General features: G+C 42.7%; 1 protein-coding gene across 3 annotated transcripts; it reads right to left on the reverse strand.

Annotated features, from left to right (window-relative positions):
- Positions 1-2,974: 2,974 nt before the first annotated feature.
- GYPC (glycophorin C (Gerbich blood group)) lies at positions 2,975-31,473 on the reverse strand. Of its 3 annotated transcripts, XM_083491761.1 has the most exons (4): positions 31,457-31,473; positions 31,032-31,262; positions 7,220-7,270; positions 2,975-3,961 (listed from the first exon to the last, which is right to left on the reverse strand). In XM_083491761.1, exons 2-4 carry the CDS (start codon positions 31,063-31,065, stop codon positions 3,765-3,767), a joined length of 282 nt encoding a protein of 93 aa, XP_083347887.1. In that variant the 5' UTR covers positions 31,066-31,262; positions 31,457-31,473; the 3' UTR covers positions 2,975-3,764. The 3 variants fall into 3 exon arrangements, with proteins under 3 accessions (XP_083347887.1, XP_083347886.1, XP_083347888.1); XM_083491760.1 differs by lacking the exon at positions 31,457-31,473 and having other exon boundaries at positions 31,032-31,316; XM_083491762.1 differs by lacking the exons at positions 7,220-7,270; positions 31,457-31,473 and having other exon boundaries at positions 31,032-31,258.
- Between the last annotated feature and the right edge of the window lie 40,616 nt (positions 31,474-72,089).

Consider the following 72,089-nt stretch of genomic DNA (forward strand, 5'->3'; position numbering starts at 1 on the left):
GCAGTGACTCACCTGCTGGGAGGTCAAGTAAGCACCTCCATCCCACCATAGTCCTTGCTTCCACTGTTTTTGCTGCTGCAAATGTGCTGCCACTTAGGAACTGCATTTCTAGACAGTTGTCTTAATGCAAGGGTCACCTAAGTGTGCCCATGGGTGCCAGTGTGTCCCCCAATGCTTCTTAGGGCTCCTGGGAGTGATTTCAGTAAATACCCCTTCAAAAATCCAGTAAATACCCCTTCAAAAAAATGCTTTTCTTGCTCAGTACCTGTCTCAGACTCTTCCACATTAAGCCTGTCTCTTCCCATGCAGCAAAAAGAGATAGTTCTGAGATGATGGAAGAGGCTGTACTACTTCATATTGTAGGTGGGGAGATACCATTTCTGAATGCTCCCCAATACAAATACATTCCTGCAAGTAAAAAGCTAACACATCAGGGAGAATGTTTGTAGCCCAATCTGCTCCCTTTTGTGTTTGTTTTCTTTTTGCAGGGAGTTCTTTAGCTGCAGAAACATTCATTAATGTGACCATTGCCAGCAGTATAAAGTGCTAGAGAACATTACTACTGTGTTCTGCTGCCTCAGCCTTATAGCCTATCCAGGGTCCTTTGAATTAAAACAAAAACAGAACAATTAAAGAGAACGCCAGGAAAGAATCACACAGCTCTGAAGCTGGATTTCACAAAGAACTGGGGATATCCAAAGCTCTGAATTCACAAAGAGGTTTGGCTTATTTCAAAACAAACACAAAAATGAATAGGTTTTCCGATGCTCATTTTCCGTGCACAAAGAAACCTGATGTCAGAACCTCTGACATCAGGTTTCGTTGTTCACTGAAAATGAACACTAGAGAAACAACCCATTTGAACAAAAATCCAACCAGACTGCTTTAGGTATACAAATTAGTCCATGCTAGTACCTAGACATTCAATTATAATATTCCCCAAAGTTGGAAACATCTGGACTGGACCCTTAGTGCTCGCTTGCACAACTTCATGCATCCTGTTTTGAGTTCAGCAGCTGCAGGATAAGGGAAGAGGTTAAGCAACAGGAGACTTTTCATCTTCCTAAAAATCAATTAGGTGTTTTCTGTTGAGGAATATTCAGCCCCCGAATGAGTCTGTGTGCCATGCAAATAAAGGCAAGTTTACTTTTGTTACATACAACACAGCACACTGACTCAAGTGACTTAAAGTCAAGTATTCAGCATAATTGTAGTTGCATTCTGCATATAAACCAGGATCTGAGTTCAGTGGAGATAAATGTAGCCATTTGCCTCCAAACACATACCCTCCATCATTTATCCAATGAAAATAGTGACATCCTGTTTAATACTACTACTCCTAATAAGAAGAAGAGAAAAAGAAAAGAAAGCAATAGAAACTAAGTAATTGTGTATGTGTTTTAATAACTAAAATTGCTAAATAGCAATGGGGGAGGGGGAAGAGCCATTGCACTTTGATTGTTTCTTTGGTTAGAGGAATACTGTCAACAAAACAGGAAAGTAAATAAATATAAAATAAACTGATAACTTGGGTGGGATCAAAAGTTAATTTTCTTTGAGACATAACACCAATTTTGAATCAGATTTGCATATTGGGTAAAATAGTCATAGGCTTAGCCAGCACATTTTGGGCCACCTCTTATTGCCAGGAGCCTCCTTATGGTTGCCAATGGAAAGATGGAAATCTGGAGTGTGGGAACTAAAATCTGGATTAAAAGAATATAGGACTGGAACAAGGCTTGTTCCCCTAAGGCAGTGTATGTATGGAATATTCTACTCTATCGTGACCAAATGATGGTTGGTTTCCTGAATGGTGCTTAGTAGCACAATTCAGAAAGCATTTAGGTGATGTGTTTTCAGCTGTATAAGTGGCATTTGACTGCTTTCTCTCTTCACAGCCATAGAAAGATTGCAGTTCACCATGGTTCCATATGTATGCTCAGTGTGCACTTTGAAGATATTCCAGACCTGTTACAGTTTTATCATTTGGCTCTCTATAATGAATTTGGAAACTTCAAGTAAAAACTGCTGTTTTCACTAGCTCATTTATTTACTTCTCGCTTTTCCCAAGTCTCTTGTAACATGAAGAGTCATTCCATGGTTTACTTTGGCCCAAGGAGGATACTTCCATGTTGGAACTCTCTGCCATGTAAAGCCTACATCATGGCTGAAACATGTAGCCACATGGATTTTTCTGGTCACATGGAGCTTTTTCACATCAGTAATGAATACTCCAATGAAATCGAGCACTGCCATAAGGAATCATTATAGGTTTAGGAGGATCCATGTGGGAAACCATGCTAAACGTTTTCAAGTGAGGCAAGGAGAAGTAGCCTCCAATGGGAGGGTGAGTAGAGATGGAATGAATGATTGAATTGTGGTGGTGGAGAGTTATGGGGGCCCTTAATGACAACCCCAAACCATGGTACCCCTTTACTTTTGGAAGTTAAGGGGCATACCACAAAATGTAAGTAGGGAGTCTCCCATGGCCCCTCTAAAATTTGGCCAACAGAATAAACCATTTCTTTTTCTTTAATAAAAATTGTGGTTGTGGGTTGTTGTCAAGCACATGGCAGGTGATCATATGTGGCTTGTGGACTTGGAGTCGTATAGGCCCGAGGACATACAGTACTCTCTTAACCTTAGAGCCAGCCTCCAAAAACACATAGACCAGGTGTGGGGAAACTTTGGCCCTCCAGATATTGTTGAGCTAGAACTCACATCATCCTTGCTGGGGCATGTGGGAGTTGTAGTTCTGCAAGATCGGGAGGGTCCCACCTGGTATAGATTGTAGACTGACTCTAAGTTCGATTTAGGCTGTGGCCATGGTTGCAACTTACCCATTTTGTTCATTTGAACTCGGACGAATGGCTCAGGACAAAGGACTCCCATGTCATAGTGTTTGTCTGTACAGTTACCTCTTCTGCAGGGCCTTCTGGGTTATGGCAGAAGTGCTTCAAGAAACGCAGGGAACTAAGCAGGTGGAGCCAGTTTAATACAGGCAAATATAAAATCTCAGAAGAGCAGTGAAAGAGCAGCTCAAGGGCAACTCTTCCTAAACAACAACAACTATAAGTCAACACAGGCGCCAAGCAAACCAATTTACACTCCCACCACAGAGTCTTATTATGACACCACACTAGCTATCTGGAAATAAAATCCTTCATTTTAACTTTCCTCAGTGTTTTCTTTGCATTTTCTGTCAGATCCTGGTTGCTGTTGTTTTTTAGTCTTCTCAAAACAAATATACACATATATATTCACACTGGCAAGCTTATGCATGTTAAGAAAAACCAAGTATCTGGATACAATATATGTGTTCAAAGTAGTGCTTGTGCCAAGATCCTCTGTTTTATACATCACAACATTTGTTGGGTTGCAGCTTAAAATTCACTTTCAGGTGCTGTATCAGTGTGGGATGGATCAACGAACCTATGAGGATGCTTTCAGTTGGTACCTGCTATTTTTTGCCAAATGTCAAGGTTTGACATTTGATGCTATTATCTGTTATCAGTTAATCACTCATCCTGAGTTTTTTTTTTGTTTCTCTTGATCTGATATTGAACTGAGTTGTGCTGTTAAAATCAAATAAACAGCCATGGATCTGGCATTGCTTCTTCTTGGGGGCAAGCAGCAATATTTCAATTAGTCCCCTTGTTCTCCTCTGTGCAATTGCTGTATCCCGGTGCTTTTTGATGTCTCTGATCGATTCCCTTGGGAAGGAGAGAATGACTAAGTATGACTCAGTGGGGCTGCCTTTGCTCTCAGATGAAATATTCTTTCCGGCTCTCATCCATGGCTTCTTGAAGGGTAGGGTCATTTTTCAAAGCGGCATCTGCGCTTTCGGCAAATTCGGTTCCCTTTGCTTCATTGGTGTGGTAGGTGCCCTTGTGCCGGTACATGTATCTCAGCATCACTACCAAGAGGCAAATCAAGACAAAAGCCACAGCTGCAATGACACCTATGGGGAGGAAGAAACATTTGAATGTTCCCTTTCATTAATGATTTCAAATAGCTGAAGGTTTTTTGTTTTTGTTTTGCATAGATGGATGCTTCTGTTGAAGCCTTCAAAGAGAAAGCATTCATACACAGCAACACATCAGAAAGCGGCTTTGACATTGTGATGATGAAGACTGGATTAAGGAAAAAATATAAGCAATACAAAACAAAAATAAGAAACAACAAGATCACCCCCCCATATTTAAATCTTGGTAGACTTGTTGCTGCACCCATGTTGGCAACTGCTTGAGACTTTCAGATCTTGTCAGTGCTTCCATCTCCCATGGTTTTATGTATGTAAGATTCTGAGCCAACCTTGGTGTGGGCCACAGATTTTTTTGTACATTTTGTACACGATTCTATGCTACTTAATTCCTGTTCCATTCCTGCCACAGACTCTCTCCATTGCTCCTAACCAAGCTTAAGTCTGAACCAGGAGTGTGAATAGAATCAGTTTATATTGGAATTGGCAAAAAATTGAATTCCTCAAGCAATAATTCTAGCATGGTCTCCCCCTCTCCTCGTTTTCTACAGTCCACCCAACCAGTCTGAACCAGGACTTCAGTTTTACTCATTGTTTGTTCTGCAGATCTGGGTCTGAGCTTCGACAGTTAGTCTTTCAAGCTTGGCTTACCACGGACATTTGACTCTGAAGCTATCAGCATACCTGGGATCCTGAAGCAACCCCACAATGGTTACGGTTTGGGTATGGGAAATCACTTTACCTGTGCAAAGCACACTCAAGTCTGAAGCATTAAGAAACCCTCAGAGCTTTTGCTGCCTGATTCCAGGAATCAAAGTTACTGCTATGAAAAAGAAAATTGCCCCTGTAAAGATGTTGCCTCTGGTATAATAATGCGACTCCAATAGGGAATTCATCAATTTTTAAGGCCCGTGATGGACTCTCAAAGCACAATAGGCTATAATGCTCTTTAGATGTTGTACAGTATTAATAAGCCTCAGGGACTCAGCACAATTCAATTTTCCTCCTAGTAACTTGTAGGAAGCTGAAATTAAAGTTACAGGAGATGGAACCTAAGGGAAATACAGCAGAACTTCACTAATTTCCACTAATGACGGGGAATCCACCTGGTGAATTACTGAAATTAGCAAGTACAGCAAGGAAGTGAGCAAACACAATAGAAATAAAGAAGGCCCAAATAATACATCTTAACATTTAAGAAGCTTCTTTGGGGAGAAATAGTAATTCAAGCGAACAACTTGAATTAGTACGACAATGTGCTAATGGGACTGTAGCAAAATTGCTGTAACAAGTTTCTGTCATGGTAGCTCTCATCAGTGGAAAAGCCTAGAGAGGGAATGCTCTTCTTAACACCAGTTGATAATCCAAGATGGTTTTGTATGTGCACAGATAAATGTGCAGAGAGACAGTGAAGTTCCGTGAGCGGGGAGAAAAAAAGGAGGCCTCACACAGCAAGGTTTTGGGACAGTATCATCTGGAATCCCATGACTTCAGATGCCTTGGGCTCTCGCAGATTTTAAAATGAGAGGTGGGAATGTGAGGATACCCACAAGGCAGAGCAGCCCCATGTGAGGCTGCTGTCTATAACCTATATAGTAATCAAACTATGGTACAACCAACAGGGATTGCATTCAGCTCCAGTGAGGAACCTTCTGCACATCCACATTTCTTAAGAGGCAATGGGTGATTTATGAGATGCCACTCTGAGCTCTGCCCCACACCCTCCTCAATCAGATTAGGGGAATCTCCAGAGCAGAGTTAGGGAGTGCACAGAGGAGGAAAGTGGCAGGAAGGAAGTCCCATTGTGCAGGTGGGAATCCTTGCGCTGATGGGATGCTTACTTAGCAGTGCACTAGATACAAACCTTTGAGAAGCATTAAAGCACTCCCTTCATACTGGTCTGAATATCTAGTGGGTTAAACTGTGTTTCCTGAATCAAGTTTTTGACCTGTTTAATCTCAGTTATTGCTTTTCACCTCTTCATTTGTCTTGCCTGCAAAATCATTAATATTATTATTTCTTGTTGTTTAGTCATTTAGTCGTGTCCGAATCTTCATCACCCCATGGACCAGAGCATGCCAGGCATTCCTGTCTTCCACAATATTATTATTATTGCCTGCTAAATCATTAATATTATTCTTATTAATAATAATAATAAAATCGGAATTAGAGTAGACCCACTTAAATAAATTTATTTGAATTAGTCATGTCAGTTGATGGATCTGAGTAGGGTTTATTTGGATACAACCCCTACTTTTCATCTTCTATACCCTCATTTTACAGGGCTTACCTGTTTAGTCCTTTGTGTGGGGGGGCTCAAAGTGTTCAATTTAGCACTAAGGGGATTGTTCCATCAGTGCAAGGATTTCTGCCTGCCCAACTGAACAATCTTCCATTTCTTCCCCCCCTGCACTGTTCTGAGGGTTCTCTTGACCCGCCAAAGTGGATTTAGAGAAGGCAAGAGGGGTGCATAAGGCGGGGGAGGGGGAAAGCCCTATTGCACTAGTGGAAGTCCTTGTGTTGGTTTCTGCTAACAGAAAGAGCTGGTTGAATCCTACTATTATCTGTGTATGGTTTTCTCTAGACTTTAGCACTCTAACTGGGACTGTGCAGTCCAGACCTCCTTTCTCTCTGTGATGCTGCATTTAAAATAATAATAATAATTTATGAAATGATATTAAATGCCTCCTGATGTAAACATACAATGGCTTTACTTCCTGTCTCTCCCCCCCCCCCCCCGACAACTAGGAAGCCTTCCGGGTACATATGCCTGCTACACCCCTGGGCTGCTTACCCCATCCATGCAAGCACCAAACATATTTTCTGCCAATTCTCTCTGCACTTCCAGTGCCGTGCTTCAACCTGCTTTCAGCAGGTCTGTGGTAGTTTCAGTGAGATTTTAGAAATCTGGAGCCTTGCCTTTTTGTATAAATGTCTTACATACAGAGAGTGCACATAATATTCCACCCTCCCCAAGGAAGCCGTCATTGCATGTGCTAGAAAGTCTGTTGTATAGCAGCTTTATGGATGTCTTTTCAGGTTTGGCCTGAATGGTTTATCACATTTTCACAGACTATTAACAGAGACATATTGCATCAAACCATTGATTTTTCAACAGAAAAGCTGAGTAGGTGTATATTATAATACTTATTTTTTCTGGGCATAGGTAGAGAGTCCCGTTTTGTTTCTTCTGTTCTGTGAAATACAGCCTTTGTTCAAGCAAGATTGTGTTCTTACCTCCGATGACTGCAATATCAGCTGCAGTCGGAGAGCTTCCAATATTTGCAGCTAGAAATAGAATATACAAAATCTAATTAGACAGGAGATCTCGGTTGATAAATAACCACAGCTACTGCACTGAATGGAGCAGCATTCTGTTTTTGGTTTTTTTTAAGCATTCCATTCGTTTTCTTCCCATGAAACCAAGAATGTGAAGGATCTGGACTGCAAAGGGCAGAAATTAGAATCCTCAAATCCTCAAATTGTAGCATTGGAAAGGGACTTTGAGGTTCATCTGGTCCAACCTTTTGCAATTCAGGAATCTCAACTAAATCAAAAAGAAGAAGCCTAATTCAAGCACTGAGGATGCCCCATGCTATGCACACTAAGGATGAGAAACCTGAGACCCACCAGATGCTGTTGCACTATGACTCCCATCACTGCTGACTCCAATATCAGAGGGCCAAAGGTTCTCCATCCCTGCTGTACACACTGAAAATATATCACTAGCACACTTGTGTAGTGGCTCTGCAGCCCAAGGAAACATCTACAAAATGTTACAAATATTTTCTGTCAATGTTTCTGGGTAAATTCAAAAAGCATAAGCATTTCCTCCTTCATTTCCCCTCACAAGCACAAAATCCATGAAAGAAACGTGTATGTTCTAAGTCGAATGGCAGAAGATGTGTCAATGGCACCTTCATCATCATCAACCTTTTATTCAACCGTCAGTCAGAAAAAGTACATTTGTCAAAACACAGTTAAAAGCTCCAGGAAGATTTTAAAACTTAGCCAACACTAAAATGGGCTAAACAGATAGCCTCATGTCAATACAGTCAATTATAGTCTTGCGACGCTTAAAAGCTAAAAAAAGAAATTTGGCCACCAAGGAAGGTATAGCTCTAGTGCCGTTATTCAGCAAGTGTAAAACCTGGTTTTCTCCAGATAGGAAGCTAGATTGACATAGGAGTGGGTCTATAAAGTTTTGTCTAAGCTCTGCATAAGAAGGGCAAGTCAAGAGGATGTGTTCGGTGGACTCAACCACACCCATGGCACAATGACAGGTTCTCTGGGCACCTTGATCATGTTTGGGACTTAGACTGATGGATTATGCATGATCCTGGTTTGTCTTTCACTTTGTGTACTTGACATATTCTACATTGTTTGGAGTCTTGCCTGTGAGACCTTAGATTCTAGAGGCTTGGAGCCTAACCTGTAGGAGTAAGAGAAAACCCTATTCCATGTCCCCACCTAGTAGTGGACAAGAATGGTTTCCCCTGCAGAGCTCAAAAGTTGGGCAAGCTGGTTTAGTAAGTTGTGTTCCTTCATGCATCGGTTTTAGGACTTTATAAGCTGCCATCAATGTTATGTATGTATAATGTTGTTGTTGTAGTAGTAGTATCCATCTTTAGTTTGGAATTTTTCTCTTGAGTTATAAAAAGAACATAAATAATGAAGTGATCTTTCAAAAAAATCACACAGTAGGAGACTGCTTTTGGGTCACTATTTTGTCTTTCTTCCAGTTTAAAATCGGAGAGGAATCTCATCTGCCCTTTCTGATGAATGTGGTTCTACTGTGAGTAATTTCTCTCCCTTGGCTTACAAGTGTTGTAATGGGCCCAAGACTTATTCAACTGGCAAATCTGTCCCTGGCCTGTACCATTTCATACCACAGGTGGGGACTCACACGCCTGCACGTTTCTTCATAAAACTCATTGAAAATGGGAAAATAAGGCTTGACTAGGACATTTATTTCTATTTTCTATGTGCAGAGTTGTTGTTTTAAGAGAATCATTCAGTAGTGTGAATGCCCCACCCCATAGTTTCAACTCATACAGCCCATCCACAGTTGTACCATTTCAGTAAGAGCAAACGTCTGTCTCAAAAATGAAGGCTGGGTGTTTACTACAATTGACTGCTGCGGAAGGAACAACAAAGATGGATAACTAGGTCATTTGTCATAAACAGGTGCAGTTTTTGTGAAGTGGCACTTGCTTACCACAGGGCTGAATTTGGCTTCTGGAACTCCAATTACATTCTCTACTGGATTATAACAATGCCAGAATTAGATAAAACCCAACATTGGTGTGTGTGTGTGTGTGTGTGTGTTTAAAAAAAGAATCTAAGAAAAGGAATTGGTTTGAGAGAGTTATGAGAGGTTGAAAAAGCTAGGCATGAAATCTCAAATTTAATTATAGCCCTCACTTTAAAAAATAATAATCAGACTAATAAAAGGCAGGAAAAAGGGGGGTGGGAGCATTTTGCAGGAAGAAAGGAAACTTCAGACAACTCCCTTTTTCTTTCCCATTATCTTACAAGATACTTAATGCATCAGCAAACTGAGAGGCTCTTATTTCCCTAGTTCCGCTACCCTGCCTTTTTCCCTTTCTATCTGCTGTAATGGCTATAATCTTGCATTGAAGTTGTATATAAATAAATGGGACCAGAGTGCATAGGTCGGAGACTGCAGCTACCACAGCTACACACAAATAGCACAACTCTAATTTAAACACCTTGAACCAAGCGCAGTAAGCTTTCGTAGAGCAACTCCAGACTGTTGCTGATTTTGGGTGGGATTCAATCACATACTGGTACATTCAGGTTGTGTAATTAATGTTGATTGGGAGGTTTTTTCCAACAAACTCACTTCCCCACAAAGATAAGACCTTTTAGAATAAGAAATGTGACAGAGCAATGCACCTGCACTTGCTTTGATTCAACACCATATAGTGGTACCTCAGGTTAAGAACTTAATTCGTTCCGGAGGTCCGTTCTTAACTTGATACTGTTCTTAACCTGAGGTACCACTTTAGCTAATGGGGCCTCCCGCTGCCACGCAATTTCTGTTCTCATCCTGAAGCAAAGTTCTTAACCTGAAGTACTCTTTCTGGGTTAGCAGAGTCTGTAACCTAAAGCACCTGTAACCCGAGGTACCACTGTATAGAGTTCATACAAAAAAATTGAATGAATGCTCCTCAACAGCCGTTTTTTAATCTCCCCACAAACCAACCTGAATGAATGTTCATTCCACAGGCTGTCTGAAAGCACACCATGGTTTTATTACTGTTGCCAGAGATGGGTTGAATTTTATTTTATTTATTTTTTTGTGGGGGGAAAGCCTGGAGGAGGGAGCTTTTGCAAGACACCCTCAATAGCCTTCCTTCAGTGAGTTCATGCTTTTGTTACTGTTGTTGCCAGCCGTTTTCTTCCCACACAGAGCCAATGAGCAAGAATGCAGCGGCAGTTATTCCTCCTCCTTTTCACTTCCACTTATGTTTACTTGCTCATCCCTGCTTGGCCAGGGTCAAGTGAACAAGCTACCCTGAAATGGGGAAGAGGAGGAGCAGGTCCAAGGGGGCTCTTGTCAGTGGGCTTCCTGCTGGGATATGGGCTCTCAGCAGGTGCTGAGATGGATTTTGTTGGGAAAACCATCCTCCCACTTTGCAACTCAGCACCTATTTTCAGGTGTGTGTGGATTATTACTATGTAAAATGGTGGCCACTCTTGATGCCTGAGCAGCCTCTGGACTGCAACAGGTTGGGAGGAGGCGTTTAACCCTCTATCGCGATGTCACAGTCCTGACAGCAACAACAAAACCTCTACTATTTCCATTTCAAGGAAATCTCTCACTGGTGCCCTTGAAATGCAAATAGCAATTTCAAGAGAGGCAATTTTGTTTGCAGTGGGAGAATGATTGAGATTTCCCCTCTTCACCATCCCAAGACTCCTAACTACATAACAAAAAGGGAGGCACATTAATTGTGTTCCTGCTACTACCACTGTCTAGTTTGGCCCACAGATTACACTGGGCACGTGGAAGGGAACCGCTTTGTCCTGTGTGAGGAATTGGCAGTTCTCAGCAATGTGACCCAACCCCTAAGAAGCTCCAGTTCTAAATCTTAAAAGCTTGTGCCCGCTTTGCAATAAGATCTGCCAGTGCAGACTACACTGCAGAAGAAAAGGGGATGGTGGAGAAAACAGGACAGGGATCACATTCTGTATTTCTGGCTATAAAATTATAAACCACACAGCTTCTGCAATTGTGCCCATCCTCCCTGCTTTTAGTGTGTGTGTTTTTTTCTCTTGCCAACACATGTCATTCATTGATTTGCCATATAGATTTAAATCTCAGGCTAGAGGCCAAGGAGTGCAAGAAAAGATTGCTAAAGGTCACTTGACTTGTTACATTTTGGGTGCTCAGTGAAAAATAAAATGTGTGACAAATGCATGCATCATGCAGGTACAGTTATTTGGAACACAGGAAGCTGCCTTCAACTGAGTCAGACCATTGTCCAAACTAGCTCAGTATTGTCTATGTTGACTGGCAACAGTTCTCCAAGATTTCAGGCAGGGGTCTCTTCCAGGCCCAGGAGTATAGCCAGGATTTTTGTTAGTGGGGGGAAGAACTGAACTATCTGTGACGCAATTGGTCAGTTAGCTAAGTATTTTTATTTATTCACTTGATCTGGGTGTGGGTGTGTGCAGATGCCACCCTCTGCTGCCCTCTGGCTGTGCCCATGTCCAGACTTACCTGGGGATGCCAGGCATTGGGACCTTTTGGATGAGATATGCCCTTCTCCATATTGGGGAGTCATGATTGACTGCAAGTTTATATTTAAAGTACATTTGGAGCCAAGCCCAGAATCGCCCCAACATAGTGTGTGAAGTCATCTAGGGTAGACTTTCCCCAGCCTGATACTCTCCCATAATTTCTAACCATTGGCCATGCTTGCTGGGGTTGATGGGAGCTGGGGAAGGCTGGCCTAAGGGTGCATGAATCAAGAGAGAGAGAGCTTGCAAAATCCATTTTCTAATAAAAGGATTCTGTTCAAACTGCATATTGAACAGTTAAAGCGTTACCCATTATCTAGTTGAATACTTGCTGCCAACTCTGGTGCCCCACTGGAGTTGGCATCCACTTTTCTGAAGGGGTCATCAGAGCAAATTCATCAATCTGACACTCTCTCCGCTGAAAAACCCATCACCGCCTTCCACGAGATGGTGAAACTCATCAACGCCGCTCTTTGAAAATTAAGGAACAGTTTCTCATCTGTCAATCTGGACAGGAGATAGAATAATTTGGCCTCCATTTATATGCTAAATTATTACAAGGATAATAATGGTGGGTTGGGGAGGGGGAAATATAACAACCACACTGATTGTTTAGGTGACTGTAAATGGATTGTCTTCAAAAGGCGAGGTTAGAGAAAAATGCAGATAAACACACAGATTGCTTCAAAATCAAAACACTTAAGGCCCGGTGTTCATCCTTCTAGAACTAATGGCTATTCAGAGTGAACGGGATTCTGCCTCGAATTGCATTCAGATGCAAATATTTAATTGCCTCGGTAGCAAATAAAATTATAGGCCCCAGGTATTTGCTGGATGTTTTTCCACAGAAACAACATAGTTAAACTGTGGAGTATTTGATGAATTAAATTCATTATGTTAATGCACTCCATATAATCTGAGCAGCCCACCTTTGGCTTGAAAAATACAGCAGAACTGCCGGCGTTGATTCCTGCTGCCTAAGACTGCTGCTGTCACTTCCATTAATTAACCTAGCGGCTTACAGTTTTCTTAACGCTTCCTTAAAAATAAGAATCAAAGAAAGGCAGTAGTCCTGTGAGCCTTAGCCGTGTTATCCGTGTGGTACCATTGCTTATTGATCAGTGCAGGGCAATGGGTATACAGCTCCCAGAGGATAGACGCTCCTTTGTTTAGATGTTCCAAAGGCAGTGAACAAAGATCACATATTGTGGTCAGGAAAACAACAGCAGTTTTTTGTTTTAAAGGCAACCCAGATGAAATCCAGTGACTCTTAAATATCTTTGTTTCTTTTTTTGTGGCCTTCAGATAGTGATGCCATGAACCCAATAAATAGGGCTGATTGTACTCTGGCATGTTCTACCCAGTTTGAAATTCTGTGCTGAAAGCCAAATGTGTATACAATGTGTAGCTTCCTTTCCCTTCTTCTTCTTCTTTTTTTACTTTTATTAATTATAAGTCCAGGTTTTGTGGGGAGCAGAGGATAATGGTTACCAGGAATTTAGCATTTGGAGAAGGGGAGAAAGTTATCTCTTCACTCTCCAGCATGACTGGAACATAAATTGCCCTCCTATGCATGGCCAGTAGTGAAGACCCCCAAAACCACCACCCCAAATAAATGCACAATAGACACAGAATTTTAGTTTAAGGTTTTTGGCAATAATTTTGGCCACAACTTTATTGAATTACAGCTTGTGAGTGGTTGCCTAGGCATTGGTTCCCGACTACCTGACCCTGCACAGTGGCAGGAACAGGACTGACAACTGGACTCCACCAGAGGTCAGTAAGGGAAAACATGCTGGGGGAGCACGGAGTTGAGTGCAGGCTCCAGTTCACCCTATATGTTCCCAGGGACTCTGGCGTGGCCCTAACCCCTGAAAGGGGATCGGACAAAAGCAAGGAGAGTCCCTGGATTCCTTTAACGGAATTCCCTAGCAGCAGCAATGGAGGGGCAGGCACAACCAACCACTTCCCCTCCGCAAAACATTGAACCAATGCCTAACCACCAACCTTACCTAGTTGTGACAATTTGTTTCACGGTAGGCAAAAACCAAATGGCAACAGCCAATCAGCCAAATGGCAAAATTCCTACCAGGCCCCTGCTCCAAGACAGACGACCCCTAGACAGGCATAGCAAGGCCAAAAGGACAGCCCTAAATATAGGGAGGGAGGGCGGGTGATCGGATGCACGTCGCAAGAAAAAGAAAGCTCCCAGTGATGTGCAGCAGCTTAAATAGCCGCTTGGCAGCCAATAGACAACCAAACAGGACAAATTTCTGCCCCAGCAACTGAGGGGAAACCAATGGGGTGTTGTGGCTATCCAAATGGTCCTGCCCCACAACAGGGAGGCAGTTTAGGTGATCTCCCTGCAACACGTGCTCTCCATGATGGAGGACACGATAAAATAAACAAATTATACCCCCTGCCCAAGTATTGGTACTCTGTAGGAGGGGGCAATTTTAGTTTGGAGATGGGGGAGACAAACCACACCTCCCTGCAACCTGCATTTCTCAAAAGGATCATACATATACAGTGGTACCTCGGGTTACATATGCTTCAGGTTACATACACTTCAGGTTACAGACTCCGCTAGCTCAGAAATATTACCTCAGGTTAAGAACTTTGCTTCAGGATGAGAACAGAAGTCGTGCTCCAGTGGCATGGCAGCACTGGGAGACCCCATTGGCTAAAGTGGTGCTTCAGGTTAAGAACAGTTTCAGGTTAAGAATGGACTTCCGGAACGAATTAAGTACTTAACCCATGGTACCACTGTACACACACCATGCACACCTGTAATTTATAAAAGCAAAAGGGTGGGAACATAGCTACATACTACACATTGATGCACCTGTAGTTTGGCTTAGATAACCAAAATCCACAATTTAGAACACATTATGCAAATATACACCAAGCTGCTGCATTTGAATGATGCCCTGTGAGGAGTGCACTATTTGGGATTTTGCAAAACCTAACAATGATTTGGCAAGAACTGGGGTAGTAAAAGTGTTTTGGTTTTTTTTAAGAAAAGGAGAACTAGAATGAATTAAAGGAGAAGTGGTTAGGGGACAGATGAGAAGATTACTTTTTTTATCAGGCTCTCAGGTGCCTTGCCAAAGTTTTCCTTTTTCTTGTGAGTTTCCAGCCACCACTACTGGTGCATTTCCATGGTATTCCTTCTTAAGGTTTGCCTGATCTGCCCTGATATCATAGTGGAACCTTGTAGGCAGAGATGCCATTGTCCCTCACAATAGCAGATGGCATGGTAGGATGCCACCATTTACCTGGCCTCTGGCTGGTTTTATTGCTTACAAGGAGGTAAGCATTCTTTATTCCCCAAATCTCCTGAAACAATGTTCCCATGAGATACTTTAGAGAAAACAAAATGGCGGACACTGGAAGCATCTGCCTATGTCACACACATCTCTATAGATAGAAGATAAGATTACAGTGGTACGTTGGTTTACAACGATAATCCATTCCGGAGGTCCGTTTGTAAACCAAAACAGGTTGTAACCCAAGGTGCGCTTTCGCCAATGGGGCCTCCCAAATCTTTTTGTTCGTAATCCCTCAAAAAATGGGTTGTAATCCAAAAAAAGGTTGCAAACTGAGACATGCACTTCCAGGTTTGATGTGTTTGTAATCCAAAATGTATGCAAACCAAGATGTATGCAAACCAAGGTACCACTGTATAGCTCAAAGTGGATAATGGAAGAACATACAGAATTTTGCAGGTCATAGGTGGCTGGTAAAAAAATAATAATATTGAAGAGAAATTCTTTAAAATTCCACACAGGGTCTCCCTCATCCTAACCTGTCAGAGAAAAGACTTCAAAGTATTCTGCCATCCAGAAATCTTTAAATATAATACATGTTCATTTTAGGATTATCAACAAAGTATTATTTTCTGACATTATTTGTCATTTGATAAATTTATTTATTTAGTTATTTACGAGGCAAATACTGTGCTTTCTGAGAAAATTCTGCACAAAGCAGGCTACGTTGTTTTCAAAATACAAACCCATTATATTAAACTTTTTAAAACACACAATCAGCAACAATAAACAAGAAGATTGAGATCACCATCATAAAAATGATAAGCCATGTAAAGCAATATTATTATTAATAATAATAAATATGGAATAAGATAATCCTCATCATGCCAGCAAAATGCCTGCTGTTGAACTGGAGGCAGGGGAAAGCTATGAATAGCACTAGCTTTGGAAGATGCTGATAACAGACGTTAAGATTATATAATAGACAGATATGAAAATTTGTTTGCCAAATCCTGTTTTTAGACATGCACATGAAATAACTGCTTGTGTCAAAGTCAATATTGCGTTTATCAAGTGGATCTAGTAAAAAGCCATTTTCTGGTGGGCAAAACAGCCACCGCAAAATGATGCTATGCACAAGCTACCATGTGATTTGAGACCTCAACATACATAGGAAGCTACATTAAACCAAGTCAGACCATTGGCCTATCTAACTCAGTGCTGTCTACATTGAATGACAGCAGTTCCTCAGGATCTCAGACAAGAGTCTTCTCTAACTCTACCTGCAGATTCTGAGGATTGAATCTTCTGTATTCAAGGCAGTTTCTCTGCCACTGAGCTATGGCCTTCCCCATCAGCTACTGCCCCTACCTTGTACCTGGTGTTTGATTTGCATTTTCTCCCTTACTGCCATTCTGCCTCTGCCATATGATGTGCCACTTATGAACCATGAGCACAAACTGTCATTTTGCACATCCACTACAGTTCATGCCAGAGTTAGTGGCACGCAAAACCATGGCTCATTGTGAATGGGCCAGCAACATCTGCCAGTCAACCGTGTTGCAAATACAGCTGCAAATACAACATATTAAGTGTTTTAAGTGCATTTTACAAATGTGACACTAAATGGCGCTGGTGAGCTAATGGCAAATTTCATATATACTTTACTACATTTATTATAAAGGCATTTTCACAGTGTTTTTTTAAAAAATATATATATATAATTGTGTAGATTCAGCCTGGGTCTGGGCAGAAGAAGCTTTGTGCTATCTGTGGTACTTGCTCTTTGGTACAAACTGTTTGGTCCTGGGGAAATCCTCCTCATATTTCTAGATTTACTACTCAGGAGGGTGCACAGAGATGTTGCTGAAACCATCATCTTGTTTTGCGGAAGGGTGATTCATTCTTTGGAAAGAAGAGCCAGCAATCCTGTGGGGAATTTTATAACCCCTGTGAAGTGCAGCACCACACAGGAAGTGTTTTATCTTTCTCCAGCTTCACTGTCCTTTGAAGTTAACCTTAGTTTTGCGCCATTACTCTGAGAGGAGCAAAGTTCCATGGGTGCATTGCACATTCAGTTTGGATTTCCTTTGGAAAGAGGTCACTAGAGGCTTATTGGAGTTTTGTAACATTTATATTTTCAAATAGACAAGTCAAGCTTAGGTGGAGACACACAGTTTAAGTAGTCTAGCAGCCAACTGAAACCTGGTGCTCCTACATCAAATCTCCAAGGAGATATCCGGCACCCTAAGATGTTTACAGAGCCCAAATTTCTCTCTCTCTCTCTCTCTCTCTCTCTCTCTCAATTTTAGAGCTCCTTTATCACTGACAAGTCTTGTTGGGGAAATGAATCTCTTTTAGCTTTTTCTATACCAAAAACATTTTAAAAGTGCTTGGCCTTTGGGCCTATTTGTCTGCAAATGTGGAGATCTCTCATGTCTATGATTTTCAGACTAATTGCACACAAAAGACATGGGGATATTTACGTGATTCCTTTTGTCGTTACCCATTTCAGTCCTTGTGGCAGAACTACTACAGTGATCCTTCTGAAATTTGACAGGATTCATGCTCTCTGAAGTGGTGATTCAGCCTGCAAATTCTATCCAATTCTGCCCCTAAATAAAAACTTAGAGATGGTTTCTGTTTGGAGGGTGGGTGAAATCACATTTTAGAGGTGCCTAGTATAAAAATCACTGGCAGGCTTTATGCTCTCTTGAGGGACTACTGTGTGTGCAAATTTCACCCACTTCAGTCAAAAGATAGAGAAAAGTTAGAGCCTTGTTGTTGGTTTCCCAGTAGTGAACCAGGGAGGATAGTGGCATTGACACTGGAAGACCAACAGGTCTCAAAGAAGCAGCAGAAATCACAGGCTGCACATGGGAGTTTGAACAGGAAGCAGGACGGGGAATATAAACTTGGGTTAGTCGCAGTGCTTCAGGCCTTCCCTCCACTTGAATCTGATGAACTCACATTTCAACCAGAATACTGCTAACCACTACTTGACATATAGGCTGCACCATAGCATTGCTTCGAAAGATGCAGTGGCTTCCAGACATAACTTTTTCGGGAGCATTGCCTCAGCATATTTGGGATCGCTGTTTTGTTCTGCAAAAAAAAGGCATGCTCTGTGAAAAGGCTGCAATAATCCCTTTGGCACAGTAGCAGCTCATACTGGGGGGAGGGGGAGGTACAATAGGAGTAGCTGCCTTTTGCTAACACCCCATGGAATTTTTGCTGTCACAGCAGCATATGATGTTGGAAGGTATTTTCAGACTAGCATGACGGGGTTATTGACAGGTTTTTAACAAAAGACAGAGCACCACAACTTGAAAATGATTGGATAGTGCAATCCTATACATGTCTTCTTAGAAATGACTCCCAGATAAGTAGGTATCAAAATGCAGCCTATGACATCTAAATCAGGGAACCTGTGGCCTTCCAGAAGACTACAGTTCTCATCATCTGTGTCCTCTGGCCACATTGGCCAGAACTGTTGGGAGTTGATGATACAACAACACCTGGAGGAAAAAGTTGCCCATTCCTGTGTCTTTAAAGCATGGACACCCTTTCACACCTGGGCTTCCTGCTCTGAATTAGGATGACAGTTCTTGCTGCTATGAGCCTAGTTTACCAGCTCCACATCAAGGCTCTGAAAACTCCAGCTGACCGACGAGATATTCTGTGTGATGTATATAAGAGTCAAAACTTGTATGAGTCTTTTCCCATTGATGAAAAAATTAGAACATGCTAAAAAACAGCAAGTCTGGGTGGAACTTTGAGATCTGATGGCAAGAAAAGCTTGCAATAGTAGGACAGCCATTTGATAGGGGCTCTTATTACATGAGCTACTGCATACTTTTGAGTTAAACCCTGACAATGTGTTCAGGCGAAGAGTTAGTGTTTTATTAAAGCCACCTAAAGAGATTCATGTCTGAGAGTTTGATGCTGTGCCTTCCATAACCACACATAACACACTATCCATCCAGCATTTCTAGACTGGCACTGGATTGTGATTATTGTTCAGATTAGCTGAGAGATTCCTTTTGATTGCAGCTGTACGACTTGAGACGCACCTAGCTCAGTGCTCCTCACAAGTCATATATCATGGGCTACCCAGAGCATGATAAACTGTCTTTCTGGGACCGTGAAATCAGCATTATTAAACTTCTTGCAAGCCACAATGACTGTGGAGCTGTATTTGGCTTGGCAAGTCACAAAATATAGGTCTTGATTATACCGTGTTTGCACCAACAGGCATACATAGACAGGCATTCTTGCTGCCCATTACCCATGAAATATGAAATATTCTTCCCCAAGCATTTCCCAGAAGCTGGTATAAGACCTTTCCACTTGGACAATATTTTAGCAACCCAGAGTAATCTGGTTCTGAGTAGCTTTTTTGGGGTATATTGTATATTTTAGAATATTTTGGAATATACCTATTACTTTTGAATACTGTATCTTGCCCTGGGGGCAATGTAAGCCATAAAACAAAAACAAAATAATAGCAACATTAGTTAAACTATATCATCTATCTATCTATCTATCTATCTATCTATCTATCTATCTATCTATCTATCTATCATCTATCTCTATCATCTATCTCTATCTATCATTCTATTCGGTTTCTTTAGATCAGGCTTGTTGTTTCCTCAGCCAGAAAGGAAGTGGCATCAGTTCTCAATTATTGATTAGAAACTAGTGTGTTGACAGTCCACCAGCTGTTGAGAGTCACTTGTCTGCTCTGATGTCACAGGCAGATGTGTGCTATCACCTTCTGGGCTATTAGTTTAGTTGCACTGATGTCACAGAGGGGCTTAGAAGTCAAGTACTAAGGGGAACTCAGAGCACCTTAGAATTTGTTCTTCAGGAGCACAGTTTTGTTTGGTTTTTAATTGCAGCAAACAAAATTTCTTACTGACCATGGAAATAACATCCTTTTAATACTTGGCTACCTGGCCCTGGGCTGCCAAGCTCTTGGTGAAGGCTCTAAAACTGCTTAGTTGATTTGTATCCAGCTAGAAGGTGTCATTTGAAACACCCTGATATCTAGGCTGTATTGAAAAAAATCTTGCTAGGTTCCAAGGTGCTTCAAATGACATCTAGTGGGTACAAATCAATTGAGTGTTTTCTAAATCTTTGATAAAAACGACAGAGGACGTTTGCTGGCTATGGTATGATGTAATGAATACAAATTAAAACTATAGATTCTAAAAGGGTTTTAATCAGAGTTGTCACTTGCTTAGACAGTATTGATGGCACTGTTGTAAACAGTGTACCTTACAATTTCATAGTTTGCTCAGTCATTTCTGATGGCCATGGAAACTGATGTGGAGACTTAGATCCTGGGCTCATAAGGACCAGTCTCATGTACCACCCAGACTCATTGCTACTGCAGGAGTGTTGTCAACTACTATCCCCACCACACAAACACACAATCACTTCTGGGTACAGGTGGAATAACTGACAATTCCATATTTTTTTTTGCCATTCTCTTTGACCTTACTCTTTTGCAATTCTGAATCTAATTTTGTGGCTCCAGTTATGTCCTGCCCAACTAGTGAACAACCATGCCAAGCACATCTACCAGCCATACTACTTTCCTTATTAGGTATTTGACATGCTTCCTTTCCTTACAATCAGAGAAGTCAATTAAAACATGACACTTATAATGTTCTTTGTAGACAAACGCACATGGCTGATAGGCTGTGCTTCATTTTGTGCACAGGCCTGGGGTGTAAGCACAAAAGGTCAGCAGGATTAGGCAGCTGCTGGGGTCCAGGTCTATTAAGGGACCCACCAACTGAAAGTCAGTGCCACCATATTAACTTTCAGGACCTATGATCTGGTCAGGCTTTGCTCCAAAGAACCATCTTGACCATATAGGAAGTTTAAGATATTCTCTTTGCATACACTTCAACCATTGTGATTTGAGTGGGACATCCTGGAATTTAAGAAGCCATACTAGTTTCTGACTGACTCCCTGAATGTCCTGCTTTTTTGGTCCAGCGCTCTGGCTTAAGTCAGCTGGCTCCTGTGAGAGCTCAGGACTGAAAAAAGAAGCATCCAAATTTTGATCAGCACGATGTTGGAGGGTATGTCTTTGTGGTCTCAGACATCCTCTGGCCCTAACCACCTTGACCTCTGAGACCATTGGCCCTTCCTAGGTCATGTTGCTCTGAGGGCCTTCCAAAAACTAAAGCCGGCCCTGAGGCCTGTTATAGATATATTGACATGCTCATCAATGGCAGAGGTGGATGATTCCTCTATACTTGCATCAGAGAAGCTGCAGTGGCTTAAGAAAACTAGGCAGTGTGTTAAGCCTCAGTCTCTCATCCTTATAACATGAGCATCTCATAACTAGATGTCACAGAACCAGGGCATGCAAAATGCCAATCTTATTAACTTTAAGTTCCTTTGACCTAAATTTATGGTGTCTGGTGTGTTTGCTTATTACAACATGCACCCATTCTTGTTGGGACTCTAATATAATTTATTCTTACTAGATACCTCCTCCTTTCCGTTATCTAAAACTGGGGGGATTTTCTCTTTCTTTTGGTTCAAGAAAGTTAAGTTTCCTTTGTGCTACAAGGGGAAAGGAGAATAGCTCTGGTGGAATTAATAACCAGCATGATCTTTAATTACAAGACATGTGCGGCAGACGCCTGGAGATAGCTACAATTACCAATCTGACAAAAATAGTCATGTTGCACTTCAGACAGACAAGCTACTGTTTCACTTCTACATGCACCGAATGGTCACCTCAAGGCAGCTGTCAGGATGTGTAAGTCACAGCACCGGTTTATGCGCCATTTAAAAAAGAGGAGTCGGGGCAGAGTGCGTCTCGTGCACACCACCTCATTGATTTAAGGAGAGGGCTTTACTGAAAAGCAATACTGTTGAGAGGACACATGGAATTCATAATTTCATCTCCTCAATTACTGCCTGGGGCAGGGTAGCAGGGAGGCTACGAACATAATGCCGGATTCACTTCCTGCCTGGGAAATGTTGTTAACAACACAAGACAGAAAACACAGCCCTTCTCTTTCAGGAAAAGACAGGCCTCTAAGAGAAGGGGAAAGACCTTCGCCTCAGGCTCCTTCTTTTCATTTAAACCATCCTCACACATCAACTCTCTCTCTGTTCTTCAAGCTGGTCCCCTTGCCCGAGCCTCATCCATCATGTGTTTACCCAGGCAAGAAACTCTTCAAACAAGCATTCCATCAAGATTGCTACTTGCGCTCCGTTCAGTCTCAAGTCCTGTGACCAAAAATCAGATGCTACCAAAGCCCAAAGGCCTGATTTGTTTCAAACAAGTAAAACAGTTTAGCTGAAATCAGCCTTGGTTCATGCCCCATAAACAGGATGCAAGGCTTTGGGGACTATCAAGAAGGAAATGAAACGGGGCAAGTGGTGTGAAGAAGCTGCAGAGGTCATGACCTTTTGGCTTATTGGGGAGGGCTGGATGGAATCTGCTACGGATTGAATCAGGAACCATTATAGATACTCTGAATCTCCATTATAAATCTCTGGCAGAAGGGCCTTCTCTATAAATGGAAACCAGTTAACAACAGATTAACAGTTCTAGATTTTCTGCAGAAAGACCTGTGAATTATAGTTATGTGCGGCTAGTGCTTTGTATCCAGACTCATTTACAGAACTATAACCCCCAGGGTTCCTTGACTGAAAGACATGAATTTTGCAACTTGCTCAGTCCACAGATCAATTGCCCTGCTCAATTGTTCAAGACAAACACTAAAAAATAAATGAATGAACTTTTCTTTAAAAAAAGAAGAGTTCAGCTTTAACAGTTGAGCAACCCAATTCCCTCCCCTGTCTGCAAGCCCCTCTGCCTCTTCCCCTGAAATGTTTTCTTTCAACTCTGATAATGCCTCTTGCCTGTCTGGATGGAGGATACAGAGGGGTGTGTAAGTGTGTGTAGAAGCTGACCTATTATTCCAAAGGTGAAATGGACATTTGTTGCCCTCACACTTTTGCCTTTAGCCCTGCATAGTACTAGCATGTGCCCACCCAGAAGGTCCCCTATAAAGGAATGCAGAAGTCAGGCTGATAAAGGTTCTCCACTACATGCTTAGGGCTTGAAATGAACCAACAAGCGATGTTCAGGCACTGGCAAAAATACATTCCACATAGCTGCTCCTATTCCATAAATTCTCGCAGCTGTGTTTTACGCTAGTCCAATTTCTGAGAGGTCTTCAGTAGAGATATGCCCTACCCAAATCTTCATCCCTCCTTGCATCCCAGCAACCTGATTGCAGAGGGGATAAAATTGAGGGAGTGAAGAATGGGGGTGTGGACAGGTCAGGGATCCAAAGAGACATCCCTCTGGCAAATGGGTTCTGGTTACGTGTGAGCTGCAGATACCTATAGCATTGCAGGAGGTTGTAAGACTTGTGGCATTTTGCTGTCCAATTTTGTTACATACAGGAACTTTGGCAAGTGCTGAGCTATGCTCACACATCAGGAAGGAAGCTAGTCCTTAAGAAGAGGTGACAAAACTTATCCCCAGAGGAAGGCTTTGCTTTTTATTCACTCTCCGCTCAGCTCCTGGGGCTGTCAGTCACTGCTGCAGGCTGTAAAAGTTACACCGGTTGCCTGATTCTCCCAAGGAAAACAGCAACTTTCTGTGCAGAGACAGAGATGCCATTGCCATGTGCCTCACTACCAAGGGTAAATCCCTAGTGGCCCTCTCCCTCTCCACCAACTTATTTAAAACCTGCAGAGCATGAAGCAAAGAGCAAAAGACTTGGTCCCTGGGTTCATTTGCAATTCAGAAAGCACAATCCACTGAGGCAGCTTTGGAAATTAAAAGGAGACTGATAAACTCCGTTGGTCTTGCAAGGATGAGAGGTTTGTGTATGTATGGTTTTTTCCCCCCAGAAGTGCCCTAGTGTAGAAATGAGCAGGGGTTTTTTAAAAAAAATATCTGGCACCTGCAGAAATGGGAATTGGGGACAGCCAGTGTCATGGGCAGGGATCCTTTGAGAAAGGAAGTGACTTTTGCAGAGAAAAATAAAACACCCCAGGCCATGAGTTGAAAAGGAAAGATTTATGCCTTCCTCCCCTGTGGCCATAACTTCCTTTCCTTCCTTCCTGCTGACAATGCTTCTTGAATACCCTAAGAGAAAAGGAGGTTAAAAAAAAAGTGCATTCAATGTTAAAAGCAGCATAAAACTGCCTATGGGGATTTGGCATAGGGGGAAAATGAAGGATGCCTGGAGAGAAGACTTAAGAAAGCCCAGAAATATGTGTGTGTGTGTGTGTGTGTGTGTGTGTGTGTGCACTTGAAGCCCAAGCTAGATTCTGATTTCTTTACCTGAACCTCACCCATCACCCCAATACTGTACAACATTCCTGGCCATCATAGGAGCCAATGCCTAGGGGCCAAGGCCCCTTTGCCCCCCATAAAATATTTGAGGGGGCCTCCACCACCCCCAAGTTGATGGGCATTGCCATTCAAATGGTCTGCGTGTGCCACGACTTGTGATCATGGGCATAGCCAGGATTTTTGTTAGGGGGCAGTAGGCCTTTTGTTAGGTGAGGCAGGCAGAACCTCAGTTAGCTATGTATTTTTATTGATTTTTTGGGGGGGCAGCTGACCCCCCCCCCCCGGCGATGCCCATGCTTGTGATCGATTATGCAGGCTGGGGGTTACCTGCCCCTCATATTTTATTCAAGTTGACACCTCTGCTGGCCATGTTGATGGCATAACCCTTGCTGATTCTACCAACCATGTCACCCTATCAATTTCAAAAGGAGACTGAAGGATGTTGGAGAAGCCTGTAGAAAAGGAATAATTAGGAATGAAACATTATCATCACCCTCAGCGATTCTCCATTTGTCTTGGGTGTACCATCTAGAGAGCAGTGATTAAACTCCTAAATCATCAGAGAATCTCAGGAGCCAAGATGGCCTTGCTAAAGCATGAGCCATTCAGAGAGGAGACCCATATTAGCTGCATACAGTGGTACCTCGAGTTACAAACGCCTCAGGTTACAAATGCTTCATGTTACAAACTCCACTAATCTGGAAGAGTAACCTCAAGTTGAGAACTTTGCCCCAGGATGAGAACAGAAATCATGTGCCAGCGGCACGCCTCCAGTTAAGAACAGTTTGAGGTTAAGAATGGACCTCTGGAACAAATTAGGTTCGTGACTAGAGGTACCGCTGCACTTTTAAGCAGTAGCATGGAAGTTGCAATCACCAAAGGGGCAAGTTGCATGAGCTGAACTGGAGCTTACCAATCACATGCTGATCAACTGACAGGAACATAAAAAGCTACATTGTCTATTTACACTGACAGACAGCAGCTCTCCAGGGTCTCAGACAGGGGCCCCTACTAGCCTTAGCTGAAGATTCCAGGAATTGAACGTCAGACCCAAAGGTCTGGACTATAGACCTTCTCACTGTTAGAACAATACAAGAATAAAGAATCAGTCCTGCATTTAGGATCTAGTCCTGCACCCTCTTTTCAGCCATGTTCTTTCATGGCCAGTGTATGCTGTCTGTTGTTTAGTACAGTGGTGCCTCACAAGACGAAAAGAATCCGTTCTGTGATTCTCTTCGTCTAGCGGTTTTTTCGTTTTGTGAAGCAAGCCCATTGAAGGATTAGCGGATTAGCGCTCTTAGCGGCTTTTAGCGGCTTATCTGCTGATCGGATCAGCTGATAAGCGGCTTAGCGGCTTAGAAAAAAAGGGGGGGGGAACCAGCAGGAACTCGCAAGACATTGTTGTCTTGCGAAGCAAGCCCATAGGAAATTCGTTTTGCGAAGCACCTCCAAAACGGAAAACTCTTTCGTCTAGCGAGTTTTCCGTCTTGCGAGGCATTCGTCTTGCGGTGCACCACTGTACAGTGAAACCTTGGTTCTTGAACTTAATCCGTTCCAGAACTGTTCAACACCCGAAGCTGTTCAAAAACCAAGGTGTGGCTTCCGATTGGCTGCAAGAGCTTCCTGTTGGAAGCCGCATTGGGCATTTGGCTTCTGAAAAAATGCTCAAAAACTGGAACATTTACTTCCAGGTTTTCGGCCTTCGGGAGCCGATTTGTTCATCAACTAAGCTGTTCAAGAAACAAGGTTGCATTGTATTAATTTATATAGCACAACCAGTGTACATAGCACTTTACACAAGTGCAAGAGGAGAAGGCCCTGCCCTGAAGATCTAAAATTCAACACAGGACAAGCTACAAAAGACGGGGAATGAACTGGAGACAAGAGTAAATAGGGAAGCAACACGTGATTCTGTTTGTAACACACACTTAAACTTAGTTATCAACTGGATTACAAGAGGGCATGGGAACTAGATGTTGCTTCTGCACAGTACATAAGCAAGGCACACAGGCAACCACCCCCCTTGCATTGTTTTTTCTCTAGCATCTGGTATTCATTTCAGAGGCATACCGCCTCTAAATGCAGCAGTTCCATTAAACCATTTAACCATCTTGCTATTGGCCTTTATTAGGTTTTTGGCTACATGTCATGAGCTGGTAACAGATGGCCTAAGGCTGCATGATACTTTGAGGGGTGTGTGTGTGTTTTATGAAGCCTGCAAACTCCTGCTAGCATTCTGAGAATCATTTCCAAGGAGTAGCGTCCCTTTTTCATACTTTGAGAACAAACTGATATAAATGATGCATTCAAAAGTTTTCATAGTGGTATTATGACATCCAGAAGGCAAAGGGGGTAGGCTTCCTGTATTTCTTCAGTTTTCAGATCTAATGATGCTGAAACCAGAAAGGAGGAGAATTTCATTCAGCCTTCATTTGTAAGCCAACTGACTTAATTCAAACCTCCTGGATTGGAATTAATAATCTTCCAGATTTTGCACTTCTCCAAAGTTCTCAGCTCAGAAAATAAAACCAAATTTCATTTTAAAAGTATGTATTTTGTATGACCAAAAATATGTTTATATATGTGTACAGTGATATAGAAATGACATTTTAGTATTTTTAATATATTAATATGGAAACAGACAATAAACAGGCAATAAGCATATGCCAAATTATCAAGAACCAGAAATTGACTGATCTAATCTAAGTCAAAGCCATGAGTTTAAATGATTAAAATAGAATCCTGAACTCACTTAATAGGGAGTAAACTTCAACAAACTCAACAAGACTTACTTCTGATTAAGGATACAGAGGAACATTTATTTATATCATTTGTATCCAAAACCTTTCCGGGGGGGGGGATCTTTCTCTTTCTCCCCACTCTTCACATTTTTTTCTTGAAGATTGCATTGTTCCCATCCTCACAATGAATGGTCAATAAAGAAATCTTTGGCATAGCTCTAGCTAAAGTAGCAAGCACCACTGCAAGAACTTCCAAGTTCAGAAGCCATGCAGGAAGAAGAAACATATATACAGAAAAGAGACCTTGGCATTGCAGTTCACACTGTTTCACATTACCTTGCTTAACTACATCTCTGCCCTCATCAGTGTGTATGCATTAAATGTGAGGCTCCCCATCAGAACCCAGCTGGGATATCATAATTTATCAGTCTCAAGACGATCCACACTGAGACTCCCATGTGCAAGTTACTGATAAGCTCAACAACATATTTTGACTTCTTAGAACTAAAAAAAACAGTCTTCCTTGGAATGATCTTTTCTGTATATTGTTAAAGTAAGGAGAGTGAAGGGCAGTGGTGCCAGTAATGTAGTGCAAAAAGTTGAAAGTACTACAATTCTCAGCAGAGTTTTTCGGTTTCATTTAGAGACATCCCCAAAACATTTGTTGGAGAATAAAGTTATGCAAGAGGCTGACTCTTTCTAGAGATTATTCAAAGCACACTGGCTTTTCTGGTTGTCCACATGCCTTCATCCACCAAACAGGTAGCTGATGCTTCAAAAATACAGTCTTGGTTAGATATGGATTTCATGATGGAAGTTATAGTGGTGTCTTTACAGTACAAATAAAACGCTACCCAGTGGAGCTGATGGGAGTTTCTGCCCAAAGCATCTGGAAGGCAACAGTCTAGGGAATGCTAGGAAATAGCCCATTCAGACATTTGGTGTCTGGGTTAAAATAATATTGCATGTGTGTGTGGGGGGGGGGGGTGAGAGTGAATGCGAAGAAGCCAGCAGCATAGTGGCTACTGAGAGGGACGGGGGCCCTGGGCACAAAATTCTGAGAGGTGCACAACCAGACACCCCCACAACAGGCTCCCTCAACATGGCTGAGCTCCTGCTGCCTTCCAGAGCTGCAGGGAGGCAATCCGTGTCCAGCCCAGGCCTTCAGGGCTGGGGCAGTGCCCCCTTCCTCTGTGTGGCCAGTGAAGTGACGTCTCTATGTGCCCTGCCCCTTGGTTGGCAGACACCTTTAGGCCAGCTCTCCTTTCCCTCTGTGCAGGCTCTACAACACCCCAAGCCTCCCCCCTAGCTGTCCAATCCACCAGGGGGGCTCAACACTTGCCCTGGGCACCATCAACCCACGCTATATCACTGAGACAAGCATGCTAGCTCTGCCCTTCCCATTGCTGTCCCTGCTTCTCTCCACAAGTTTCATTTTAGTCATATCTTCTCCTTCACATGCAAGTTTTCCAGGGGTAGCATGACATGCTGCGGGGTTTAAAAGAGAAGGTGCAGACAGAGGCAAGGAATGAGCTGTATTTGATTACGCTCAGTTTTTGACATGCTGCAGTCTGAATCAAACTGAGCATACCTGGCAACCTTCTATTTTACAGCCTAGTCAATTAGGAATGTTTAGTTATTAATTATCCTCCCTCGGTGCAAAGGGGTTTGATGAGATGACTTTTGTGGTACTACAAATTATGATGAACTAAATGGTTTAAAGCACGAGGGTTTTGTTTATTTATTTATGAAGTCACCATCCTTTGGCACGAGAAAGAACCTGTTGCCCCAAGACAGATTGTCTAAGCTGGTGAAGGGCTCAGAGCTGCAAACATTTAGAATGTCTGTGCATGTTGACCCACCTCCAGGATTCAATTTGGGCCCAATCTGGCACTTTGGAATCACCCTGACTTGGGATGATTCAAGGCTGACCCAGTCCAGATCTAGGCCCCAAACTGATTTGCGGGCCTTGCACAGTCTCTTTCTTCCTCTCCTCACCATCAGACTCCCCCCCCCCCCCTTGACAATTCCAGGTCACTATGACCGGGTCTGATCTGACTTGTGGCAATCCAAGACTGCCCCATCCTGTTGAACACCAAGAAGTGTTCAACAGGAAAATGGACTCCATCAGAAGGTGGTGGACTCTCCTTTGGAGGAGAGGGTGGATCGCCACCTGCCGTCGATGCTTTAGTTGAGATTCCTGCATTGTAAGGAGTTGGACTAGATGACCCTCAGGGTTCCTTCTAACCCCCAAATTCTATGCATTTATTTCTTCCCTGCAGTTATATCGGTCTCCAATCTACAGTATATAAGTCTGACAACATTTTCCCTGAAGACACAGCTAATGAGCACAAAGGCAGTCACTGTGACATTCAAGTGTTATACCACAGTTTCACAACAGTTGACAAGTGGGTCTGCAAAAGTGAAATAGTCGGGGGGGGGGAAGGAGTGTGTATGTGTTAAAATGGGCGTTGCATTTGCAAAACACATCAGAGTTGCATAGGCAGATTTAGACAGAACTTTATATATTTTTCTGAAATATCTTCTCTACCAAACCACCATAGCACAGTATAGATGCCTTAAGTTCTCATGCAACACTGTGTGCTTGATGCTTAATGAAAAGAAAAGCAGAGAAGGAAAAGAAAGAAGCACAAATACCTCTTTCCTCCTCCTTTAGTCCTGCCCGTGAACCGGAAGAAAACATGTTCTAAGATTTCACATAAGCTAGATATGGGCATGACGAATATCTATGAATAGATATGTCAGTACTTCGACACACATCCTGCCAGGGAGGACCCATGCAGTTTGCATAGTAGGAAGAACAGAGACCTCCACCACTTACTACCTTGGTCTCTCTCTCCCTTCTGTGTATTCCTCTCTGTTGGTGATAGACTGTAAGTTCCTCGGGGCAGAGTCTTGTTTGTGAAACTTTACATGCAGCTCTGAACAGTTCCATATGAACTGCTTGTGCAGCAGCAGCAGCAGCAGCAGCAATAATACATTAAACAATGATTATGTTTTAATTATTACAGACATTCATAATTCAATTCTTAATGGCAGTAATATTATTAAACTGGTTTCAACTGAAGCATTCCCATATTGGTGATATGATCTCCAGCTTAGAATCTGCTTCAGTGTCTCTGTTGGAAGTCTACAGCTAGTACTGTTTTGCTCTCAAAAGCTCACTCAGGACTGACTAAACTCCATAGCAGAAACTGGTGTGCTTCTGTCTCCCTAACCGCCCACCTAAATCTCCCTGGACTAACTTTCTTCCTGCTATAACTTTTCTCCAAAGTGTAAGGAATTTGAGAAACAGGAAATACACCCCGCTTCCCTCTCCCCTTCATTTTTCTAACGTTCAGTTGCCTCACGCCTGTTTTGCTACAGTTAGTGAAAACAAAAATGCATTGTGGCTAAATATAGTCTGACAGTTTGGGGCTTGGCTCTCATGTTACATAGACAGTTCCATTTCTGTATATTGAGTGAGGCAGTAATGTCCCAGAAAAGAGAAAGCGGGGAGTGGAGGAAGGATATTAAACAGCTAAAAACTTCTTTACTTTATTTTTTTTTAAATGAAATACGATTAATTCCTACTTGAAACAACACTTTCTTGGTAAGTGAACAGTAACGATTCAGAAGTTTAAATCTGGATTTTATCTTCTCCAAGGACTGTTATGTTTGGATTCCTGCCTCGACTTCTCCACATTCTCTCTCTCCGCCGATTTCCCACAGCCACACTCACAAATGCAGGAAGGAAGGGAGTAAAGTTTCAAGGACACACTTTAGAAAGGCAGTCTCTTTGGATTCTGTAGATACAGATGTATCCATCTATATATAATAAAAACTTTGCAATAAACTTAAGCTAGGAGTTGTACAGTTTGCCATTATAGTACGGGGGGAGAGAAATATCGAGTACTCACGCGGAGCAGATGTTGTACTGTTTTGAGAAGCCATCCTTTACGCATTCAAAACTGCCCCCCCTCTCTCCGCCTGTCTTTTTTTTAAAAAAAAAAATTTCTACTGACAGTCGGGCTTCCCTATCCGCAGTCCAAAGGCAGATGAAGCTGCAACAGCTGGCAGGACTGGGAGAAACCAGGAGAGAAAGCAGCTCTTGTTCCGGAGCTTCTTGTCTGGTTCTTGACCATTTACCACTGGAAAAGGAAACAGCACATGTGTCATTCAGTTTGGCCTCTCCAGCTCACAGGAGGAGGAGGGGAGGGGCACCAGTTTGCAGATAAGCACTAACTTTTTTTTTTTTTTTTTTTGCCTTTAGCCCTCCTATCCCTCAGCTAACTAGGACCTTTCCACCTCCAGCAAGCAACAAGTTGGGACAAAGGCATCTTACTTTCAAATCGAGAGCCCAATGCATCTCATGCCAGCAATGTATAACGTAATATAAGGTAAAAACAACAGTGAATTTTCAAGGGAGGAGGGTGGGAAATGGTTACGCTGCCAAAATTGCGCAGGGGAGAATTTAACAATAGGACTTTCATTTTCTCTCTTTGCTGTGGCAGCTTTTCTGACTCGCTGCACAGAGAACTCCCCCCAACCCCGGTCCCCTATGTTCAGCTTTGAGATATATGGTTGTGTCTGTTTGTTTCTGAGAGCTGAAGGCAGAGGGAACATAGCGTCAGCGATCAAAAAGCAGCGCAAATGAAGCTGCGTGCTTGGTCCACTTTGGCCTCTGGCTAAACAGGTTTTGCAGGTTTGGATGAAGTGTTTCCCAAACTGATGAAACTAATTTGTTCCGGGATAAAAGTGGGAGGAAAGAAATTGGTTGCATACACCGGTGGAATAAGAAACAGGAGCTATAAATTGCAAGGTCCCCAGTCCTAACCTCTCCTCTGCCATGAGATCATGATGTAACTTTAGGTCTTCTCGAGCACATCTTCTCAGACTCAGCTTCCTCCTTGCCCTCTGTGTTATGTTAATGATAGTACTTGCCTATCTTGCAGGGCCGATGTAAGTCAGGGGCTGTCAACATGGTGTCTTCCGGCTCAGTCAGTAGAGAATGATGCGCTCAATCTCAGGGTTGTGGGTTTGAGCCCCACATTGGGCAAACGATTCCTGCATTGTAAGGGGTTGGACTGGATGACCCTCAAGGTCCCTTCGAACTCTACAATTCTATGATACTTTGATTCTATATTTGTTTTGTTTTGTTTAAAAGCATTGCCTAACATTTTAAATATCTCTAAGTGGTATGCAATATAAAAACAAACAATAACATTAAACAAAAAATGCCTCATAAAACCAACAAAGCGGTAGTATAAAAGCATATAATAACCAGAATTCAGAGAATTCAAATACATAAAACAGGGTCTGGTATTATGGGTCAGGGAAAGTGTGGGCAGAAAGATAAGCCTTTATAAAGACATCTGAAGCAACTGGTGGTTGCTGTTTCACATACGACAAAGTTGAAAGGCATTCCATAGTACAGAAAAATGCCCATTTTGGAATTACTAACCTATCATATTCTGTAGGGTGTTGTACCACAAATGGAATTTTCCCAGATAATCTAAGTGATCTTGCATATCTATACAAGGACAGGCCATTTTTCAGGTGACCTGGGCTTCAGTGGTTCAAGACCTTGAACGTGTCCTAGCAGCTGATCAGCAGCTTGACACCCCATCTAGTTTATCCTCATAACAATGTGGTATATGCTAGTTTTGGCTAGCTCAGTCACCCAGAAACGTTCATGGCTAAATGAAGATTTGAACCCAGGTCTTTCTGGTCCTAATCTGACACTTTAACTGCTACAGCACACTGGTTTTCTTAATCTTAATATTCAGCCAGGTATTACAGCATCACAGTGTGCTGCAAATCCAGGACCCTGCTGACAAGTGACACCTGATATCGATGCTTCCGTACATTTACAGTATCACATAGCCCAGGGGAATGTTTCTCGAATGGCACTGTTTTCTTGATCTTCTGTCTGGTTACAAAGTGCTTTCACAACTACCCGGGAAACAAGCCAGACAGTGCAGCAACACGATGATTGTGTCATGATCACCCTGGCAGGGGAGCTAACGCAGAGCCCAACACAATTCTCGTTCAGAAGGCATAGTTTATGCTTGCATTTTGATGAGAATCATTTTGGTGCCAGGTATTTCCATAGCACACTGTGACTTCTCTGCAAGGAAAGAGGATAAGCTGATGTGCATTCTGTTAAACTGGAGATTAATAGACAGTGGTACCTTGGTTCTCAAATGTAATCCATTCTAGAAGTCCGTTCGACTTCCGAAATGTTTGAAAACCAAGGCCCAGCTTCCGATTGGCATAGGCACCCTGGAAACAATAGCCGAAAGCTTCAGCGGGTGTTCAGGTTCCAAAAAACGTTCAAAAACCAGGACACTTACTTCTGGGTTTTCGGCATCCAGGAGCCAAAATGTTCAAGGATCAAGACGTTCAAGAACCAAGGTTCCACTGTATTAGCACCCTGATTCTCTAAGGTAGTGATTTTCAACCAGTGTGCCGTGGCACCCTGGGGTGCCTTGAATGAGGGTCAGGGGTGTCGCGGGCAACACTGACCACTGTCCCTCTTTCCTTCCCTACCTCCTCTGATGCGCTCTCATGTCTCTGCCTCCCAAAGGCTTGAATGACTGTTTGTTGCAGCAGTCCTGTCTAGAAGCTCCACAGGTGAATGGTGCCTCTGTGGCTGGCCAGGGGGTGCTGGTTGCTAGGAACTGAAGTGGCCTCAGAGTAAGCAAGCAAGTGGATGAGGGAGCCCAGGCGGCTAGTCCACCAGCCCTTGCTGTTGGGAATGGACACACCTCTCTTTGGGGTAGTGGTGGTGGGGGGAATGCAGCTCAGAGACCAGGGGCGGCAGCAGCAGCTTCCCAGAGGACTCCCAAGGAGAGGGGAGAGGAGAGGAGGCTGAGGGAACACTCCATAAGGGAGTGTGCTTGAAAAAGGGTGAGGCAAGTAGTGACATAATTGGGCTCCTGAGCCCCACAGGGGTGCCGCAGATAGAATGCAGCTGGTCAAGCTGTGGACTACAGAAGGTTGAAAACCTCTGTTCTAAGGGGTTCAGAAAATCATTTTAGCCTCACAACTGCCTTCCTGTTTAGATTAAATTGATAAGCAGAAATTGCACATGGCCGCACAATGAATGTCATTGTCAAGCAAGGATTTCAGCCTGTTTCCCACATCCATCATCATCATCATCAACAACAACAACAACAATATCTGTATCCTGTCCATCTTACTGGTTTGCCCCAGTCACTCTGGGCAGCTTCTAACATAGATAAAACATAATAAAACATTAAACATTAAAAAGCACACAGAGATGGCAGAGCTGTTGCCCTTCATCTCATCAGCCCCAGTCAACATGGCCAATGGTGAGGGAAGATGGGAGTTGTAGTCCTGCAGCCCTCCAGGCTGTTATCCCTGTTTTGGCCTCTCACCTGCATCAGAAGCAGTTTTAGAGTAGTATGACTGGAGTGGCTAAACTGAGTGCCATGCTGTTGGGGACACAGGCACAATGTTGTAGAATGGAGTGTGAGAAGCAAGGGAGTGCTGAATTTTAGTGCCACACAGGGCACCACTGAAATTTGAGAGCCCAAAGTCCACCCCTGACCACATTACCTTACTGTTTGTATAGCAAATAGGCTGCAGAACAGGAGTGGTTCAACATTTTTTTTGGGGGGGGAACCCCCCAATGATCTGTCTGGATAGACTTGCCTGAACAAAATGTTTCTGCATGCATTGGAAGCAGAACAACAAAGTAGCCTGCCTAATATGAATATGAATAATATGTGTAAAAGAGTCAAACCCCATGTGGTACTATATTTCTGCAGCATATTTTTTTAATGTATTAATACATCATTATTTTTACAGTTATACACAAACTGGGAGTGCGTATGTGTATAATAGGCAAACAATAATGTGCATATTAATGCATATAATATGTGGAATTGACAATATTTTTTAGCGGAACTGGCTAGAATATAATAATATCCTTGCCTCTGAGATCAAGGAGCGAGGTGGGAATTAGAAAAATAATAATCCATGCGGATTAGTTTGACGTGCAGAGTTTCAGAAAAATCCCATCCCTAGCATTGTGCCATTACTGCCGTGATTGCCCTGTTTTTACTACTATTATTATCATATTATTTTATGTTGGAAACTTCTTTGGGACCACATGGGCGATCAATGGTTGGTAAATGTTTTTTTTTTTTTTTAATGCATTTTTATTGAAGTTATACACAAAAAACAGACATATAAGAAAATACAGAGAAAAAATTACAAAGAAAAAAAAAGAAAGAAAAAAGAAAAACCACACATCCGAAAAAAGAAAAACACACAATCTGAACTTCCCTCCATCCTTTTGATAAGTATCAAATATCTCCTTCCATTACGTATTTGATTTTCAATCTATAGTCTTAAATTCACTCGCTGGTCGTATTGTTCTAACCCCGTCAGTTCACTTTAAGCATTTATTCCAATATATTTCCAAAATTTACTCCAATTTTTCAGAAATTTCTGTTCATCCTGATCTCTTATTTTACCTGTTAGTTTATCAAGCTCAGCATAGTTTACCATTCTAATCTGCCAGTCCTTTATGTTGGGGATGGTTTCCACTTTCCAATATTGTGCCAACATAATTCTCGCTGCTGTGGTAGCGTAGAGGAATATCGTCCTATCTTCCTTTTTAATTTCTTTATCCATCATTCCCAACAGGAAGGCTTCAGGCCTCTTGGGAAAGGTATACTTAAATATTTTTTTAAGTTCATTATAAATTAATTCCCAAAAGCCTTTCACCTTTTTACATGTCCACCATAAATGATATAGGTCACCCTCCACCTCGCCACATTTCCAGCATCTCTTATCCTTTAATCTATACATTTTGGCCAATTTCACAGGGGTGTGGTACCATCTATATAGCATCTTCCAGATATTTTCTCTCAGTGCCATACATGCTGTGAACTTTATGTTACAATTCCAAACCTCTATCCACCTTTCAAAATCAATATTATAACCAAAGTCAATTGCCCATTTAATCATTGCCTCCTTCACCTCCTCGTCTTTTGTGTACCACTCTAGTAATATATCATAAATTCTGGACAGGGTTTTATTTTTGCCTTCTATTACTTCTATATTAAATTTTGATTTTTTATCATCAAAACCCGCCTTCCTCTTATCCTCTTTTAACAATGGTTGGTAAATGTTACAAATATAAATGATGTTACAAATAACGTCAGAAACACTGCAAGGGAGCATATGGGGTGTTAGGGTAGGGGTAGTTCCTCTCGTGAGGGACACATCACGTTATTTCTGGGATAGTGCACATTGTGCATTCATCTCTCACCTATGGCTTCTAGAAGCTGTCAGCAGGCAAGAGAGGCCCCCACCCTGGGAATGGCTTCGAACGTTCCGGTGAGTTCCGGCTGAAAAAAAGAAGAAGAAGCCCTGACGAAAACTGGCATTTTGTTGAGTACAATCTATCAGCCCCCAGGATACATCAGGTATGGGAACTGTGTAGTTTATCTTTGCAGGCTTTTAACGTATGTCACAGGATGCTGTAGGACAAAAAGCCATGAACATGAATGGGGCGTGACACCAAAGAGAAAAGTGGATTAACAGAAGACTGACTATGGAGAAGGCAGGCTGGGAATTTCAAAGTGTGATTTCTGGCCCTGCAGCTTACCAAACATCTGCATGTTCAGAATTTGATATTCAGCTGGATTTTTAACCTTTTTGGAGGCTTAGAGCCTCCTATCGCTGGCCCCATATTATCATGGGTTCATCAAGGGCTGTCCTTGTTCCCCAAGGGAAATATCCATATTAGACCATTCCCAGTCCCACTTGAACTGGGCTAAATGTAGAGCATGGGATACACACTGAGAACAAACAACAGCCTAATTCTCTTTCTTTCCTTCTGACCTCAAATGCAACTTCCCTCAGGGAAGCTGAGAAATAAGACAATGAGGAAACAAGAACGGGACTACTGTGCCATTAAATTATTAAATTCCTCCTTGTCTGAACTTTCCTCTTACGCTTATATGCTGCAGGCAGTAAAAGCTGTGAAAACGAGGCAGCTAAAAAGGAGTGTAAAAGCAGCTTTTTGTTGAAAGGGAGTCGGATGGGCAAGATGAGGAAATTTCCCATGAAGCAGACTGGACTGTCCTGGAACAGGGACCTAGGTGGATTGCTCCTAGAGAGGAAGAAGATTGCCTATTGCAGGAGATGAACCCATGGAGGAATGTGACACGCAGAAGCAGTGGCGGTGGCTTGCCACCACAACCGTGGGTGCCCAAGGCCACACACACCATGGGAGTGTACACGGCGAGGTCAGCATGCCCAATGCCACACACTTCCGACATCCACGTGCAAGTGACGTCAGCACGCCCCGCACACACTGCCAAGCATGCTGATGTCAGATGTGTGTAGCACCAGGTTTGGGCTGGGTGTGAAGGGGGTCTGGGTAGAGGGGGGACAGAATGTCTTCCAAGAGGAAAAGCCTGATTTAGAAACAGGCTTGTGTGTTTAAAAAGCGTGCTAATTATGTGCCAAGAGAATCTAAAGATGAAGACTGTTTTACGAGTAGTAACAATGGAACTGGATTCCTCATCCATAGTGTGAGCCCAGCTTTCCAACTAGAGATGGACAAATGTGTCAAAATGCAATTTTGACTAATGGGCACATTATTGTTAACATTTTTCCATAGTATAGTGCATTTCATGTTATTTACACACACACACACACACACACACACACACACACAATGCAAGCTTTACTCTAGCACATGCATTGGTTAGAGAATTGCATTGGAAAATTCAGAGAAGTGTGAATATCAAAGGATGGTTGTGCTTTCATTTACTTACTGGTTCAAGAAGTGCAAATTAGGTAGTCTCTCATTAAAATGCAAACAAAACTGATTTCCTTCTCCATTTCCAGCACCAGTAACATGTGTACAACACCTCCCCATGAGATTATTTGATTTTCCTTTCCTTTTCTTTGAAATTTTGGTTGCAGGTTTTAGTCAGATTGGCTAAAGAGTATTTAATCCTCTGATATGGCCAGGTTACAACCCTAGGGTTCCACCTCAAAAGTTTAACAAGTTGTTTGTTTTTTAGTGCCTTCTATCTGCCTGCTGCACTGTGAGTAAAGATTTCGCAGGGCCAGTTCTAATAATAAATTGCATACTGATCATTTTTTTCTACCAGAGCAGGGGCACATTCATGTTATATCTGATTGGCTTTCGTTCAAGATTTTCCAAGTTGCAGAAGGCAGAGAAGAAAAACACAGCAGCAAGCTTGTATGGCATGTTTATAATCAGTGCCTAAAACAAATCAGCCTCCCGGAGGCACCAAGAAAATATTTACTGATTACAGCACTCTCAACACCAAGGTTTTCTTTACATGACTATTCTGGAGGACATTCATCCTGAGAGCTTCCTGTTTTCATCCTCTGTGTGATGAACAGTTGCCAACACCAAACGATGCTCAGAGTCATGAATGAACTCCTCTCCTAATCAAAACATTTGAAGGAAAGGGTTTTTCCCCCCCCTCATGTGTCTTTCTCTTTGCTTTTGATTTGTTGCTTTACTGCAACAAGATAAGGGTACTGTATAGCACTGGGATCCACATATTGATAGGTCTCTTTCACCAGTGTTTATGGACATAGAAATTATCTCAGATTTAGGAATTTAGAAAGTTGCCTTATGTGAGTCAAATCATTGGTCCATCTAAAGGTAAAGGCAAAGTTAAGTCCAGTCAAAGGTTACTATGGGGTTGCAGCGCTCATCTCGCTTTCAGGCTGAGGGAGCCAGTGTTTGTCCACAGACAACTTTCTGGGTCATGTGGCCAGCATGACTAAACTGCCTCTGGGGCAATGGGACACAATGATTGAAACCAGAGCGCACAGAAACGCTGTTTATCTTCCCACCACAGCAGTACCTATTTATCTACTTGCACTGGGGTGCTTTTGAATTGCTAGGTTGGCAGGAGCTGGGACTGAGCAATGGGAGCTCACTCCGTTGCAGGGATTCGAACCGCTGACCTTCCGATCGACAAGCCCAAGAGGCTCAGTGGTTTAGACCACAGCGCCACCCGCATCCCTTTGTGCTCACCGGCAGCTGCTATCTAAGATCTCAGACAGTGGCCTTTTTTCCAGCTGTGCCAGGAGATACCAGGGGTTGAACATGATACTTTCAGCATGGCCCTACCAAAGTTTCGTGGCTAGTCGGGAGAGTGGGGCTATTTCAATGTGTGGAGTGAGATTCTCAGTAAGTTTCAAGACCCATACCCTCCATATGTTGTTGGACTACAACTCCCATCATCCCTGACTGTAGGCCATGCTGTCTGTGTATGACAGGAGTCCAACAACATCTGGAAGGCCACACCCCTCCCTTGTAATAATTACAGCAATAGATAGTATCAACACCAGTCACAAGTGGCGGAGCTTCATGCTCTGGCACCAGGGGATGGAGAGCAGGTGGGGGTGTGGCTGGTGCACCTCCCGGGGCGTGGCGTGCATCCTGGGGGGCGTGACACACTGCCCAGAGGGATATGGCATGCATCCAGGGGGCATGATACGCTGCCTGCACCCCACCGTTACGATGGCACCCCACCGGGATCGCGCTGTCAGGGGTGATGCATTTTCCCCACCCCCTCTTCCTTTGCCAGTGCCAGTCACCACCACCCATCCTTCCTTTTTAAAAAAATGTAAATTAAACTATATTTACTCTGTGTCCTGTGAGACCTGCTTCCTGCTCTGTAGGCCTATATTAAACTGGTCTGGGAGGATATGGCTCTGACTGACTCCAGCTACAAAAGCTGCTGCTGCTCATGGGGCCAGAGACAACCTTACATGGGAGTTTTGCAAGACCCGCTGATTAGAATGCCTACAGTCTCTAAGGATGAGGAAATTGTTTACGAGGTTTTGTGGAGGTCAAGATTTAATTTTGGAGATGCTTAATTTTTGTTGAAATAAAAAAAAATTAAAAATTGTTCAGTAACACCTTAGAGACCAACTAAGTTTCTTCCGGGTATAAGCTTTCGTGTGCATGCACACTTCTTCAGATACTTCAGATAATTTTTGTTGTTATTGGTATTATGTTTTTGTACAGTGATTGTTGACCTTATGAATTCTATAGGGATTGTTTGACCTCATTGCATACTTAGTGAGACGTTTTCGTGTATTCTTTTTAACTACTTATATTTCATTATACATTTGGAAACAAGTAAATTTTTGATGTTTTAAGCTGTCTTGAGCATGTCTTAACTATAGAAAGACAGTGTACAGATAAGTTATGGTGAGGCATTCAGAGCTAGGCCTAGGCATTCAGAGCTAGGCCTTAGATCCTCTTAACTGTTAAGAGCTATAGTCATTCAGTGTGCAGAACAGGGGTGTGCAATGCATACTGTCCAACTCCCGAATGAGTCACATGACCTGCACCTCGCTCTCATCCCCCCAAAAGCATTTTTTTTTGGGGGGGGGGAGTTCTCATGCAGGACCCAAAATGACCACCGTGGTCTTGCACAAAATAAACCTGGGATGCCCCTTTTTTCTGGGGCACTTGGCAGGTATTGCAATGCATTATCAGATGGTGTTGTGGGGCAGAACTATGAAAAGATCCTTTCAGACACTGGCATTCCTACAACTTATTTTGATGGGTTTGGGGTAGGGTAGGGGCAAGGATGGGGCTGTATGGATGCACTGGTAGAAGCACCAGATTGGTTTTGCCAGTGTAGCCGTGTAGCTGTGACTTCACTGCTCCACGTAAACAGTAGTGATGCTAGTGTCAAAAAGATGGCTTCACAGCCACCTGAGTCAGGAGATTGTTCTAAGGATGGGTGATATATGAACAATTCATTTTTGTTCAGTGGAAGTACTAATTAAATGCATATTTCATCATACTTGGATTAGGCTCCTGTGTTTGCTCTTTCTAAACAGTAGGTTTTTCTGCTTATACGGCTTTCAGTGTTTAGAGGGGGGGAATTAGTCTCTTGCTTTCAACAGATCTGTCATTTCTACACATTGTCAAGATTGAAGTGATGATGTTGACTGTTTTTCTCCAAGTTACATTCTTTAGCACGATTTTGAAACAAGAGGTTGACTCCTCCAGGGGAACAGAGAGAAGATCTTTCTCTTGGCCCTCCTGAAACTTCCCTGGAAACCATGACACACTGATCCTGTAATGCAATCTTTTCTTTGGCATTGTTCGGAAAAGAACCTCCCCATCCTTCCTTCCCCCACACCCAGCATGACTTAAATGGAAAAAATAATCTGCAAACAAGGGAAAACTTGGATCATGCATTCCTATTCACCTTTGCACAGAGAAAGGAGGAAAAATACAGGCATGAAGAAGTAAACAAGCACCAGACATCATCATCATTTTGCACCCCAAAAACTGAATAAAAACAATTAAACCCAAAACACACAAAAATCTGATTATTATTTTTTAAAAGCAATACCCAAGGCAGAGACCTATTTATCCAGCTGGGAAAGCTTATTGGGGCAGAAATGTCAGTTGTTTCTGGAAAGTGCAGATAGTGGACGCCTGTTGCTTCTCTGCAGAAATGCTGCCAGGTTAGCCATAGAACCAGGAGTCCTGTAGGGGTCTTGTAGTCCAGCCTCTCTTGTCCAACCATTGCATGAGGGCCTCCAGAGAGGATCAGACCACTGCCCCTCAATGTAGTTTCCACAGCTATATTGCTCTTACCATCAAGACTCCCCCCCCCCATTACAGTCGTACCTTGGATCCTGAACGCCTTGGTACTCGGACGTTTTGGCTCCCAAATGCCACAAACCTGGAAGTGATTGTTCCAATTTGCAAACGTTCTTTGGAAGCTAAATGTCCAACTAAGCTTCCTCAGCTTCTGATTGGCTGCAGGAGCTTCTGGAACAGATTCCGTTCGACTTCCAAGGTACGAATGTATTATTACTACTACTATTACTAATTTATTTATACCCCACTTTTTTCCCTGCTGGGTTCAAAGCTAAAAACAAGAACCACTAAAAAATAAATCATTATAATACAATTAAATGCAGATAGAATTTTAAAAAACACACATGTTTAAAATATAACAATAATTACAATAAAAACACCACTGCACCAGCCCTTTAATTAAAAGCAGCCAATTCCCAAAAGCCTGTTGGAACATGAAAGTCTTCATCTGCCAGCAGAAGGACAACATGGTCTAGGCTCTCTAGGGAGGGAGTTTGAAAGTCTGGGAGCAGCCACCAAGAAGGCCCTCTCCCGCATCCTCACCAAGTGTGTCTGTGAGGGTGGCAGGACTCAGAGACGATCCTCCCCTGAAGATCTCGAAACCTGGTCGGGTTCATATGAGAGAATATGGTTTCTCAGATAGCTGTGTTCATCCAAAATCTATTCTCCTGTAACTTCAGCCTGTTAGATCTAGTCCTGCCTCGACGGACAACAGAGGAACCTCTTCTTTCCTTCATCTATGTTGCACCCCATCAGATATTTGAAGAGTGCTGTCATGTCCCCCATTTCCTAAGTCTTCTTAGTTCCTTCAGATACAGTTCCTTCAACTTTCTCATATCTCTTGCTTTCTGTACTGTTGATACATCTTCATGGTTTCAAGTGGGAGGGACTTAATTCCAAGTAAGTGCATCACAATGCCAGTTCCCATCTAATCTTTTAGAACACAGTCCATTGGATTATAAAAGTAACAGCAACATGAACAAAACTCCTGTTAGTGGTCCTGGTCCTCCTTGGCTTAGATCCACCAGAAGCCATGCATTCAGCATTGTGGGTCTGATCCTGCGGACCCCACTTCCTGTTGAACTTCATGCACTTGCCAAAGTCCCTCCTATATCAGCAGGCTGGAGATTTTCTGTTTTTATTATTTATTTTTGACTGATTTTTACCTCCTGTATGTGTTTTGTAAACTGCATGCACACCAGTTAGAAACTTCATTGATTAAGTGGCAAGTAAATAGCTGAAATAAAATAAATGAATAAACAAACTCTGAATAAACAAATAAAATGAATGAATAAACAAACTCTTGCTCTGTCTCTGTCTCCTCACACTCTCTCTATATGGGGCAGGATTCAACTAATGAGCCGCACCAGCAGAAGCCTGCACAAAGACTTCCATTCACACAATGGGATCTTTCTCTTGTGCACCCTTGTGCACCCAAAATTTGCTTATGAGTGTCAGGAGAGCTCACAGAACAATGCACAGGGGGAGCAGAGGGGGATCATTCCATGTGACAAGCTGAAATGTCTACATTGACTGGAAGATGTGGGGGACATTCATAGTCCTCTCCAGAGAACCTAGGGATTGCACCTGGGACCTTCTGCCTGCAAAGTAGATGGTCCACTTCTGAGGTATGGCCCTCCCAAAGAAGGAGAAGAAACATTGGATGATGCTTTCATGCCCTGCTTTTAGGCACATTGGAAATATCTGTCTAATAGCTATTAGAGCGAGGGTGTTTGGGTAAATGGTTTCTCATGTGATCCACTAGGGCTCTCCTTATGTCATCATGTTCTATCAATTTACATTCCAGATGAGTTGTGCCCCCATGTAATTTCTGGTGCCTCAGAGAAAAGGGGGAAATGCTTCATAAGTTCAACAGCTCCATCTTAAAATTAATGAGATTCCTTGCTCCTACAATTTCACGTGTATTATTCTTTTCTTTATAGCTTTGTTGCTTTTGCAAAGTGACTGGCCTGTGTTAAAAATCTTAATTTTCACATTCTCCAGTCCATGCATGCAGAAGTGTGTATCTCATTAACAGGGCTGGACAAGCACAGCAATTAAATTAAATTACCATAATAGCTTAGATATTAGTGACAACGAGGTGAAATTATAGTACTAAGAATGACTTCTCCCTGGGCTGCTTTGTTGCACTCATTGGAGGGGAAAAAAATATGTTAAATTCCAGTATTGCTTCCTGTAGTATCTGCTTTTGCTGACAATACCTGTGGTGGATTAATTGCCATGCCCTTTTTATGTCTAGCTCTTGCATTATATATAATAATAAATTCAAATTGTTGGAAAGTGCTTAGGCCACAGCTGGCAATTCACCTCTGTTGATGGTACCTGTTCCTCATACCTCAGCGAAGCAATGAGGAAACCCTACTTGACATTGGCCAATGACAATGGGCAGATCCACACCATAGTCTTGAAACACATCCAACACACATTTAATTTTCCCCAGAGAATTGTGGGAAGAGTTGTTTGCTGAAGCTGCTGTGAATTGTAGCTCTGTGAGGGGAACCTATAGTTCCCAGGATTATTTGGGAACAAGTTGTGTGTTTTAAATATATGGTGTGATTCTGCCCATTGCATCTGCTGGTCTGATGGACTTGCTAATAGTCCTAAACATCTCTGCATAACTCACTACCACTTAAGGATAGCCACGTCAGGTTAAGCCAGGTGCATTTTTGTTGTTAAAACTCTCCATCTTTCCTTTTAGTACTGAGTTCCTGAATAAAGTACACTGGTGCATGTAAATACAGAGTGATATAACTACATTGGATTTGCTTTATTTTTTCATAAATTCTAATGAATTGTCAAGCATGCTTGGTAATGAGGGATGGGGAGAGGATTTTGGTTAGGCTGCTGGCTTCAAACCTTCTCACACTTACGATCTATAGTGGTATAATTGCCCCTTTCCCTGATTTTTTGGCATGCTGCCACACAATGGCATTATTATCCAGCTAATATTTCTTAATCATACACTAATACAAAAAAAGCTTTTTCTTTAACCACAAGAAACTGACTTTGTATTTTAATCAGTGTGGCATGTGTACAAGCAGCATCCTACTTTCTGAGTGGAGGGGGTGAGGGTTGATGGACATGCTTTGGGAGATGCCTCTTTCATGCCACTTCCTTCAGAATGGGGCAACCTGTCAGTCTGCAAGCTCAGTTCGGAGGAGCGATATGGCAGATAGAGTCAATGGTACGGAGTCAAAGTACTGTCCATGGCAGGGAACATTAGCTGCAGACAAAATTTCATAACAACAAGCAGGTTCACCATAGCTCAGGCAGACACATAGTTCCTCTTCTAATCTCCTAGAGTCCTATGGGATTAGAATTCCAGAATACTAGGCATTAGAGAAACAGAAAAGCCACAAAAGGACTATTCCTGTGAGAGGCATACCTAGGGTCCCTTGTGCCCTTAGCAAGGAGCTGAATCGGCACCCACTCCAAGAAAAAAAAAGATCTGCAGTTTACTGCAATTGCCACTTTACTACGTTTTATGTGATCCGAGTACTCAAAGCATCTGGAATGAGGGTAAGGTGAGGAGGTGATAAAAACCATAAGCCTTTGTGCCATGGTGTGAGAAGACTGGGAAGCTTCTCCTGTATTTGATCTTACCACGACAGTGGTGGCCTGTCTCCACATTCATATACGCCATGCACTCCATAGCCTCCAGCAGTCTGCCTTCATACAGCCTTGCCATTTCTCCTGCGGCTCAGCTCCCAGCTCTTGTCTAAACTCACAACCTTACACAGATAACCGGAGACATTTTTCTGGGGTGATTTTTGTGCCCCACACCCCAGGCCTGTGTCCCTGCCTGGCAGAGGCTGGTTTTAGTAACTCAACCTCTGATCCCTTTGTGGACGCTTGTAACTCTGATATTTGCTGGCTGGGGTAACACAAGGGTATGTTACCCCAGAACTTTTCTCAAGTCAGGCACAACCCCCCATTAGAATGGGTAAGAAACCCCCCAAAATCCACTAGTAATGGCACCCATTGACCACAGGTGCAGACAATCAGCCACAAGTTCATCATCAAAACCATTGACTCAAATAGCAACTGCACTACTATAAATAATAAGTGTAGAAAGGCTCTTTGTCTTTTCTGTAAGAAAAAAAACCCCTGTCCTTCTGATGACAGCTTAGACAAAGAAAAGTGGTTAGCAGAGAATCATAGAATCATAGAGTTGGAAGAGACCACAAGGGCCATCGAGTCCAGAGAATGTTCATCTGACACGGTTGCCATATGTCTGGGAACTCCCCTCTTTTGGGGTCCTACATGCCCATCGGGGGGGGGGAGGGATTTTTACATTTTAAAGCAAATGTCCTGGGTGTTGGGGTAATTTTGTTTGTTTGTGTGCTCTGGCGGCTCTGGTTCAGGCTCTGGGCATAGACGGTGCTTGGCAGTGGTGGAGGTGCTGAAATGCCCTAAAAAAGCTCGACAACTTTTTGTGTCCAGATTTTTGCCTCTTGAAATATGAAGACTAGTTGTGAGTTGCAGCTGGATCACACTTTGTAGGACTTCAATATGGGGGAACGGCTTCACTTGGTATTAGGGTTGAGATAATGGCTTCAAAGTCCTGTTTCTATTTAGCAGCAAACACTGTGAAATTCATTCTGCTCCCTTCTTTCTTGGATATTTTTTCCAGGGTGCCCTCTGAAGGTTAAGACAAGTTTTTGTCTGCCCTGGTATGATTTAAATGAGAGTGTGGATGGAGATGGAAGGCAGCTATGCTCGGCAGGGCACTGTTCATCAAAGCACCACGATTCCTAGGAAAGACAAACTTCCTGTCCAGATTCTGTCCATATATTTGGCAACTGAAGCAGAACCCATAAGTCAAACTCGCACTGAGTGAGGCTGGGGTACATAGCCTCAGCTGAATGAACAACTCAAGGATAGGATGAAGAGGAACACAGGGCCCCAGAGGAACATAGGCTAAAAAATTGTGATGGGATTCTTGGAAGCATTCTTATTTTTAATAATGGACTCAAATAATATTTTTATAACATTTTAATATATTTTTGAATGAATCATCTCTCTGATGATTTTGGCTCTTGCTTCCAGTCTTTTGAACACATGAAACTGCTCTGTGCTGATTCAGACCTTTTGCCTATCCCACTGAATATTGTCCACTCCAACAACAGGTATTCTGGCAGATACTCCCTATCACCTACTGGCCTAATGGGAGGAATTCAACACTGTGCTGAGGTGATCTTTCAGGGCAAACATTTTGGTTTGCAAGGTGAAATGGTCCCCCTCTCACCCCACCATGTGCTGTTCCATGGTTTTCCCCAGCCCACCCAGAGCCAATTTCTGAGGGGAGATGCATGGAACAGAGGAAAGCCCCACTGCACAAACAGAAACCTTTGTGTAGTGTTTCTGCTGATGGGACTCATGAGTTGAATCCCCTTCAGAAGTCCCAGGAGGTTAAGGCCTCACACACAAGATCGCCAAACAATGTTATGCTAAGACAAGCATGCAAAGTGAAAAACAAACCAGGGTCATGATCCCAGGGCAACATCAGAAAGCAACAGTCCAGGGACCAGTAGCAGAGGAGCTCCAAACTAGTCAAGAATCTAAAAATCTGTCTTGTTCCAGCATCTAGAAAGTCTCATCCCGACCAGGCCTAATCCCAGTTTGCAGCACTTGGGGAGAGGAGAGGATGGGGAAATTACTTTGCAGAGCTAAAAGTCATGCTAGCATTACTCTGCAATCAAACACTGCCCTGTCTCCAGCCAGGAAAATTGGGCTTCATTTCAGCAGGCCCTCAGGTGACATGGTTCAGTTTGATCCTGCTTTGCTAGGTATCGGTCCTGCTTCGTTAGGTAGGTGGCCTTTTGTAGTTAGTAGCCCATGACAGCATCAGGTGCTGAAATTTAGGTCTGAGTCTCAAAGCCTGAGGTCCACACTTACTCAGCCAGCATCTTACACATCCTCCTTCTCTACATCCCAAGCACTTCAGCTGAAGTAAACAACAGAGCTGAAATCAATTGGAGAGAGAATGCAGCTGTTATTGCCAGGGAGAGCACAGAGTCTGCAAGCAAAACACAGTGGGGAGATCTCTTGAAAAACCGGAGGAGTTTAGCTCCGACTCTGTTTGCTGCCAAACAATGTTAGTACAAATGGAGCTTAATATTGTCTGGTTGCCTTGTTCTTTTGCTTTCTCTCACACACCTTTTATGCATCAGCTGCACGTTGTGATATCAAAACCCATAGAAAAGAGGAAACATCACAGGGGGAAGAGAATCAATGTCCCCACCACAGATGTTACTCATAACTTTGAATCCTCCACGCCTGTGAACCGTTTGCTGCTCCCTGAAGGCAGAGCTGTACTTGGCATACAATTTGCAGCAATCACACAGATGCAGCCGGAGAGGAACAAGCGTTGGATTTGATGGCCTTTTCTTCCTGCCATTTCTGACATGAGGCATTGTGCACGTTCCTGATGAAGTGAAGACCAGTTGTGACCTCATTCTGCCCCACTGGAATAATTTGAGGGGAGGGGAGGAAACCACATTTGCAGGAGAGCTGCAAATGAAGTCCCAGCTCTCCCCTGATTTACATTGCTGTTCAGATTGTGGGCAAATACATGAAAATCCATATGGTTAATGATGCATGCTTCCCATTATTTGACAGCAGAAAATAGGTACACTTGTTTTATGTTACACTAACAAGGGATATACGTCACAGTAATGGGCAAATCCAAGGGTGTTACCATGGGACCTGGTTCTGTGGCCTGCTTAAGTTGCTTTGAAATCCTGGCTTCAAAAATCTGTTTCCCTGCAGCTAAAGATGGAAGCATGTTTTGTATTTAAAGATAATAATTAGCACATTTATATTGCTGAGGCACGTTGGACATTCATAATATTATCAGAGTTTTAAATGAGCTCAAGGAGTTGTTGGATACAGTTCCCAGGTGAAGCCAACAGCATTTGTAGATGTGACTCAGAGTCAGTTCAGGCATTCAAAATCTTCCCCACATAATGAATTCCCAGTTGTCCCTAGGCCTGTATTTATATGGAGAACAGAACTGATGTCCCTGATTACCTACCTGGACACAATTTATGCTGTGATTGTGGGCAATAGAATATATATATATATATATATATATATATATATATATATATATGCACAGAACCTTGGGGGCACTGCCAGGGATGCTACAACTATGATTTAGAATTGAGTGCAAGAGGTAGAGAGGCACTGCATTTTGGAATTGCTGAAATTTGAGACCCCAAGATCTGCCACTGCTGGGAAAGCAGAAAAACTACATAATGCTTCAGCACACAGATCAAGGTTTGTGTGTGTGTGCATGTTTCTGTCAAGCTGAAGAAGATATAAGGAAGCTAAAGATAGGTACCCCTAACAATATTTGTGCAGATAAATGCCATTTCAGGCAGGACTTTAAGTACTGCTGCACCCTGGCATTATCCTGTCACTTGGAGACCATTCTTCTCTAAATGCTCTGGTAATCTTTAATGTGACTAGTTGCATCAGACAGCAAAGGAGCAAATGGATATGTGAGGCCATTTACCTGGAACACTGAGCATCTCCAATTATTCATTTTCCACAAGTAACGAAGGAGCAAGTTAACAGCCTGTTGGGTCTGAAACATCTCTATTATTTGGAGAGGTAGGTTCAGAGGGCATAGCAATTTTGTTTTTCCAAGATGTTTCAAAGCACGGGCCCAAGAGCACAGAAGGCAAATTCCTATAGGTACTACCAGAGAATGGCCTGGGATAATGGGAGTTGTAGTATAGTATCTGTCAGGGACCATGCTGAGGAGGCCTGTACTGAGGAGGCATGGTGGGAGCCACCCTGATCCTGAATCTTCCCAGGAACAGGAGGACAACATAGATTTGGAGCAGTGGTTTGCAGCGGGGCATAGTTCAGAAGGCAGAAGCTGGGAAATACTGTATGGGTAACAGCTAGAAGAAGAAGAAACACTGGGAGAGAGAGAGTTAACAGATTCACAATCGTTGGACAGCATTCCTCCACCACCCTCCCCAAGGTCGAGAAGAGTTCAGAAAGTCTCAGAACAGAAAGCACAGACGGTACAAGCTCAGATTACAAGACGTAGGAGTGGCATAGATTAATAGCGACGGAGCAGGGAGTGAGCCTTAATTGGGAGCACCACCGTTCTAGGGAGACACTTCCTTTTGCCTCTCGTTGTGTTTATTAAAGAAACTAACTGGTAAGACTTTCTTTTTGTTTGACCTGCTTATTTACTGCCACACTGGGGAGGAAGCTGATTCCCTGAAGCCTGACACTATCAGTGGCAACTCATGATGATGATATGACCTCCTGCATCAGACATGGTGTGCCTCTGAATACAAGTTGCTGAGGATTACAGAGCATGGTTGCATTCATGACCAACTTGTTGTCTTCCCACTGGTTGACCACTATGAGAACAGATTCCTGGACCTGCTAAGCCTCTGATCTGACCCAGTGGGGTTTTTATTCTGTTCTTATGCTGCAGCATACCCCTAATGGTCTTGTCTCTACACCTCAAAGGTTACACCTTTACCCTGTTTTTCATTATTCTATAGCAGTTTGGTGCAAGTGAAGAGGAAGGTGGCTAGCCGCTACTCTGACCATTTGGCAAATTGTTTTCAAACCATTTCAATCCAAGAGACCACTGTCAACCATCAAAATTTATTCCATGCTGCCATCTGTCCTTAGCAGCGAAATCCTGGCTGCAAGGGAATCAAAGTGTTGGCAGGCACTAGCTGGGCTGTCTGCTTATTCCCTGATGGGTGGATACCTGCCAACAGGGGATAAATGAATAGATCAGTGGGTGGGCAACCTGTTCAGCACCGAGAGGCAATTTAGAAATATCCAGAGCCAAAGGGCTGCAGTTAATTTGCATAAATTAGATGCATGTAATTCACAAAAGTGGCAGTCATTTCCATGTGCTGGCAAGAATGTATTAACAGTATTACAGCATTCTTGATTTTTTGTGGGGAAATGGAGACACCCAGCTTGAAAGCATCAAATGTGAACTAAGAAATCCAGAGATCTAGAACACATGCCTCTTTCTCATTCCTTACTACCTTTCACTATTTTTGCCATCATATTTCAAAAACATTTCTCAATGTCACTGAGGATCAGAACCACGCTCCTTTGAAAAGGAAACCTGGGATTTTGCACAATGCTGACAAGAGGCCACAGAAGCCAAAAACAACCTTATGGGTCTCAGTGTTGTCTCTTCCCTGAAATGGGATTGGGAAACCATCAGTAAACCACAGCAGCCTATGGCTTTGGATATTGAGTTAAAGGGCACATGCTCTCATGAAAGCAATGGCGGAGGTGATAGGTATACAGTGCATATCTGAGCTATAAATGACTTGGCATGGCTTTGGGGAGTATGAACGGGTTATAGATTAAAACCTGTAGAAGAATCTCCTCAAAGATCTAATAAAAACCATATTACTTTGCTTGTTCAAAAGACTCAGCCACACTGTTTGCAACATGTACCATGAAACAAAGCTTGCTTGCTACTTACTGGGCATCCATACAAAGACTGAGATGAAAGCAGGTTTACTTTTCACAGACATGTTGGGAACATCAAAAGTGCCATATTTTGGCAATTCTGTGAGTGCTGCATAAAAAGGGATAAGAAATGTCCACCTTTCCAGAAAGGATTGCTGTCACTTGCCAATACTGATGTCAGGAATTAGCCTGCAGCCAATATATTACTGCAATTAAATGTGTTATTATTCATTTATCTGAAATATTTATAACCCACACAACAATGCAGGTACCAGAGCAGGGAACAGAACATAAAATAAAACCAACCAACCAATGAAAACATCAAAAGCACCAACAATACAGATTAAAATATGCCATCAAATAAATAAAGTAGGTGTGTGAAGCCTTCAGAACTTATGAAAAATTGAGCTGAATATAGCCTACTCAGTTCAGTTTTGATTTGTTCTGAAACAGAGATCACGAGTAAGGAATGAACACAATTGAGTATATTTTTCATATGCATAACAGGGCCAAGAGCTTGCCTTTGTCCTGTGACAGTAGCAGAGAGGATATTGAAAACAACACTAAGAGTGGAGTCACCATTTTATATTCCTGTAATTATCTTCTGGGTGTTGTATCATTTTAGGACATTCTAGAGGGGGAGATGGAAGCTTCCATTTTCTCTCCAGAACAAATGTTATGATGATGATGATGATGAATATCACCATCATCATCATTTGTATACCTCCCTACATCCGCAGATCTCAGGGTGGTTCACAACATAATTGTTCCTTCCAAGTTGTAATGGCATCCTGTAAAGAATGTGAGCCCTGGTTGGCTGGTCCACATATGACTCACCAAGCAAGACAACAACAAAGTAATGAGAAGGAAAAAGTACAAAAGTAGTTAGAAACATAGGAAGCTGCTTTCTCCAGAGCCAGACCATTGGACATTGCTCCATCTGTGGCTCTGAGTTGCTCACACTGACTGGTTTTCCAGGGTTTCATAGAACCATAGAATTGTAGAACTGTAGAGTTGGAAGGGACGAGGGTCATCTAATCCAACTTCCTGCAATGCAGGAATCTTTTACCCAACGTGGGGTTCTAACCTACAACCCTGAGATTAATTCATTCAGTGGTTTCCCCCAGCCCTTCTCTAGAGATGACAGGGATTAAACCTAGGACCTTCTACATGCAAGGCACATGCTCTACCACTGAGCTACGGTATTCTCCCTGCAGGTAAACACTGGAAGTGCTTCCGACCCAAAATAAAAATGAAAGAACATTTGGCAAAGCAGGTTGTTGCAGGCTGATGGATGATGCTTGGTGGAGTCATCTTGTAAAACTGTGTTCAGTAAACAGGGGGGACATGTTTTATTGCAGGTGGGGGAAATGAAGGCATCCGGTTATGCTGCTACAGGTGCACCATGGCATTTCTTCTCTCTGTGCTCCTTCCAGTGGTCATTCCTCTGGTCGCTGTGGTGGATACATGACCTGACTGTCTTCCTCCACACTATATACCATCAGTTTTCCAGAAGCAGCTTTTAGATTGTGTGAAAGCTCAAATTTAATGTGGGAATTAACAGTTAGGAAAATGTCAGGGAAATGGAATAAACTGTCGTGCGAATGCAGTCCTAGTGTGCAGTTACACATGTCTACATAGAAACCTGCTTGTAACGTGGCACACCTTGTCTCCACTTTGTCCTCACATTATGACTAGCCACAGACAGTTAACCACATCATCGCCTCCTGCTTACAGTCTACTAAGTAATGTACACTATGCTCTAAATTTGATTCAAACTGCAGGTTCATGAACTCTGAAAGGTGCTATAAATCACTGACTTTCCCATCACACATTTACAACATGTTAATCAAATTCTTCTCAGAAGTTGAGGGAGGGACAAAATATTTCCATTCCCACTGTCTGCAAATATCAAAGGCATCAGAACAGCCAGAACAGAAAAGTTTTTATAGATTTTATGCTTGGCTTACACACACTGCTGTAACAGTCAATTATCCTAAGACTGAGAAAGGCAAAATTGCATAAGTTTTGTATAGGAAAAAGCTTCACAGAGATTTCAAATTTTATTTGAATTTTTAATCCTCAGACAGGCATAAAATGGCAGGGATTATAGGTTTTTCTTGCAAAAGGGGTGTTGGTTTGCAAAGAGGTATCACGAATAGCACACACAGACTTGGGTATCTCATTTCTTCACCTTGAAATGTATGTCTCCAACTCCACCCATACAATGGGGATTATTTATAAAGTGACATTAGATTTTCAAAATATCCTTGTTTAAAATATGAGTAAAGTGGCAAACTAAAAGTCGGTATGCCTCAGATCTTACCAAAAATAATGGCCATAGCATCTGTCTTAATTCCACAGCACCAGATGACTCCAGTGTTATGATGGGACAAAAAAGAGCATTGTTCTTAGTCTTGATATTTTATCGGTCTAATCCCAGCAAATCGTTTTCCTGCATAACTATCTTATTGGGAAAGTTGGCTGCAATCCATCAAACACTTCTCTGCCATTAAATATAATTATATACTTTGCTGAAATAACCAGATGTTTAGTGCTGCTTTGAGCAGATGCCTGTGCTTCATACTGGAAGGTTATAAACCTATTTACACTAGCAATAAACTACACAAGTATTTAAATAATAACATGAATGAGACATCTTAAAATCCCCTCAACAAAAAAAAAATCCCTAGTCATTTGCTCGAATGAATAACATTTAACACGCACGATGCAAACACTACATTTAATAGCGACTACCTAGTTTGAATTTCTGGAGCTTTTTGAGTCATAAATCATTCCACTTCCGTGTATCTCTTGCTCTTTACCTCATCCTCACTTCATTCCCTCATTCCCCCCTCATTTTGTCTCTTTGTCTTAGCTGGGCTAAGGGGGCAGCACTGAGGCTTTGTTTTGTAGTGCTGTGTAAAATATATAAAACTTTAAGTAAATAATAAATCATTGATTCTGCTTTGAACCAGAGTAAGCTATCGGTAGCTTTGCAAATGGGTATATCAGATGCTGAAGTTTCAATGAGCTGGTTGACATTTTTCTTCTCCCTTTAATGACAAACAGGTGCCTTGAGTTATTTTATCTTGGAAAGCAGCATGTAAAGGTTACTGTGAATGGGCCTGTCACATTTGTTTCTCTGAAGCAATAACCATTTCTGCTTTCTAAAGACCTTCCTCTGGGCATATAAAAGTTGTATAAGTTGTCATAGAACAAGGGTTCAGGATTATGGGGAAAGTGGGAGTGGTAGGAAAAGAGGGAGGGAAAAATGATTCTGTGGAGTGTAATGGGGTGTATGCCCCACCCCCAACCTCTTGGTGGTTGCAGCTGGAGTGATCCCACACTCTTCTGGGTTCAAGTAGAAGAGGCAGGCTGGTGGAACCAACTTGACAGCATCAACCAGATCTCCAGCGTTTCTCCATGATAGCACCCAAAGTCTGAGACCCTTGCTTTAAAGCAGGGTTTCCCAAACTTGGACTATAACTCCCATCACCTGAAGCTAGCAGGACCAGTGGTCTAGGATGATGGGAATAGTAGCCAAAAACAGCTGGAGACCCAAGTTGGGCAAACCCTGCTTTAAAGGGACCTCTCCTAACTCCTCCAAGGAAGGGGCTGTTGAGTGAGCTCTCAAGGCCTTGAAACAGAGATAAGAGTTATTTATTTCTGTTGTTTACTCCTTTGCTTCAAGCCAATATAGCAGCTGGCCCACATGCAGCTGGTCCACAGCCTCCTTAGTCTGACACAAGCCTTAGCTATTGCAGCTGTACATGTGACATCATTTGTTATGCCATTACGGGTCAGTCACTTACAGTAGGACAGCCCTAGAATGTAATGCTAGCATCATGGAGGTGAGGATAGGAGCAAGAGATGACGAGTGGCATGGATGGAGAGAGCTTGGAATGGGCAGCTATCGTCTGAGCAACCATTGCCTAGAATTCTTTAAGACCTTTAGAGTGTCTAAATCAGGCATGGGCAAACTTGGCCCTCCAGATGTTTTGGGACTACAACTCCCTAGCTAACAGGACCAGTGGTCAGGGGTGATGGGTAGTCGCAAACATCTGGAGGGCCAAGTTTGCCCATGTCTGGTCTAAATGCTGAAGCCTTCTTATGTGCAAATAGTCTCTTTTCAGGTATTTACCTCAGCATGCATTCAGCTATCTATGATCAATTGACCACACTGCTTTACACTCCCCTGAGAATAACTGAGGGCCGGCATGAATCCATAATCTTCATGATGGATATATGCTGTGTACTGTTTGCCAAGCAGCAACTGAAGTGAGCTGGATTCATTTGGCACATTCGTACACACTACTAATAATGTTCCAGGAAGTTTTTCTTTGGGAAGAATGAAAGGAATAAAAAATCTGGAACTGAACCAGAACTTAGAGACAAAGGGCTGGATTCAACTATTCTGTTCTGCTAGTAGAAACGAGTGCAATGACTCTTGCTAGTGGAATAGTATTCCCCCTATTGGGAGAGCCCTCCCTATTGGGGGTTTGGGAGAGCCTCCAGAACAGCACATGGAATGGGTGGGAGATGGCTATGTCAGGCAAGCAGAAATGCTTGCACTGATTGAATGATCTCCTTAGCACTTTGTTGAATTCCACACAAAGGAGGAAAGATTGCTTTGTCAGATGGAAATGCAAAGCCTTATTAGTAGTAGTAGTAGTAGCAGCAGCAGCAGCAGCAGCAGCAGTAGTGCACTGCCCATCTCACTGGGTTGCCCCGGCCACTCTGGGCAGCTTCCAGCATATATAAAAACATAATAAACATTAAACCTTAAAAACCTTCCCTATACAGGGCTGCCTTCAGATGTCTCCTAAAGGTTATATAATTACTCATCTCCTCAACATCTGATGGGAGGGCATTCCACAGGGTGGAATGAGAAGAGGGTTCTCATGGAGGTGGTAAATGTTTGTCTGGTTTACTGACCATATCATATACCAGGAAGGGGGAATTGTGTTGACTGAATGCTCACACCAAAAAGAAAAAGGCGGGGAGAAATCCCAGTGACATTGGGTATGCCCTAGGCCTAGGCCATGCTTTCTGTCCCCACACACCCAAGTGGATGCCTAGGTCCAGCAGGACTAATCATGGCCCGTTGTGAACTGGGTGTGCACCCTCAAAACAGTCTCTGTGACAGACAGGGATGGGAGAGAAATCCAACTTAGTTCACTTTTAAAGGCAAATGTACCTAATTCACATTTTCTGAAACAACATGAGAACCAAAACACAGCCATTCTTTTTTCTTTTTCCTACAATGTTATTGAATTTTTTTACAGAAGTGCATTAGAAGAGTTCACTGAGTACTGCAGCACAAATGTACAAAAATAAACATAACCCAAAGGAGCAAGTATAAAAGGAACAACATGTCTGTTGAACAGAATAAACTGTCAATAAACATAAGAAGATTGCATCCTATTTACCTATAGTTCTAGACCTCTGGCATCTGCCTGAAGAACAACTAGCACGAAGCTCCAGAGCATATACTTTTAACAGAAGATGGCTGCCTATGAAAGGAATCCACATTTGCTTCTAGCTTTGCATCTGCAAACCATCTGGGCATTTATTGAAACAGAGAGGTAATGTACGTGGATGGAAACTTGTTCATCCAAATGGATGCTCTGCGATCTTTCTTAAATTAATATAACTAAGAATATCTGCCCTCCTGTTTCCGTGGGATTAACAATGGCTGCTGATATACATTTTTCATGAGGCAATCAGACCTGACACCACTTTATGTTTGTATCACACAAGTATGCAAACAGTGTATTGCGCAAAGGGAATTTGCATAAGGAACGGCTGCATTTCTACTCTTCACTGCTGGTCACATCACCCAAACTCCTTTGCACACCTCCCTCTCAAGCTGGTTAATATCAGGCAAGCATAAGGAATCAAATGACCTGCCTGCACACCTTTAATGAGGCTGACTAGAGATTTGCCACAGTCTTCTATGGCAACCAAGCACCCCTCATTTCCAGTTGCCCCTTCACTTGCACCACACGTTTTTGCCAGGTGATGTACTGTAGTGGGGTTTGTGCATTTATTTTCCACAGGCGTGCTGACTGACTGCCCTCCTGCCAAGGAGGAGAACAGCATAATTCTGATACCTGCTAATTAGCCTTGTGGCTCTTAATGAGGCTGCTGCACTATGTTTAATGATCTTTGAACAAGGATTTACTAAGCTATTGAGCCTAAAATACTTTTAAAGGTTAGGGATGTCTTGCTCATTTGTGTGAAGAATGCAACTCCTGCCTAAAAAAGGTCAACTTGCAACTGTATCAGGGGTCTTGGGGCATCATCTACTATATGCGCATCTCACAGTATTTCAGGGGAAAGTAAGCATTCTCTCCCTGCAGTAGAACCTCCTTTGTCTGATCTCCCTTTGACCAGCAGGGACAAATCAACCCACACATCTGGGCTTCTATGACTGGGGCACTAAAATAGCAGTCCTGGTCTCTGCAATAAAAATAGTCAACACTTTTTTAAAAAGAACAACCTCAAACCAATTGCTATATTCCTGGTGGTGCTCCAAATGTACCCCTTACTTTAAATTATTTCTATTCACTCATTTTGAAGCAATGTTGCAGTGGGAACATGACCTGCCCATTGCCCATGATGCAGGATAGCCTGGCCTCCACCAAGGGGGACACTGTGGGAGGTACAATGCATATTTCTCTGTGCAGGGTCCTGGTACACATTGCTCCTTTCTATGAGAGCCTACAGTATACAACACTCAGTGTAATTATGAGAGTTCTGCTAGAGAACAATAAAAGGCAGTGATCCACAGAGACGTTCCATGTGCATGCTCAGTGGATCTTCTCATTCTGAACATAAGCCTGGATTAGACATGGTGTGCTGCAAATTCCAAAGCAACTACTATATTCTGAACTTAAAAATGGAAAGTGTAATGCTGGTGGTCGACAAATGAGGTTTAAAGACTTTCTCAAGGCAAATCTTAAAAAAAAAGAAGTAGTATAAACACCAACAATTGGGAAACACTGGCCTGCAAGCGCTCCAATTGGAGAACAGCCTTTACCAAAGAGGTCATGGGCTTTGAAGATGCTCAAACTCAGGATGAAAGGAAGAAATGTGCTAAGAGGAAGGCACGCTTGGCAAACCCTCACCATGATCAACTCCCACCCGGAAACCTATGTCCCCACTGTGGAAGGATGTGTGGATACAGAATTGGCCTCCACAGTCACTTATGGACTAACTGTTAAAGCTGTGTTTATGGAAGGAAATCTTACTAGGCTACAAGTGATCGCCAAAGAAGAAGGTGTGCTGCAAATTGCTACTGAAAGAGCCTCTAGTCTCAAAAGCTTTCTCTTTAGGAAATGGTCAGTTGCCACGGTGAAGCAAAGATGGAAAGGTGGAAATATGTGCTTGCATTTGAATTACAAGTTTCCCTCCCAGGCAACACAAAAAAATGCAATCCAAGCCCCCTTTGTGCTGGGCTGAGGCTGGAGGATTCCTTGGAGGTGTTCCTCTGCCAAGCCCTGCTGACCTCCTCCTGAAGAAGAACATCAAAGATCACCCAAACAGGTGGGTGGACAGAATTGTCACTGTCACAATCCTTGGTCGTGGCCTGGATCTTCTGTTGCCAGAGCTGGTCTCACTGGTGTCTGGGCCTGCCCCCAAATTCTGCCCCAGTCAGCGTGAACAGCAGGACTGTGGATGTGGTGGTGTCCCCCGCCACAGCACTCTGTTAGGCCTCACCACTCCCTAGCCAGATTTGTATTGCAGCCTGTGTAATTATGCTTGATGTCAATAGCTGTGTGTAGTAGGAATGTTGGTTATTAGACCAGTACCAGATCTTGTAATCCAGAACAGCCATCCATAACAGAGTAGAGATGAAAACATGATAGGATTTGCCTAGAGTATTTCATAAAGAGGAGAGATAAAATTGGTTCTCTTAAGAGGTCAATCTTTTTCTGCTGTGAAGGATAGCTAGAATAAATCCTTTTGCATCACTAAAAAATAAAAAATAAAGAATAATAACCCACCCGCATATACTTTAGGCAACATCTAAAAAAGTAAAATAAACTTTAGTTTGCCAGTTGATAGTATCTATTATGTGGAATGGAATATTATTTAAAAGCTATAGACAGCAGCTGCCTGATCAAATGAGAAATTAAAGTTTGCACCTTATTTTTTATCTATATAATTGAGATATTTTTGATATTAAAAAACACCTTGTTTGCATCTGTTTGTGAGAAAGTTGCTACAGGGAAAAATGTTTTACTTTTTTATCTTTATTCCTTCCTTCAACGAGAAGCATGCTTCATATTTAGTAAGTAGCGTATTTGAAAGATAAATTACTCCCATTTGGGGGGAAAGAAAGTTAGCAGGAATCAAAAAGCCCCCTTTCTTCCTTTTACTGACATGCTATTCCTGCAGCTGTGATTCTAGCCAATTGGAAATGACATTATAAACATGAAGATGCCATGCCTGCCATCAATCAGATTTGGCTATATGGTAATTCCACAAAGCCAATTTGGAGTTTCCTGCCCATACTCTGAATGGATTTTGCAACAAAGCCACGTTACCATTCAGATTTGGCTACAAAACAGTGTAATGAAGCCAACTGATATGATACCCTGAACTAGACCTACAGGGCTGTACAGTAGTACCCCGGGTTACAAACACTTTGGGTTACAGACTCCACTAACCTGAAAGTAGTACCTCGGGTTAAGAACTTTATCTCAGGATGAGAACAGAAATTGTGTGGCGGCAGCACAGCCGCAGAGGGAGGCCGCATTAGCCGCAAAGTGGTACCTCAGATTAAGAATGGTTTCAGGTTAAGAACGGACCTCCGGAACGAATTAAGTTTGTAACCAGAGGTACTGCTGTATTTGAGACTAATGTGAAAGAGTAAGGGGTTCTTTTCACCTTCCTTTCGCAGCATGGAAGATGGGGCAATGTAGCTCCTTTCTTCCTCGTGAAGTTAGCATTAAAAGCCCAGGAGCACCTGGGAGCAGATCATTTCCCCTCCTCCCAAAAACTGGAACAGTGCAGGCATAGGGAAATATAATGAGGATGCTTCCCACATGGCCCAGGGCCTTTCAGGTTACATTCACAACTGCTCCCACATGACAAAGACACTGTGAGAAGGGAACCTTTAAATATTAACCAGCCCTGCTGCAAGAGATTGTCACTGCTCAGACCGATTCTAGCTACTTGCCTGCTTCATCTTTGCTCTGCTGCTTTTACCTCGGTGTATATGGACTGACATATAACTGAAAATTGTGCTGTTTGAAGTGAGCTGGTAATTTAGCAAGCAAACGAAGTTTCTGAAGAACAGTTCTGAATGTTGATCAGTCAAACGCACAGGTAATTAATAACTGCCTTCAGCATCTTAAGAAACAAGAGAGAAAAGCCCTGGAGCTTTAAATAAGTAAAATCAGTGCCATCTGCTGGACGAAGCCTAAACAGATTAGGCATAAACGAGACGGTTCTCATTCAGTTCATTTTGATTTGTTTAAAAGATTTCTAGTCTACCTTGTAAAATTAGAACAAAAAGCACCAATGTAAAAAATAGAATCATGCACACACAACCAACCAAACAACCAACCAACAGGACAGAGTCATAGTAGTGTAAACAAGCACCATAAAACTGCAGCTAAGAGGATAAGCATTCCATACAGTAAATGCATTATTATGATCATCATCCTATATTGGATATAGAATCATAGAATCATAGAGTTGGAAGAGACCACAAGGGCCATCGAGTCCAACCCCCTGCCAAGCAGGAAACACCATCAGAGCACTCCTGACATATGGTTGTCAAGCCTCTGCTTAAAGACCTCCAAAGTAGGAGACTCCACCACACTCCTTGGCAGCAAATTCCACTGTCGAACAGCTCCTACTGTCAGGAAGTTCTTCCTAATGTTTAGGTGGAATCTTCTTTCTTGTAGTTTGGATCCATTGCTCCATGTCTGCTTCTCTGGAGCAGCAGAAAACAACCTTTCTCCCTCCTCTATATGACATCCTTTTATATATTTGAAAATAGCTATCATATCACCCCTTAACCTCCTCTTCTCCAGGCTAAACATGCCCAGTTCCCTTAGCCGTTCCTCATAAGGCATCGTTTCCAGACCTTTGACCATTTTGGTTGCCCTCCTCTGGACACGTTCTGGTTTGTCAGTGTCCTTCTTGAACTGTGGTGCCCAGAACTGGACACAGTACTCCAGGTGAGGTCTGACCAGAGCAGAATACAGTGGCACTATTACTTCCCTTGATCTAGATGCTATACTCCTATTGATGCAGCCCAGAATTGCATTGGCTTTTTTAGCTGCCACGTCACACTGTTGGCTCATGTCAAGTTTGTGGTCAACCAAGACTCCTAGATCCTTTTCACATGTACTGCTCTCAAGCCAGGTGTCACCCATCTTGTATTTGTGCCTCTCATTTTTTTTGCCCAAGTGCAATACTTTACATTTCTCCCTGTTAAAGTTTATCTTGTTTGTTTTGGCCCAGTTCTCTAATCTGTCAAGGTTGTTTTGAAGTGTGATCCCATCCTCTGGGGTGTTAGCCACCCCTCCCAGTTTGGTGTCATCTGCAAATTTGATCAGGATGACCTTGAGTCCATCACCCAAGTCATTGATAAAGATGTTGAATAAGACCGGGCCCAAGACAGAACCCTGTGGCACCCCACTAGTCACTCTTCTCCAGGATGAAGAGGAACCATTGATGAGCACCCTTTGGGTTCGGTCAGTCAGCCAGTTACAAATCCACTGAGTGGTAGCATAGTCAAGACCGCATTTTACCAGCTTCTTTACAAGAATATCATGGGGCACCTTGTCAAATGCCTTGCTGAAATCAAGGTAGGCTACATCCACTGCGTTCCCTTCATCTACCAGGCTTGTAATTCTGTCAAAAAACAAGATCAGGTTAGTCTGACATGACTTATTTTTCAGAAATCCATGCTGACTATTGGTGATCACAGCATTCCTTTCTAGGTGCTCACAGACTGTTTGCTTAATGATCTGCTCCAGAATCTTCCCTGGTATTGATGTCAGACTGACTTGGCGATAATTATTTGGGTCCTCTCTTTTCCCCTTTTTGAAAATAGGGACAACATTTGTCCTCCTCCAGTCTGCCGGGACTTCGCCTGTTCTCCAGGAATTCTCAAAGATGACTGCCAGTGGTTCTGAGATCACATCTGCCAGTTCTTTTAATACTCTTGGATGCAGTTCGTCTGGCCCTGGAGACTTGAATACATCTAAACTAGCCAAGTATTCTTGTACTATCTCCTTAGTTATTCTGGGCTGTGTTTCCTCTGCTGAATCATTTGCTCCAAATTCTTCAGGTCGGGCATTGTTTTCTTTATCGGAGAAGACTGAGGCAAAGAAGGCATTGAGGAGTTCAGCCCTTTCTGTGTCCCCTGTTTGCATTTCACCATCTTCACTGTATCTTAACAGCATCTATCGGACTCCTCCCTCCTTTTGCATTTATCTCCATCATCTATGGGATTTTTCATCATCATAATCTACATGAGCAGTGAGGGGTAAGGAGTGAGTCATGGTGTGGGTGGGACGGCAGGAGCATTGAATTGGCTCCATTGCCATGCCTATGCACCATGCTTCGCTCCTTGTGTCTTGTACCTCCCAGGAACTGGCAGTGATGTTCAGAAGGCAGGTGAGAAATGTTACCCCACCTGCACCTCAGCTGCCTAAATACTCACATTCAAACCATTTACGTCTGACCTACGCCCTGCTGCACTGATGCTACGGATGGGGAGAAATTAGATTTTGGTTGCATGTGAATGAGAAACTACCTAATCTGCACTACTTGAACCATTGTGCAAACTGGAACATAGCGATTTTCTAAAATTTGCACTTCTCGGAATTTTGCAATGTTGAAGTGCAACTAAACAATATGTATAAGAATGTAAATATATTGGGGAAAATGTGCATGAAATAAATATATTAGTGAAAATAACATATAAGTACATTTAATGGTGTGAGTGCTTGCAAACTGCTTATATTAATCAAAATTCCATACAAAAATGTTTATACTAGGAGAAATTCACATGAAAATACTGATGAATCTTCATGGGGGGGGGAGTTGCTGCAAAACAAAATTACAAATTAAACTGAATTTAAAATTGGAAAAATGAGAAACTTGGAAAACAGAGTTTCTTCCAGCTTTAACTGAGGCTAGTGATATATAGGACTTGCCCAACACCAATGCATGAGGGCATCTTCTCCCCTTGGTATAACTCTAGGACCCAGCTCCCTCCTCTGCTATGGTACAACTGTCGCTGCATTTCTGCACTAGTGCACCTTCCAAGCTAAGATGCACTGCATCCCATGGAATACTACCCCAGGAATGAATTATCCAATATCTACAAACAAGTATCTTCAGTCTCTAAATTCAATCTTACGTTGGAATTTGTATCAGTTGGACTTGGGGTAGGATTCTCCAGCAGCCTATGTAACTGATACTCCTTTGGGCTGTGACATGCTCTGGGCTGGGTTTCATCAGTACCACTATCAGGGGATCAGTACCCCATTTCAACAATTTCGCAAACTCATATTCTGCCTAGTGCCCAGTACCCCTTTTCCTCCTCTCCACTACTTTACAACACCCCCTACTGGGAACTTGGGTGCAATGCACTTTGATAATCTTAAAATATTTTTTTTTAAAAAAAAAAATCTGCATTTTATTTTAGTTCATTTAGTTCATTTATTTGTAGTTAACTCTAATCTTAATCTTAATCCTGTTGGATAGTATCCAATTTAATCATACTCAGAGTAGACCAATGAAACCAATTGACTTAAATTACACATGTCCATTGATATCAGTGGCTCTACTCTGAGTTGGATACAGCCCATTTCTTGGGTGTGAAATCTGCAACCATTTATTTAATTTTGAAAGAATTGTCAATTAAGGAATGCCGTTAAAATAATATCCTGGGAGAAACTGAAGAACAACTACAGAAAACTATATCTTTCTCAGCCTTCTCTATCAGGATTACCTGAGGTGAACCATTTCACCCCCTTTTCAAAAGTCCAACACCATCTTTCTTTTCAGCCCTGGTCTTAAACTGAACCCTTCATCACAGTTCCATCTCCGTTACCCTTGGAGCAGCTGCCTCTTCCTTGCCTTTAAAGAAGGAAGACAGGAGAATAATAGCCCATCTTCCCATTAGCTGGTGCTTTCAGCAAAGAGCAGTGCAAGCTGAAGCCGAATCCTAAATTAGAATTAAAGGCACTTTATAATTAAGAAGATGTTGTAAATCAAATCAACCAGGGGGTAGCTCAATTTTTTAATTACACAAAAATATTGCATGGAGGCATGCCTCTCAGTTATTTATCACTCCAGCCTCCTGGAATGGTGTCAATTTATTTTTTAATAAATCCTGCCCTAGACTTCCTATAATTTTTTTATCAGCATAAGGGAGGGCTGCTTCTAAATTGATGCCACAATCTCCTCTTTGGCCATGAAGCTGAAAGTCTCATCTATATTTATAGCTGCTTCTTGAGCATCGTGTTCCTAGCCATGGGTGAATTTCGCCTGTAGCTGCTATTTCCATTTGTTATATATAATATTCTCCCTCCAATCCATGCACATATTAGATACACACACACATAAATGGGATTCCTAATGGATACTTCACATTGCTCTCAGGCAATAAAGCAAATTTTATTATGGGGAAAGTACCATGGAATGTTTTATGGTCCAGTTTCATAAAGGTCTTCTTATGTAATTCCTTGCGCCAGAGTCTTAGCCCACAACCTCAGCTGCTGCTCCCACAGGGAAGAAAAATCATGAATAGGTTTTTAATAAATGACAGGTGAGAAGAGGGAAGATCTTCCCCAGGTCCCTCTTCTCTCTCTGCCCTCTTTCATCTCATCATAGCTTCATCTTCACTCTCACAACAGAAAGACCACAAATGCAGCACAATCAGAGATTTCTGGTGCTGTTGCTTGGGGACAGTACACAGGAGGGTGGGTTGGTCCGATCACAATCGCTTCAGGCCCTTAACATTTCTGTCACCAACTAGATAAAAGGACTGAACTGAGGCACACTGAGAACACTTGAAATATAATCACTATTGTCACGGGCTCAATCTCCCATTGTGAAAAATAAAATAAAAATTAACATTAGCTTGTCATTTAACTAACATCAGGAGAATACCATCTTGTGACAAGCCACAATTCCTGTCGACATTTCCCTAAATGATCCCAAATGTTCATTCAAGTTAATTTCCATTAAGAGATTAAAGTAAATAGCCTTTGAATCTATTTAAAAATATTTATGAAGGTGTCTTTTTTCAAAAACATTGTTCAGCTTTTGACTACATTTGTATTTTTTTTTTGTTCCTTCCGAATTTCCCTAGGTGAAAAAGTTAGCAAAGGGAAAATGTAAACAAATATGTAAGTAGCACTAAGGAAATGTTCCATCAGCATAAGCATTTCTGCTTGCCCGATGGAACAATCTCCCCTCTCCTCCTCCACATGCTGTTTTGAGGGTTCTCCCAGCCCTCCAGGTTAGATTTAGGGAGAGTGTAGGAGGCATGAAGGGAGAAGAAGAGAAAAAAGTTAATTTGTGCAAGGAGGAATCATTATGTTGCTACTGCTAATGCAACAAGCTGGTTGAATGCAGTCCATAGGTCTTTCCTACCTGGGCATTGCCTTCTCTTCTGACTGAGCAGTAGTAATATTTGTGAACATTGTATATCACCACACTAGTTCAGCCTAACAGTGCCATTGCAACACAAAATATGCAGTAATGTAGTGTGGCAAACTTGGCAGCATTCACAATAAAGCTTGCTGTAATCAGCTATCATTGCGAGAAGAAGGCAGTTTCTTTCCTGCCAGTGCTTCTCGATTGAAGGGTGATGATTCACTGGTGTCTCTGGCAATGGAGAGTACACAGGGCATGCTTTGTTGCTTTAGAGAACCGGGCACCTATTTGCCCCAAACAAATTCTCCACCCACAGACTGCTTGCAAGCCATCCACCATCCACCACAATCCTTATGCATTTGGTGTGAGAACAGAAGTTTGTGTTAAGTACATTGATGTTGGGCACTGTAGATCTCATGTCACCATCTATTTATGGGAAAAAAAATTATATCCCACCCTCAGGATATTACATCTCACCCACAGGGTATTGCCAGGGAGGCTAACAAATACACATTTATACACCTTGAAATAGACAGAAGAGAAAATACCTAAAACACAAAATAAGAAAGCAACCCAAACCCATGGCAGAGTAAAATCAAAAGAAGAAAAAAAAAAGAATTGTTTCCAGCACTCCACTCAGAATTCCACTCATGCAATGGGACTTCCCTTTTCGCTGCTCTTTCTGTACACCCTCAAAATCTGCTGTGGATGCTCCCACAATCCTCTGGAACAGATTTTGAGGGTGTGTGAGGGGATCACAGGGGACAGAAAAGGAGGAGAAAGTTCCGCTATGCAAGCCAAAATCTTCCATGTTAGTGGAAGGGGCAGTGTTGGAATAACCTCTAAGGAGGCCTTTAACCCTTTGCATGACAAACCTAGACAGCATCTTAAAAAGCAGAGACATCACCTTGCCAGCAAAGGTCCATATAGTTAAAGCTATGGTTTTCCCAGTAGTGATGTATGGAAGTGAGAGCTGGACCATAAAGAAGGCTGTTCGCCGAAGAATTGATGCTTTTGAATTATGGTGCTGGAGGAGACTCTTGAGAGTCCCATGGACTGCAAGAAGATCAAACCTATCCATTCTTAAGGAAATCAGCCCTGAGTGCTCACTGGAAGGACAAATCGTGAAGCTGAGGCTCCAATACTTTGGCCACCTCGTGAGAAGAGAAGACTCCCTGGAAAAGACCCTGATGTTGGGAAAGATGGAGGACACAAGGAGAAGGGGACGACAGAGGACAAGATGGTTGGACAGTGCTCTCGAAGCCACCAGCATGAGTTTGACCAAACTGTGGGAGACAGTGGAAGACAGGAGTGCCTGGCGTGCTCTAGTCCATGGGGTCATGAAGAGTCGGACACGACTGAACGACTAAACAACAACAACCACAACATCCATACTGTGCTATTTGTAAAACAAAAACCCCATTTCATGACTAACGTGATGTACAGTTTGGCATTCAGGGGTGCTCAGGAAACAGAAATGATCTAAGTACTCCATGTCTGAGATTCTCATGTGTCAAACGAAAATAGATGTTCTCCCTCCACACACTGCACTAGCTGCTGTGTGGAAAGAGAATTGCCTCCAAGATTGCAGGGCACACAGACATTATGATAATGGAGAGACAGCTTAAGTACCGCAGGAAGCTAATCGACACTTTCACTTATTTTCTATTATGGCAAAGCCCTCCTGTTCTGAATGGCAATAAGAGAGGAGATTTATGGCAGATTAACTTCGATTAAGGACAGATTAGCTTAGGTAAATTGTCTAAATACTTAAATCTTCACTGGTCGTCTCTTTGTAAATTTTTATATGTCCTTATTTGCAAACGTCTTCCCTTCCCTTCTTCTTTCCTCTGTCTTCCCATTGGATTTATTTCTTTGCTAAGATTTCAAAGAGAAATCACCCTAAGGTATTGCTATAACAATTTTTTAAAATTTATTTTAAAATTGCTTGACTAAATTGTATAACATTTATTTATGGCCCTTGTTTTCAAATACTCCTGTATAGCCATAAATGAGTACAAATGAAGCATGACAAGCAATTTGCTGCCTGGTAGCTGATATTAATGATGTGACATGTTGCACCTGGGTGTGTGTCTTCATGTTTTTCTATGTGAGGGAAAGTGGCTCCTATCAATTATGCTGCTTTTAATCAGTTTGTTTCTTAAAAGTGACTTGAAGCCTGTAAGGAGACATGAGACACCAGCAGTCAGGCCTGTGTGTTCAGTTTAACAACAAAAAGACATATGAATAGCCTGCTGGATCAGGCCAGTGGCCCATCTAATCCAGCGTCCTGTTCTCACAGTGGCCAACCTGATGCCTGTGGGAAACTCACAAGCAGGGATCAAAGACAAGAACCCTCTTCCCTCCTGTTCTTTTCAGCAGCTGGTATTCAGAAGCATTTCTACCTCCAACTGTGGTGTCAGAGCATAGTCATCATGGCTACTAGTCATCAATAACCTTCTCATCTATGAATTTGTCTAATCCTCTTTTAAAGCCATCTAGTGTCAGGAGCAGGACGTGGGTGGCGCTGTGGGTTAAACCACAGAGCCTAGGACTTGCGGATCATAAGGTCAGCGGTTCGAATCCCCATGGCGGGGTGAGCTCCCGTTGCTCGGTCCCAACTCCTGCCAACCTAGCAGTTCGAAAGCACCTCAAAGTGCAAGTAGATAAATAGGTACCACTCCGGCGGGAAGGTAAACGGCGTTTCCATGCGCTGCTCTGGTTCGCCAGAAGCAGCTTAGTCATGCTGGCCACATGACCCGGAAGCTGTACGCCAGTTCCCTCGGCCAATAAAGCTAGATGAGTGCCGCAACCCCAGAGTCGGTCACGACTGGACCTAATGGTCAGGGGTTCCTTTACCTTTACCTTAGTGTCAGGAGCAGGGGAGCAATAAATCACATGGCGTCAGCAAAGTTAACTCTTTATTCAAGTTTGGCTCAGGAGGCCAGGCCTAGTGAGCACAGCAACTCTTCCCAGTAGATCTTGCCCACGAGGCAGTTGTGGGGACTGAAGGTTCCCACTTTCCACAGTTGCCTAAGCCTCTTCCTCCCCCAAGTTCTTCCCAAGCAACCTGAGTCTCCATTGCCATGCCTGTCTTTGCTCCTCCCTCTTCATACATTTTTTGGTTCTGGGAAACCAGGGAGAAGGGAAGCTGGTCACAGCTGGTGAGGGAGACACCTTGGCTTCTGCATCAGCCTGACTCAGCTCTGCCTCTTGCCTCCCCGCCCACAACTACTCTCCAGCCTCCACTTCTGCCTCCGATTCTGGACTCCTCTCTCCAACAGCATACCCCACAATATTTCTCCAATGAAAATAGGAACGTCCTATTCCATAACAATAATTTTACTATTTATACCCCACACATCTTATTGGGTTTCCCCGGCCACTCTGGGCAGCTTCCAACACATATATAAACATAATAAAACATTAAACATTTTTTTAAAAAAACACCACTTGCCTATTCAGGGTTGCCTTCAGACGGCTCAGGGGTTGGATAACGGCATACCCTCCAGTGAAAATAAGGGCATCCTACCATCCCTTCCCACATTTCTCCAATGAAAATAGGGGTGTCCTACAGAAAAGCGGGACTTTCCAGGATCAAATCAGAAACTGGGATGGCTTATCTAAATAAGGGATGTCCCTGGAAAATAGGGACACTTGGAGGGTGTGCAATGGACTCTTTCTGTTCACTAAACCCTGTTACCTCTTCAGTTTCTGACACCTCCTCCTCCCAGTCTGCTCTCTCTTCTCCCTCTGACCACTCATTGTCATCCCTCCACCAATCCCCTGGCTCTGAGCCTTCTTCCCTTGGGATTTCCCTTGGGGGTTCCCCAGCTGGTACCTCCCACCACTCCTCTGCATCCAGCCACTCCATGACATCTAGGTTGCTGCCCCCTGTGGGAGCAAGTTCCATAGTTTAACTATGTGCTGTGTGATTCATCACTTGGGAAGACAGGTGAACTAATATTAGGGTACTGGATGAAACAAAGATCACCAGTGCTGAAGCAATGATTCTTCAACATCAACTTCATTGGACTGGTCATGTTGTGAGGATGCCTGATTATTGCCTTCCAAAGCAACTACTCTATTCCGAACTTAAAAATGGAAAGTGTCATGCTGGTGGTCAACAAAAGAGGTTTAAAGACGGTCTAAAATCTTGAAAAATGTAGTATAAACACCGACAACTGGGAAACACTGGCCTGCTTGTGCTCCCGTTGGAGAACAGCCTTTACCAAAGGTGTCGTGGACTTTGAAGACACTCAAACTCAGGACACAAGGGAGAAACGTGCCAAGAGGAAGGCATGCTTGGCAAATCCACACCGTGATCAACTCCCACCCAGGAACCAATGTCCCCACTGTGGAAGGATGTATGGGTCCAGAATTGGCTTCCACAGTCACTTACAGACTCATTGTTAAAACCATGTTTATGGAAGACAATCTTACTTGGCTATGAGTGATCGCCAAAGAAGAAGACGACACAGTCAAGAGAGAGGACAAAGGAAGACACAATCATGATGTGGTCAATGCCATGTGTTCATCAGTAATGTTCCCCTGCCCAGAAGAATATATCTTTTATTTATTTATTTATTTATTTATTTATTTATTTATTTATTTATTTTGCACCACCTGAACATTTTGGACAGTATCTGAAAAACCCCATATATAATTAATTCCATGCTTTTGATGTTAGGAAGACAAATTTTGCTAGATCTGATTCAAAAAGATTCACCAGGAAATGGTGAGAAAACTGCCTTGTCAACCACTTCCTGAAGATCCAGGCTCAGTAATGTAAATCAGAACAGACTAGAAGAGAAGCTGTTTAGATATTCTCCCAGTCACATGGGATTTGGTAATACAGATAAGCAGCTGCCAGTGAGAGAACCTTCAAAAGGACACCTGGCATTTGTTACCATACAGAGCAAAGGGAACATCTATGGCGTGCGTTAGACTTCTGCATACATATCTATCTGCTAATGTAACACCTGTGACTTTTCTGCAAAATGTAACTGTAGAGCTAATGCCATTGCCAGATAACCAGCCACTGTGAATGTTCTTGAAGGGGGACATATATATTTAAGCAGCAATTCTTCCTAAGAAGTTACGTTTCCAGGTATGCTCTCAAAAATCAGAGGTCAATCCAATAGCCCGTGTATCACTAAGCACATTTTAATCCCCAGCTAAAGACAAGTGCTATCTCACTGGGAAATGGCACGTTAAAGGGTAGAATAAATAACTAAGTGCCTTAAAAACGCACACCACCTATTTGGGTTAAGAAACTATATCCTAGCAGGACAAGTGATACAAACCCAGAAAGAATATGCTGATGGGGTTGCCAGTTGATTATTTTTTAGATTGGCCTGCTGGTGCTTTGAAATCTGAAGCCAGTTGCCAGACAATGGGAAAGGGAAGATAGGGTCTCTCCATAGTTTGCCCCCCCCCCAATATATTCTTTTTTTCCTATTCACATTTGTAAAAAGTTATTGTGCAAGTACAATGTGATCAAAGGAAAAACATTTCAGCTACTGCTCAGATGCAACTCTGAACAATTCAAAACTGCCTACTTTTATTACTTGCTGGTCAATCCACTTCCTTGCTGCTTGGGAATTCCATTCTTCTTCCCAGCCCAGCCTGGCTGATTGAGCTTAGCATTTTCACCCCACCTGCAGTTAGTGCTCATCTCCCATCTGCAGTTAACCCTGTCATCTCTCATCTCATCAAGATAAGGCTTCTTTTGTTACCTTCTTTCCTTCCCTTATAGCATCTGGTCTGCATTCCTACCAACTCTTTTGGACCTAATCTTGGCAGCTCTATAGCACTCTGTTCCTGCAGCTAATTGACAGTTGTCTGGAGCAGTGAAATGAACACTGTTCCATGTCTTTGCTCTTCAGTTTAGGCTATGGTTACAAGACGTCGCCGTTTCCCAGGGACAGTCCCCAGATTTACAAATCTGTCCCCAGACAAAATCTGTCCCTGGAATGTCCCCGGATTTCATTTAATGTCCCCGGATTTATATTTTAAGTGTTGTAGATTTATTAGTAGGGAATGAATGTTGTGTGATTGGTTCAACGGCACAAGACACATCATATGGGGAGTTCCGGCAAGGCAAAATGGCGGGTGTCATGGCAGAGAGCAGCTCCTGAAGCCAGCCAGAGCCAACTGCGCTACCAGG

Source organism: Podarcis liolepis (assembly GCF_965112155.1).
Source record: "Podarcis liolepis genome assembly, chromosome: 1".
In the NCBI taxonomy this organism is placed as follows: Eukaryota; Metazoa; Chordata; class Lepidosauria; order Squamata; family Lacertidae; genus Podarcis; species Podarcis liolepis.

Excerpts from the sequence above, each read along its gene's own strand:
- GYPC (XM_083491761.1), bottom strand. The coding sequence starts at position 31,065 with ATGGCTTCTCAAAACAGTACAACATCTGCTCCGC. Across the intron at positions 7,271-31,031 it reads CAGTACAACATCTGCTCCGC|CTGCAAATATTGGAAGCTCT; the intron begins GTGAGTACTCGA and ends TTCTATTTCTAG. Across the intron at positions 3,962-7,219 it reads TGATATTGCAGTCATCGGAG|GTGTCATTGCAGCTGTGGCT; the intron begins GTAAGAACACAA and ends TCCTCCCCATAG.